We start from the raw sequence: 62,065 nt of genomic DNA on the forward strand, positions 1-62,065 counted from the left end.
GATAGGTTGTGTACAAAAAATCAGCCCCTATGGATCATCCTAACCAGGATGATCCATAGGGGCTGATTTTTTTACACAGCCATCTTTGGACCATCCAAATGAATGCTTTGGATCATCCAGGGGTGGAGCTAGAAATTTACACTTACAGGGGCAGGACGAATTTATACTTTGCCTGCATTGGTCATTGGGGGGCCGTGGCCATATCTCCGGTGAAAATCAGTTTTTTCTACGACGATTCAAACCGTCTATTTAATGGGCCAGTGTAAATAGGTGTGCTTCAAAAATCATCTCCATACTATAATCCCAACCTTCTGATCTATAAAGGTTTCCATAATATGCAATTTCTCTGTAGATAGAAGGGTTACAATCATCCTATGGAAATGTCTTTAGGCGTACAAACTATTTGCCTTGTGGCCAATCTAATGAACGGTTTAGATTATCCTATGGTGTGAGCCGTACCTTGCTTTTTGAAAAGTTCTGGTCTATCAAAAAGTACTGGACTATGGGCGCTCACACCTCATAAAATCTCAATTGTTTTTGGGTAAAGTGAAAAAAGAGTGCTGCTGCTAAACCGAGGGAGGAACCGAACAAATGACCAGCAGATCATAGGTTATGGTTAGAGATTTTCTCTGCTGTTTTTTCTTTGCACCATTTTCTGTCGTATCCTTCTCCCCAGTCTCTAACTCTGCCTGCAATCACCTTAACTCTTGATCTCCACTCAGCATCGGTGCCTTGGAGGGAGATCACCATTTCCTCTAGTTCCCCTATAAATTCCTACATGGATTTGGGTTTAGGCCTGTCGGAGAACGGGAAAGTGGCCGGCATCCTGCAAACGTGAGCAGCTGAAAAGAGTCGGAGAACGGGAGTATAGGATCGACATTGAAGAGAATTCTTGTCATTCGGATAAAGGCCGAGATGAAGAGTAAGAAGAACCAGAACCTAGGGTTTTTGGGTCAAGTGAAGAACTTGTTCCCACTCTTGGAAGATTTTTGGCGAGACGACGAGATTTTGAAGAGAGGAAGAGGAGAGAGTTTATTGATTATTTGGGAAGGGACTGAGATGTATGAAAACTTTTGGTCAGGACTTTATAAAGCTCGGAAAGTGATGCAAATCCTAACAATTCTGCTGGGGATTTATTCATGGAGGGGGAGGGAGGGAGAGAGAGAGGGAGAAAAAGACGAGAGAATAGAAAGTCCAGGTGAGAGGACGTATATTGAAAACAGATAATTGGTGGTTGGAGAGATATTTGGCACGAATTTTGGGAAAGGTTTATCTTTTTCTTTTATATATTTAGTTAAATATGAAAACCTAAAAAAATGGTAACCGGTGCTGAGTTTAGCCAGTTTTCAGAGTCACACGTGGCATTTTATCATTGTAGGTGTCCTGTATAGGTCCTACTATAGGTCTCCCTGGCAGCACTCTTTTTTTTTATCTTATCTATGCTCGAGCATAAAAAATAAATAAATAAAACATGCGGGCCCAATTTTTTTTAGATGAGGAGCGGGGGGGGGGGGGGGGGGGCACACCCCGCCCAAAAAGATTTGCGGCCCAGGATTTTTGCCGGAGAGGGCAATGATAAATTCGCACCACCTAGAGTACGCATACGCACCCCTTATAATGTGATTTGACGTAAAAAAGCGTGAAAGTTGAGCACGCTATATGTACCTCCGCCCCTGGGATCATCTAAAAAAAGCGGGTTCGCATGTTTTTTTTTCTTTTTATCTTATGGTTTTTTTTAATCTTATCTGTGCTCGACCATTAGAAAAAAAAAAAAAAAAAAAAAACATGCGGGGCCACTTTTTTTAGATGATCCGAGGGGCGGAGGCACATATAGCAAAAAAAAACTTGCAAAATCTTTTTGGGGCCAGGATTTTTGCCAGAAATGGTAATGATAAATTCGTATCTCTTATAACGTGATTTGACGTGATTTGACGGAAAGGAGTACGCATACGCACCCCTTATAACGTGATTTGACGTCAATAAGCGTTAAAGTTGAGCATTGTTCACGATAAATCAGGGTGTGCGTGTGCATACTCCAGGCGGTGCGAATTTATCATTACCGTTTCTCTATATATAATGCCTACGCTTAATGTATTGGAACAATTACCAAAGGGGGACAAAAATTAGGCAGAATTATCAACTGGACCCAGGCTTTTCAGAAATTACCATTGGGGGACAAAATCTGTCTTGTCATTAAAAACTGGACGAAAATGCCCTTTTCTTAAGCAATACGTTTTGCTTTTCCACTTTTCCCTCTTCTCTCTTCTTTCCCTCTATTTTTTTTCACTTTTCCATTTTCAACTTGTTTTTTTTGCCCTCCCAAAAAGATTTGCGGCCCAGGATTTTTGCCAAAGAGGGCAATGATAAATTCGCACCACCTAGAGTACACATACGCACCCCTTATAACGTGATTTGACGTAAAAAAGCGTTAAAGTTGAGCACGCTATATGTACCTCCGCCCCTGGGATCATCTAAAAAAAGTGGGTTCGCATGTTTTTTTTTTTTTTTTTTTATCTTATGGTTTTTTTTAATCTTATCTATGCTCGAGCATTAGAAGAAGAAAAAAAAAACATGCGGGCCCACTTTTTTTAGATGATCCGAAGGGCGGAGGCACATATAGCAAAAAAAACTTGCAAAATCTTTTTGGGGCCAGGATTTTTGCCAGAAATGGTAATGATAAATTCGTACCTCTTATAACGTGATTTGACGTGATTTGACGGAAAGGAGTACGCATACGCACCCCTTATAACGTGATTTGACGTCAATAAGCGTTAAAGTTGAGCATTGTTCACGATAAATCAGGGTGTGCGTATGCATACTCCAGGCGGTGCGAATTTATCATTACCGTTTCTCTATATATAATGCCTACGCTTAATGTATTGGAACAATTACCAAAGGGGGACAAAAATTAGGCAGAATTATCAACTGGACCCAGGCTTTTCAGAAATTACCAATGGGGGACAAAATCTGTCTTGTCATTAAAAACTGGACGAAAATGCCCTTTTCTTAAGCAATACGTTTTGCTTTTCCACTTTTCCCTCTTCTCTCTTCTTTCCCTCTATTTTTTTTTCACTTTTCCATTTTCAACTTGTTTTTTTTGCCCTACCAGTCATCTTCTTCATCATTTTAGCCACCATTGGAGGAGGGAAAGCTCGAAAACTTGAAACGTGAGTTCATTCCCATCTCTCTCTATATCTAGGTTTTATTTTTCATTTGTTTTAGGGTTTTGTATTTCTCCTTCTCCCTTTCAATGGAGGATGAGGAAGATGAATCGTACGGTAGAAAGAAAAAAACATAAAAATGAACGAGTGAAAAAAAACAGGAAGTAAAAACGTGTTCATAAGGGACTTGATAAGCCCATTCGGAATTTGGTAACCCCATTTTGATACTGGATAACCCCAACTCCAGAGACGTGAAAACCCCCTTCCAAAACTCCAGTATCCTTGGGCAATTTTAAGGGACTTGATAAGCCCATTCGTAAATTGGTAACCCCATTTTGATACTAGATAACCCCAATCCTAAATAATTGAAAACCCCTTTCCAAAACTCTAGTGCCCTCTGCCAATTTTTAGGGACTTGATATGCCCATTCGGAAATTGGTAACCCCATTTTGATACTTGATAACCCCAATCCTAGATATTTGAAAACCCCATTCCAAAACTCCAGTACCCTCGGCCAATTTTCAAGGACTTGATAAGCCCATTCAGAAATTGGTAACCCCATTTTTTATACTAGATAACCCCAATCCCAGAGACTTGAAAACCCCCTTCCAAAACTCTAGTATCCTTGGCCAATTTTCAAGGACTTGATCACCCCATTTGGAAATTAGTAACCCCATTTTTTATACTAGATAACCCCATTCCTAAAGACTTGAAAACCCTCTTCCAAAACTCCAGAACTCTCGGCAAATTTTCAAGGACTTGATAAGCCCATTCTGAAATTGGGAACCCCATTTTGATACCTAATAACCCCAATCGTAGAGACTTGAAAACCTCCTTCCAAAGTCAAAACGTGTTGTATATGCCAAAGGGTATTTTCGTCCAGCTTTTACTGACAAGACAGATTTTGTCCCCCTTTGGTAATTTCTGAAAACCCTGGGTCCAGTTGATAATTCTGCCCAATGTTTGTCCCCCATTCGTAGTTGGTCCTAATGTATTTTGCTCTTCATCACTCCTTACAGGCAACTCATATCTTTCTTATTTGGCTCTCCATCATTGCTCACAGGCAACCAAAAATCCTCCCTTCCCACAAGTCTACAAGCATGGGAGCCCTTAAACTTCCAGCTTCTCTTCCCTTTTCTACCATTTTCCTGCTTTCCTGTTTCATTATGATCCTTATCTGTAAACTTATTGCTCGCTTTGTTGTGTGGTGTTTTCGTCTATTGTCAAGAACCCATTTCATATGGGCATCAAGTAGTTCACCATTTCATTGGCGTAACACAGAATTTTTTGACAGAGAACTTAAGGTCTGTCAATACAGGTGCCTCGAAAAATCAAGGGAAGAAGTAAACTGTGCTGTCTGCCTAAGTAATATTGAAGAAGGAGAAGAGATCAGAGAGCTGAAATGTAAGCATCTCTTTCATAGAGTCTGCTTGGATAGATGGCTCAATTATCAACAACCCACTTGTCCCCTTTGTAGGGAGTCTCTAGTGACGTGCCCAGAGGCCAAAGAATTGGAAGAGTTTGATTCAGATCAGGTCATTCCAATTTCATCTTTCTTGGCTCCTAATATATGGTGGCTATGTATAATCTTTTGTAATTAAAGGACCATCCACATAACTACAATCAATATCACTTCTTTTTGTTTCCCTTGTACTTGCACCATCCTCTTTATTAGATTTATTGTAACTTTCTAGGAAACTGAGTTTGATAGATGTATTTCTTCCTATATTTCATACTTTCTTCCTTAGCTGTTACAACAAGTTAAAGAAATTGTAAAACAGAGAGATCGGTTGTATTTATCAAAATTCAAAACCAAGAGGCACATGAGCTCAACTTCTTTTCAGGGAAGACATTAGATTGAAATTTATTTTTCAATTCGTTGTGAGGCATCATGGTTGCAAAACAAAAGAGGCCTTTTTTCTCTGCTCTTATACCATGTAAGAGTTTACTGTCCTTCAACATGAACTTGTTTCTTTTTGTTGTTTTATTTTTTCCCATAAAAAATGAAAATGGCAATACAGTTGTGCAAGGTATTATTCCAGGGATTTGCTAGGCGACTTTGCGGGAAAGCCATTTCACAGCTTACTTTTGCAGGAGAGAGCAGACACCTCAGATGAATTAGATGAATAAGGCAAGATCTGCTTAAAAGTGAGCCTGCGTGGCTTCTTGATGCATGTGCATCCCTCGGATTGCGAAGATCAACGGCTAGGATCGTCAGATACTTAATCGGACTACCAAAATGGTAATTTGATGATCCAATCGGACGGCGCCCAAATCAACCCGTCCACGTTGATTGCTACACTTTAAAAGAGTCATATTTTAGTGACTCGATTTCATAAAAATTTTGCTACACCATTCGACGGACTCACGGCAACGGCAACTCAAGAAAGGCAACTGAAATTTTTATTCATAAGATGATGTTAATGATTACATGAGTGCCAATTCTGATGCAGATGCATCTTGCACGCTTACGAAGATCGACGGTAAAGATCGTCCGGACCTTAATCGGATCGTCTAGGACCCTCAGATCGAAAGATATAAGACGGCATCTAGACCAACGCTCCACGTTGGTTACTACTCTTCAATAGAGTCCTATTTTAGTTTGGATTTGTTTTAATTATTTTTAGCTATTTTCTTTAATTGGGACATCCAAGATGAGATTGTATTTAGGAGTTTCACTTTTAGGTGGATTGAGAGTATTTTTAGGAGTTAGATATATTTTAAGATTTGATTTAGAGAATATTTAGGAGTTTTAGTAGAGTAGTAGACGTTGTCTCATAGTTTTAGTTGATTTAGGATTAATCTTGGCAAGCCTGTAAATAGGCATTATTGTAATCTTTTTATTATCTTTATTTGGGGTTGAATTCGGTTGCCATTTGTTGCCAAAAAAAAATTATTTGGTATAAGAGCTTAGGAAAACTAGAATTCAAATCCTGGGTTATAAGATTAAGAGACTCACCATGTCTCCATCACGAGCGGATTTAATCGCCGAGATGTTTAAAATTATAAGTAAGATGGAAGAACAACAACGGGTTCACGGTGAACGACTTTAATCTCAAATCAATGCACTCACCAAGCAAATCAAGGCGGGAACGACAACTCAAGAAAGGCACTCATGTAATCGTTTACATCATCTTATCAATAAAAATTTCAGTTGCCTTTCTTGAGTTGCCGTTGCCGTGAGTCCCTGCGTTACTTCTCTCTCCTGAAAAAGTGAGTCGTGAAGTTGCCTAGCAAATCCCATTATTCCATGATGATTATCTATAAAATGCAAACATAACTTGTCACTTGTCCAACTCCTTGTGTATGTAGAGAGAGAGAGAGGGAGAGAGAGATTCAATGGGTTGAATTATGAGAGATTAACTTTTAGTGTCACCTTGGTCTTGGTATCAATTCCAGACTTTAAAAAATACAACTAACTAATTAAATGCTTCTGTGAGAAAGTCATCAAATTTGTTTAGGTTTATGTAAGGAAAATGGCATGGAAACGACAACATTCAACCAAAGGCGTCTTGGGAATCGGCAATAGCTAAGCATTGTGGCCATCACCGTTCAAGCTACGTATGGCTGGCATACAACCTAAGGGCTTCTTAGCCAAAAGAAAAACAACAAAAAAGGATGCAATGCTGCCAGGGTGCCTGGTGTATAGGAGGTTTTCTCCTCATACGGCTCGAGAAAGAATGATTCGAGTTTGATCGAATTTATGCTATGCATATCATATAGTGACAAATGTATCCATAAAATCACCAATTAGACTATAAGTTGAGTCATTTTTTTTGTTGCCAATCTAATCGATTAATCTTCCTCTCTATGGGTAGCCCAAAGGAGTTCCTTTTCCAGCAATGAGAGAGCCCAACAATGAGAATGTGCCATGTGTGCAAATAAATCTACATTTACTCTCGGTCTCACTAGCATTACTCTATCCTCTGAGGATATGTGTTCCCCATTGACATGATTCTGTCAATTGATTTAACCAGCGAACATAACTCTGTTATATATTATAAATTATATTATATTACTAATAATGTATTTGATATTATAAATTATATTATATTACAATAATATGTTTTGAAGGGGGAAAAGTCACAGTTTTTTAGACTTGTGCAAGTTCCCTCCATTAATTTGAAGGGAAAAATCAAAGTCCTGAAAATTGTGCAAAGTTCCCTCCATCTTTTTCATTTGGAATCTTTTTAAATGCTTTAGTGGGAATTATTTGAAATTTGGTGAATCCCATATGAAGATTTAGGATTCAAACTCCTTCACTCCTTCATCTATAAATAGGAGGTAGTTTCTCTCATCTCATTCAAGTTCTTTGGAGCTCTTTCTCTTTGAGAGAGCACCATAAAAGAACTTCAAGTAATAGTAATTATTAATATATATATATATATATATATATATATATATAGAAATATATATAGAAAAAGAAGAAGAAGGAAGAACAAGAAATAAAAGGACGGTTAAGTCCTAACGGCTATAACTGTCATTTAAACAAAAGAGTTTAAATTTTAATTGCCGAAACAGTTTTCTGTTAAACGGCTATATTTGAAAAGTTGCGCCTCTTTTTTAGAAGGGTGCGAGTCTCTTCATGAGAGGGTGTCTTAGCACCGATTCAGAGTCTATAAAAAGACTCGATCCTAGTTTGCTAACATTTTCTTCTTCAATTGTTTTCTTTTCCCTTTCATATACGTTTAAAGTTTTCTGAGTGGGTTCTGATTCGTGAGAATATAGGGAGTGCAGTCCTGTTAAAATTCTCGGTGTTGGGCATTGTATCCTGGAGATAGAATTTCAAGAGTCCATTTGCATCTATACGTGGGAAATTACTATCTTAAAGATAGCTTCCTGGAAGTGCATTGCCCAACTATTTATACTGTTAAGTTTTCTGTATTCTGTTCTCTTCTTCTTATTTTTTACAACAATTTTAAGATAGTAATTTATTCCGAGATGGATTCTGCAATTGTCAAAACCTAAGTTCATAATGTGGAAAGACTTGAGCAATTCAATGGTTTGAACTACAAACGCTGGAGTTTAAAGATCTTTTATCAACTCACGATTGCAAAGGTTGCCTATGTACAGAGCACGGCATATCCGCACAATCAGTCAGGAGAAAGTACCAGTGAACTTAATGATGGGCAGAAGAAATGGCTGGAAGATGATTATATCTGTCGATTCACCATTCTGCAGGCTATGAAGAATCCGCTCTTCAACATATTTCACAAGTATTCTACGGCTTTTGAATTGTGGTCAGTAATTCAACGAAGGTATGTTAATGAAGATGCCGGAAATAAATCTTTCCTTGTTAACAAATATGTTGAGTTCAAAATGGTTGATTCCAAACTTATTATTGATCATCTTAATGAACTCAATGATATTGCAACTGAATGTTCTGATGCCAGTGAACCAATTTCAGAAACTTTTCAAGTCTCAACTATTATTGGTAAATTGCCTTCTTCTTGGAATGATTACCAAAAACGTTTAAAACACAAGAGAAAATCTCTGAATTTGGATTAATTGGTTCAACACATTCAAATTGAGAATGAGGCTCGCAATAGAGAAATATCTGTTGATCAATGAAACAAAGATAAAGTTCTTAATGTTGAAGTTCCTGCATCTTCTTCCTTTAAACCCGAACCCAAGTTTCACAAAAATTGAGGCTCTTCAAATAAGAGAAAGAGAGGAGGAGACAACAAGAAAAATGAGAAAAATAAGAAGAAGATAGGTTCTTGTTTTGTATGTGGAAAGATGGGTCACTTGGCTAAAGTTTGTCGCCATCGCAAAGGGTAGAAATCTGTTGAGACAAACGTGGTGGCTGAAAATGATATGGTTGCAATGCTCACTGAGGTTCCAATGGTCAACATGGAAGAAAACTGGTGGGTTGATTTCTGGTGCAACATGCCATGTGACTCCATTCAAATATGCTTTTAAGAAGTATGATGAAATCAATGAAGATAAGACTGTTTTCATGGAAAATTCCTCCACAAGTGTTGTTGGCAAAGGGACTGTGCAACTCCCTCTTACTTCTGGAAAAGGGTTAACTCTTCAAGATGTTTATCACATTCCTGGTCTTAGGAAGAGTCTTGTATCTGTTAAGAAACTTGATGATCATGGGTTTAAAGTTGTATTTGATTCCCAAAAAGTGATCAATAGTAAGAAAGGATCATTTGTTGGGAAAGGTTATGTTAAGGACAATATGTACTTGCTTAATATCAATAAGATTGCTTCTATTTCTGCTTATATTATTGATGCAAATGACATGACATATATCTGGCATTATAGATTAGGACACATTGGTAGTAACGCTTTAAATCGTATGACTTCAAATGATTTGATTCCTAAATCTAGTTCTGTTTTAATTACTAAAACTTGTGAATGTTGTGCACAAGCAAAAATTCCTAAAGTACCTTTTAAATCTGTCACTAGAACTATATCTTTGTTAGAACTAATACATACAGATTTATGTGACAATAAAGACAAATTAACTAGAGGAGGCAAACGTTATTTTATAACTTTTATAGACGACTTTTCGAAATATACATATGTGTATTTACTAAAGACTAAAGATGAGGCATTTGATAAATTTATAATCTTTAAAGAGTAGATTGAAAATAAAACTGGAAAGAAAATTAAAATGATTTGATCAGATAGGGATGGTGAATTTCTCTCTTATGAATTTATATCCTTTTGTGAACAGAATGGTATTGTTAGAGAAGTTTATGCTCCTAATTCTCCCCCTCAGAATGGAGTAGCAGAAAGAAAGAATAGAACCTTACTAGAGATGGTGAGTGCTATGCTTTTACATTCTAATCTTCCATTTAGTTTTTTGGGTGAAGCTTTATATACATCTTGTTATATTTATAACAGAATTTTGCATAAAAATAATGATAAATCACCTTATGAGAGTTATTATATGGTAGAAAACCAAATATTGATTATTTCAAAATTTGGGGATGTATTGCATATGTGTTAGGTGCTACTATTAAAAGACCTAAATTAAGTAGTAAAGCTGTCATAGGTTATTAGACCTGGCAAACGGGCGGGTCGGGCCGGATTTGACCCGGCCCGTACGGGTCCGGGTCAAACGGGCCGGGTCAAAGTGACCCGGAAAATATTACGGGTCATTGACATTGGACCCGCACCCGGCCCGTACGGGCCGGGTCGACCCGCGGGTCACCCGGATTTTTTACGTATTTTTAAAGAGTTTTTTTTATTTATTTAGGGATTTGCTAGCCACCTTCTCCTGGGCTATTTTTCGGCTTGTAGCCTCTCCTTTGGTGCAAAGATTGGGTGAAGTACCGTCTGGGGCAAAGGTTGCTAGCAATAAGATAAGTAATCATTACGGATTTTGTAAGAGAAGTAATCATTACGGATTTTGCAAGATTCTCAGAATTAACTAAGTTTGAAATGAAATATTACCGTAAAAATGACACAAGTAGAAAAATTACCTAAAAAATACCAAAATGGTGTAGTAAAATATGACAATTACCAAGAAAAAAACCGCTTTTAACTTTTCTACGGGCACCCGCGGGTCCACCCGACCCGGCCCACTTTTGACGGGCCGGGTGGACCCGCGGGTCAATTTCAAACGGGTCATCAATCGGTGACCTGGACCCGTAATTTAAGGGGCGGGCCGGGTGGACCCGCGGGTCCGGGTCACTTTTTGCCAGGTCTATAGGTTATGGTTAGAGATTTTCTCTGCTGTTTTTTCTTTGCACCATTTTCTGTCGTATCCTTCTCCCCAGTCTCTAACTCTGCCTGCAATCACCTTAACTCTTGATCTCCACTCAGCATCGGTGCCTTGGAGGGAGATCACCATTTCCTCTAGTTCCCCTATAAATTCCTACATGGATTTGGGTTTAGGCCTGTCGGAGAACGGGAAAGTGGCCGGCATCCTGCAAATGTGAGCGGCTGAAAAGAGTCGGAGAACGGGAGTATAGGATCGACATTGAAGAGAATTCTTGTCATTCGGATAGTTTATTGAGAACGAGATGAAGAGTAAGAAGAACCAGAACCTAGGGTGTTTTTGGGTCAAGTGAAGAACGGGATTTCCGAAGAGAGGAAGAGGAGAGTTTATTGATTATTTGGGAAGGGACTGAGATGTATGAAAACTTGTTCTTTTGCTTCAATATTAGAGGGATTGGGAAGCCCTTTTTTGTTTTTGTTTTTGCTGCTCTTATTGCAGAGACAGAGGCCTGGAAAGAGAACGGGTGTTTATAGTTTATACGGGAAATGGTGGGAAAAGCAGGCAACGAGAAAATAGTATAAAATTAAGGGTGCAACTTGGTTCGGGTCAGGTTGAGCTTTTGCTAAAATCCCGTACCCTACCCGACTTTAAGGGAAAAGCTCAACCTGAATCCCTAAAAAGTGACCCAATTTTCAACCCCTATGGTGATCCTATCAGACCAATTGGTTTATCTTCCCACAACACCTCATTGGTTGCCTGGACATGAAACCAGTTTTGCATCTTGGAGAAGTAGTGGCTCTTCCATGTCCGGCTTTCTTATAGTTTACCTGGTTAATTGGTGGCTTTTGGTCAGGACTTTATAAAGCTCGGAAAGTGATGCAAATCCTAACAATTCTGCTGGGGATTTATTCATGGAGGGGGAGGGAGGGAGAGAGAGGGAGAAAAAGACGAGAGAATAGAAAGTCCAGGTGAGAGGACGTATATTGAAAACAGATAATTGGTGGTTGGAGAGATATTTGGCACGAATTTTGGGAAAGGTTTATCTTTTTCTTTTATATATTTAGTTAAATATGAAAACCTAAAAAAATGGTAACCGGTGCTAAGTTTAGCCGGTTTTCAGAGTCACACGTGGCATTTTAGTGCATCTTAAGTATTCTATTGAGACATGAATGTTCTAGTGCGGTCATAAGTTAAATATATCAGGATTGCTAGATATAAATTAATATAAGGTCAATTAGACTGATTAGTTTTGTTATTGGTAGAATACTAACAATTGTTTTTTATATAAATAAGGTGGTTGGTTGGTGCCTGCTGCCATCTAATTGATCATAAGGAGATCTATTTCATTAGAGAAAGCAGAAGATTCAGCCTAGATTGATCATCCACCCTAGTTGATCGAAGTAAGTTCTTGATCTCTTTTGTATTCTAGATCATTTGTATGTTTAGATTACTTTGAATAGATTTATAAAATAATTTTGTATTAATAAAAGAATGAATTAAAAAAATTGATTGAATGCTCTGATCCTAAATTTATAAAAACAACAATTCTCAGTATGTGGAAACCCTTACAATTGTGTGGGTAATATGAATACTTTGGAAAGAAAAAGTTCAGAGTATGGAGAGTTAGGAAGGTCAAAAGTGAAAAGGGTGTATGAAAAAGGGTCGAGAGGCTTGAAAATGTGGTAACGTGGTCCCGTAAGAAGATTCGAGCCAACCTAAAAATAAAAATAAAAAACTTTGCAAAATCTTTTTGGGGCCAGGATTTTTGCCTGAAAGGGCAATGATAAATCTTTTTGGGGCCAGGATTTTTGCCGGAAAGGGCAATGATAAATCCGCACCTCTTATAACGTGATTTGACGGAAAGGAGTATGCATACGCACCCCTTATAACGTGATTTGACGTCAATAAGCGTTAAAGTTGAGCACTGTTCACGACAAATCAGGGTGTGTGTATGCATACTCCAGGCAGTGCGAATTTATCATTACTGTTTCTCTATATATAATGCCTACGCTTAATGTATTTTGCTCTTCATCACTCCTTACAGGCAACTCATATCTTTCTTATTTGGCTCTCCATCATTGCTCACAGGCAACCAAAAATCCTCCCTTTCCACAAGTCTACAAGCATGGGAGCCCATAAACTTCCAGCTTCTCTTCCCTTTTCTACCATTTTCCTGCTTTCCTGTTTCATTATGATCCTTATCTGTAAACTTATTGCTCGATTTATTGTGTGGTGTTTTCGTCTATTGTCGAGAACCCATTTCATATGGGCATAAAATAGTTCGATCCCAGGGGCGGAGGCACATATAGCGTGAGGGGGGCCATGCCCCCCCCCCCCCCCCCCCCCCCCCCCCCCCCGAAAGATCTGCAAAATCTTTTTGGGGCCCAGGATTTTTGCCGGAAAGGGCAATGATAAATTCGGACCTCCTCGAATACGCATGCACACCTCTTATAATGTGATTTGATGTCAAAAAGCGTTAAAGTTGAGCACGCTATATGTACCTCCGCCTCTGGGATCATCTAAAAAAAGTGGGTTCGCATGTTTTTTTTTTATCTTATGGTTTTTTTTAATCTTATCTATGCTCGAGCATTAAAAAAAAAAAAAATTGCGGGCCCACTTTTTTTAGATGATCCGAGGCGCGGAGGGACATATAGCGTGCCCCCCCCCCCACACAAAAAAACAAAAAAAAAAAAGAAGACTTGCAAAATCTTTTTGGGGCCAGGATTTTTGCCGGAAAGGGCAATGATAAATCTTTTTGGGGCCAGGATTTTTGCCGGAAAGGGCAATGATAAATTCGCACCTCTTATAACGTAATTTGACGTGATTTGACGGAAACGAGTACGCATACGCACCCCTTATAACGTCAATAAGGTTAAAGTTGAGCACTGTTCACGACAAATCAGGGTGTGCGTATGCATACTCCAGGCGGTGCGAATTTATCATTACCGTTTCTCTATATATAATGCCTACGCTTAATGTATTTTGCTCTTCATCACTCCTTACAGGCAACTCATATCTTTCTTATTTGGCTCTCCATCATTGCTCACAGGCAACCAAAAATCCTCCCTTTCCACAACTCAACAAGCATGGGAGCCCTCAAACTTCCAGCTTCTCTTTCCTTTTCTACCATTTTCCTGCTTTCCTGTTTCATTATGATCCTTATCTGTAAACTTATTGCTCGATTTGTTGTGTGGTGTTTTTGTCTATTGTCAAGAACCCATTTCATATGGGCGCCCTTCATTCTATCATTCCTCTAAATATTAGAGATTCTGTACATATATTTTAGGGAAGTGATATATCCGCCTCTTTTGACTACTTGGGAGACCCAACAGCAATGTACATGGCAATCAGCCCCATTGTATCCTTCTGACGTGGAGTACATCACTTCACTTCCAAAAGGGGCGGGTATCTCACGTTGCTGGTATCTCACGTAACCAAAAGGGGCAGATATATCACTTCCCATATTTTAATAACCATGACCCTGTTAGTTACTCATGATGGACCACCAGATCAATGGTTCTGATTAAACGCGTGTCTCTGTGTGGGTCCCAATCTCACAGTGGGTGATCATTTGCGTAGTCTGACTCTTTCTGTTAAAATCACTTTGTTTATGTGGTTTTTCAAAAAATTCCACTAAAAACTCATGCATCATGGATATTTCTACTTTCTTTTTTTTCTTTTTTTGTAGAGGTATGCTAAACTCAAGGGCACCCTTGCAAAAATAGCTGAAAGTGTGCCCCCATTGGTTGCACGTTACCAAAGTGCATTTATAACGTGACGGAGAGAGATATGGGATTGATTTAAGATATTATGGGGTCGATTTATCACTGCTCATTTCTTATTATTATTTTTATTTGTTTCTTTTCAACTTCAAATAAAATAGATTGACTAGTTCTATAGTTCCTAACTTTAAGTTTGTCTTCATGACAAAAAAGATGAGTGAAATTAGGGTTTTGCTAACGGTCGCATCCAAAGGTTTCTTCTAATTTTCCCCTTTCACAGATATCATATCATAGAAGAGGAAGGCTTAAGTAGGGAGCGACCTCATTGTAGTAAGTTGAGGAACGCCCACTACACAATGGTGGGTATTGTGGTCAAAAACAGTTAATGTGAGGTGGTAGCCCAAGAAAAGCAAACCTGGTTGGAATATGATCGAATGTTGGAGTGAGTATTGATCTGATCGTTTTGTAATGAAGGTTCTGTACCAAGATGAACCTTGCACAAGGTAGCACCCGGTCAGAAGGCCAACCTGGGGGATAGTCCCCTGACGGGCCCTCCGATGCTTAAGTCAGTATAGGACATCATCTATAGGCCGTACAGAACAAAAATAGCTATAAACAGTAATTTCTCAGGTTTCGAACCCCTACCTTTGAGCCTTTAATGGCTATTTATAGTAAGTGGGTGCAGTTGATTTACCCTTTTGCCCCTCCGACAGGTGTTGCCCCGTGATTGGGTAGAATGTGGTTTTTCCCCCGCCTTCTAGGGTTAGACTTTTAATTATCCTTTGTTGAGAGGGGTAATTAGAGTATATCATTCGAGGACACGTGTCACGCTCTAATTGGATAATCGGTTGAGTCCCCATCAGTGGGTCCCACCTTTGAAGGATCTAGACGTGTGTTTATGTCCCATGAATTTAGACACAACTTCAAAGTATACTCCTTTTATTAAGGGAAGTGATATTTACGCCCCTTTTGATCACCAGGGACACCCAGCGCCAGTGTATCAATGGCTAAAGGGGGGGCTAATGTACTTGAGGTCAGAAGAATATAGTAGGTTTGATTGCCACGCACACTGGCGCTTGGTGCCCTTGGTGATCAAAAGGGGCATAAATATCACTTCCCTCTATTAATTATCAGAGTTGCCATAATGCAACTTGCATGAGTGCTTAAGACGTAAGAGCCAAGCTCTCTCTCTCTCTCTCTCTCTCTCTCTCTCTCTCTCTCTCTCTCTCTCTCTCTCTCTCTCTCTCTCTCTCTCTCTCTCTCTCTCTCTGCACTGCCCTACATGGGGTCGATTTAAGATATATGGGGGTCAATGGATACACTACCCTAATAAATGGGAAATGATATAAGCACTACTCTTTAAAAAATAACCCTTGAATAAATGGGAAATGATATAATTCCACAAATGCAGCTTGTCTTTTCCTTTTTAATTGGTTTGCAAGAGCTTTTTGGGAACTGTAATAACCCTTGACAGCTCTTTAAAAAATAAATGGCAAGACAGGGTAGTGCAGTTATCAAAACATGGTTGTGCTGATGTCATTTCCTTAAGAAATAATAGGTAGGGGTGTAAACGGATCGAAGTCGAATCGGATATGGCTATATCCTAATTCGATTACGGTATACACTATCCGAATTCGGATTCGAATTTGACGGATATTTAATATATATTACCGAATTCGTATCCATCGGATATTGTTCGAATTCGGATATTATCTGTATCCGTTTATCCGGTATATTCGAACATTTGCTTGCAGCACTTTATCTTTCTTCTCCTTCTTACTCTTCAAATAAATTTTCCAAACCATAAAACCAGACATCTACCTTCTCTTCACAAAATTAACTCTCAAACCCTAAAATATATGAGATCCTCTTCTTCCTTTTAAAACAAAGGCAGAGAGAGGGAGACGCGGTGGGGATGGATGATGGTGTTGGTAGTGGTCTTTGGGTTTTTTCTTCTTCTTTTTTATGTATATGATGGAATGGGTTTGGGCTATTTTGAACAGGGGAAGTGGGAGTGCTGATTGTGGAAGATGAAGAGAAATGGGGATGGAGATGGGGATTGGGTTAGTGATGGAGGTGATTGGCGGTGATGGAGGTGGCTGTGAGAAGGTGGAGAGGGGCTGCGTTGGAGGCACCACGGAATGCCGAAGATGGTGTCTCAACCTCCTCATTTCTCCTCTCTTGCTTCTCCTTGCAAACCTTAGAAGTCCCCTCTTTTAATTGTATTTTGGGTTTTTATATAACCCTAAGCTGGAAAATTGATCTGAGCCATCCATTTACCATCAATGACTATAGCCTTTTTGCTCTAGAATTCTCTAGAAACTATGACATCTTCTTTCGATCACCATCATCCATTTGTCTCTTTCATCTTGCAGCCCACATTTGTTGCTTCATAAAGAAGACATGTCAAACTCCAAGAATGCCCTCAAAATGAGAGATTACTTCATTTCCTACCCAAAACACTTTTTTGTTTTTGTTTTTCTCTAAAAAGAAAATTCACTTTTCTTTTAGAAACAAAAGATAGTGGGTCATTACTAAAAATAAATATTAATGATATTATTAATAATAAATAAAAAAGATTTACTTCTCGGATTTGGATGTTAAACGGATCGGATATACCATTTACCAGATTCGCATCCGCTAAGAGCCGGATATCTCGTAAACGGATTCAGATAATATCCGCTTGAAACGGATCCGGATAATATTCGCTTTAAATGAATTCGGATGCGGACGGTAATCGAATTTTCGAATATCCATTTACACCCCTAATAACAGGGTGAATATTTAAGATATGAGATTTGCTAGAGACCATGGCAGAAGGCATCTCGCAGACCGGCTGTTGCTTGAGAGAGCAGCCACAGAAGCACCGATTTTTTCTCATTCATTTATTTCATATGAGGTGGCTGCTCTCTCATGCAACAGCCGGTCCGCTAGCGTTACTCTATAGAGGATATGTGCGCCTCATGTCAGCCGGTCCGCTAGCGTTACTCTATAGAGGATATGTGCGCCCCATTGACATGATCGTGTCAATTGATTTGACCAGCAAACATTTATAATTCTAGTCTTTTGCCATTAACCCAACCTTGGCTTGGATAGGCCTCGTTTCGGGTTCTTTTAAGAGAAACCAAAGGAGTTGATTTTTCAAGTTCCTAATAGCAGGGATTCTGCACATATATAACCACGGCCATGTTAGTTGCTCATGATGGACCAGCAGATCAATTCCGATGTATAAAATAAAAATTCCCATGGCTTTTGCTGCTGTGACCTTCCCGACCATAATTTTTTAATTCTTCTAGGCATTTCACCTCGGAATAAGAAATTGTACTGATATTAGATATAAAATAAATAATAAATAGGTAGTAATAAATTGAGAAAAATTGAGAAATAAATAAAGAGTGGCTTCCATTGTTTCTATGGTTCTGATTAAGCAAGTGTCTCTTTGTGGGTCCCAATGTCACCGTTAGTGTTGATCCTAATGGGGATCATTTGCATAGTTGGACTCTTTCTAAATCACTTTGTTGATGTGGTTTTTCAAAAAATTCCATTAAAAACTCACGCATCATTGATATTCTATAAGCCGCTCTAGTAAGCCGCCTTACCCAGGTACGCCGGCTTACCTAATAACGTTGGCGTTCTTTTCGAAGAACGGCGAAGGTAAAGGTAATTAATGTTTTGACAGACAAAAATTAAAATTTATGAGGAAGGAAAAAACCTTAACTCACACGCGCGGCCGGCCGTCCAGCACCGGGCGGCGCGCATGTGTGACATAGCCAAAAGCCCACCGTGTCCACTTGGTGGCTCATGCACGTAGGCCCCCTCTCTTCCCTTCTCATTCACAAAGCTAAAGAAGTGAAATGCTATATAAACCCATGAAACTTTTCTCCACTTTCCAATACGAAACTATTCGCTTTTGTGAAGGAAGTGAGCAAACTCATTTTCTAAAACCAAAGTGGCTTTTTTTTTTAAACAAAACAACTTAATTTGTAGAATACTAACAAGGGCCACTGTTGTATTAAAATACCAACAAAAATCACTCCCTCTCTCCCTAAAATATCTCTGTAGTGGTCCATCACAATGGGTCCATCATATCAACGGCGTGTTTGTGCCAAAATCCATGACCAAATTTTATTAGCATTCTTAATCTGTATTTGAGCCTATTCAGTTATGTTAAACATTAGCATTCCCGGCTCATGCGCTGCATGGTGTAAAATAGTGGGTCCCATTCCATCAAAGCATGAAGTGAGCATGTGCGGCTGCTCTCTTATGCAACATCCAGCGCGAAATGCCTTTCTGCAAAAGTCCCTAGCAATTCCCTAAAAAGTAAAACATTCATCATGTGCCATCATGTGCATAGGCACATAGCGGATGGTCCCATCAAAGCATTCATTTGGAAGGCCCTCACATGGATAGGGTGTGTACAAAAAATCAGCTCCTATGATCACTCTTTTTTTTTTTGGATGATCCAAAGCATTCATTTTGGAAGGCCCTCACATAGATAGGTTGTGTACAAAAAATCAGCCCCTATGGATCATCCTAACCAGGATGATCCATAGGGGCTGATTTTTTTTACACACCCATCTTTGGACCATCCAAATGAATGCTTTGGATCATCCAGGGGCGGAGCTAGAAATTTACACTTACAGTGGCAGGACGAATTTATACTTTGCCTGCATTGGTCATTGGGGGGCCGTGGCCATATCTCCGGTGAAAATCAGTTTTTTCTACGACGATCCAAACCGTCCATTTAATGGGCCACAGTGTAAATAGGTGTGCTTCAAAAATCATCTCCATACTATAATCCCAACCTTCTGATCCATAAAGGTTTCCATAATATGCAATTTCTCTGTAGATAGAAGGGTTACAATCATCCTATGGAAATGTCTTTAGGTTATCCGCGATACGCCCATGTAACTCTATTTGTGACCATAAATAAGTACATTTTATAGAGCATAGGTTATGGTTAGAGATTTTTTCTTGCTATGGCAAAACAAGTGACCAGCAGATAATAGGTTATGGTTAGAGCCGCAACTCTTGATCTCCACTCAGCATCGGTGCCTTGGAGGGAGATCACCATTTCCTCTAGTTCCCCTATAAATTCCTCCATGGATTTGGGTTTAGGCCTGTCGGAGAACGGGAAAGTGGCCGGCATCCTGCAAATGTGAGCGGCTGAAAAGAGTCGGAGAACGGGAGTATAGGATCGACATTGAAGAGAATTCTTGTCATTCGGATAGTTTATTGAGAACGAGATGAAGAGTAAGAAGAACCAGAACCTAGGGTGTTTTTGGGTCAAGTGAAGAACGGGATTTCCGAAGAGAGGAAGAGGAGAGTTTATTGATTATTTGGGAAGGGACTGAGATGTATGAAAACTTGTTCTTTTGCTTCAATATTAGAGGGATTGGGAAGCCCTTTTTTGTTTTTGTTTTTGCTGCTCTTATTGCAGAGACAGAGGCCTGGAAAGAGAACGGGTGTTTATAGTTTATACGGGAAATGGTGGGAAAAGCAGGCAACGAGAAAATAGTATAAAATTAAGGGTGCAACTTGGTTCGGGTCAGGTTGAGCTTTTGCTAAAATCCCGTACCCTACCCGACTTTAAGGGAAAAGCTCAACCTGAATCCCTAAAAAGTGACCCAATTTTCAACCCCTATGGTGATCCTATCAGACCAATTGGTTTATCTTCCCACAACACCTCATTGGTTGCCTGGACATGAAACCAGTTTTGCATCTTGGAGAAGTAGTGGCTCTTCCATGTCCGGCTTTCTTATAGTTTACCTGGTTAATTGGTGGCTTTTGGTCAGGACTTTATAAAGCTCGGAAAGTGATGCAAATCCTAACAATTCTGCTGGGGATTTATTCATGGAGGGGGAGGGAGGGAGAGAGAGGGAGAAAAAGACGAGAGAATAGAAAGTCCAGGTGAGAGGACGTATATTGAAAACAGATAATTGGTGGTTGGAGAGATATTTGGCACGAATTTTGGGAAAGGTTTATCTTTTTCTTTTATATATTTAGTTAAATATGAAAACCTAAAAAAATGGTAACCGGTGCTAAGTTTAGCCGGTTTTCAGAGTCACACGTGGCATTTTAGTGCATCTTAAGTATTCTATTGAGACATGAATGTTCTAGTGCGGTCATAAGTTAAATATATCAGGATTGCTAGATATAAATTAATATAAGGTCAATTAGACTGATTAGTTTTGTTATTGGTAGAATACTAACAATTGTTTTTTATATAAATAAGGTGGTTGGTTGGTGCCTGCTGCCATCTAATTGATCATAAGGAGATCTATTTCATTAGAGAAAGCAGAAGATTCAGCCTAGATTGATCATCCACCCTAGTTGATCGAAGTAAGTTCTTGATCTCTTTTGTATTCTAGATCATTTGTATGTTTAGATTACTTTGAATAGATTTATAAAATAATTTTGTATTAATAAAAGAATGAATTAAAAAAATTGATTGAATGCTCTGATCCTAAATTTATAAAAACAACAATTCTCAGTATGTGGAAACCCTTACAATTGTGTGGGTAATATGAATACTTTGGAAAGAAAAAGTTCAGAGTATGGAGAGTTAGGAAGGTCAAAAGTGAAAAGGGTGTATGAAAAAGGGTCGAGAGGCTTGAAAATGTGGTAACGTGGTCCCGTAAGAAGATTCGAGCCAACCTAAAAATAAAAATAAAAAACTTTGCAAAATCTTTTTGGGGCCAGGATTTTTGCCTGAAAGGGCAATGATAAATCTTTTTGGGGCCAGGATTTTTGCCGGAAAGGGCAATGATAAATCCGCACCTCTTATAACGTGATTTGACGGAAAGGAGTATGCATACGCACCCCTTATAACGTGATTTGACGTCAATAAGCGTTAAAGTTGAGCACTGTTCACGACAAATCAGGGTGTGTGTATGCATACTCCAGGCAGTGCGAATTTATCATTACTGTTTCTCTATATATAATGCCTACGCTTAATGTATTTTGCTCTTCATCACTCCTTACAGGCAACTCATATCTTTCTTATTTGGCTCTCCATCATTGCTCACAGGCAACCAAAAATCCTCCCTTTCCACAAGTCTACAAGCATGGGAGCCCATAAACTTCCAGCTTCTCTTCCCTTTTCTACCATTTTCCTGCTTTCCTGTTTCATTATGATCCTTATCTGTAAACTTATTGCTCGATTTGTTGTGTGGTGTTTTTGTCTATTGTCAAGAACCCATTTCATATGGGCATCAAGTAGTTCACCATTTCATTGGCGTAACACAGAATTTTTTGACAGAGAACTTAAGGTCTGTCAATACAGGTCCCTCGACAAATCAAGGGAAGAAGTAAACTGTGCTGTCTGCCTAAGTAATATTGAAGAAGGAGAAGAGATCAGAGAGCTGAAATGTAAGCATCTCTTTCATAGAGTCTGCTTGGATAGATGGCTCAATTATCAACATCCCACTTGTCCCCTTTGTAGGGAGTCTCTAGTGACGTGCCCAGAGGCGGAAGAATTGGAAGAGTTTGATTCAGATCAGGTCATTCCAATTTCATCTTTCTTGGCTCCTAATATATGGTGGCTATTTATAATCTTTTGTAATTAAAGGATCATCCCCATAACTACAATCAATATCACTTCATTTTGTTTCCCTTGTACTTGCACCATCCTCTTTATTAGATTTATTGTAATTTTCTAGCAAACTGAGTTTGATAGATGTATTTCTTCCTATATTTCATACTTTCTTCCTTAGCTGTTACAACAAGTTAAAGAAATTGTAAACCAGAGAGATAGGTTGTATTTATCAAAATTCAAAACCAAGAGGCTTAAACATGAACTCAACTTCTTTTCAGGGAAGACATTAAATTGAAATTTATTTTTCAATTCGTTGTGAGGCATCATGGTTGCAAAACAAAAGAGGCCTTTTTTCCCTGCTCTTATACCATGTAAGAGTTTACTGTCCTTCAACATGAACTTGTTTCTTTTTGTTGTTTTATTTTTTCCCATAAAAAATGAAAATGGCAATACAGTTGTGCAAGGTATTAGTCCAGGGATTCGCTAGGCGACTTTGCGGGAAAGTCATTTCACAGCTTACTTTTGCAGGAGAGAGCAGACACCTCAGATGAATTAGATGAATAAGGCAAGATCTGCTAAAAAGTGAGCCTGCGTGGCTTCTTGATGGATGTGCATCCCTCGGATTGCGAAGATCAACGGCTAGGATCGTCGGATACTAAATCGGACTACCAAAACAGTAATTTGATGATCCAATCGGACGGCGCCCAAATCAACCGTCCACGTTGATTGCTACACTTTAAAAGAGTCATATTTTAGTGAGTCGATTTCATAAAAATTTTGCTACACCATTCGACGGACTCACGGCAACGGCAACTCAAGAAAGGCAACTGAAATTTTTATTCATAAGATGATGTAAACGATTACATGAGTGCCAATTCTGATGCAGATGCATCTTGCACGCTTACGAAGATCGATGGTAAAGATCATCCGGACCTTAATCGGATCGTCTAGGACCCTCAGATCAAAAGATATAAGACGGCATCTAGATCAATGCTCCACGTTGGTTACTACTCTTCAATAGAGTCCTATTTTAGTTTGGATTTGTTTTAATTATTTTTAGCTATTTTCTTTAATTGGGACGTCCAAGATGAGATTGTATTTAGGAGTTTTACTTTTAGGTGGATTGAGAGTATTTTTAGGAGTTAGATATATTTTAAGCTTTGATTTAGAGAATATTTAGGAGTTTTAGTAGAGTAGTAGACGTTGTCTCATAGTTTTAGTTGATTTAGGATTAATCTTGGCAAGCCTGTAAATAGGCATTATTGTAATCTTTTTATTATCTTTATTTGGAGTTGAATTCGGTTGCCATTTGTTGCCAAAAAAAAATTTATTTGGTATAAGAGCTTAGGAAAACTAGAATTCAAATCCTGGCTTATAAGATTAAGAGACTCACCATATCTCCATCACGAGCGGATTTAATCGTCGAGATGTTTAAAATTATAAGTGAGATGAAAGAACAACAACGGGTTCACGGTGAACGACTTTAATCTCAAATCAATGCACTCACCGAGCAAATCAAGGCGGGAACGACAACTCAAGAAAGGCACTCATGTAATCGTTTACATCATCTTATGAATAAAAATTTCAGTTGCCTTTCTTGAGTTGCCGTTGCCGTGAGTCCCTGCGTTACTTCTCTCTCCCGAAAAAGTGAGTCGCGAAGTTGCCTAGCAAATCCCATTATTCCATGATGATTATCTATAAAATGCAAACATAACTTGTCACTTGTCCAACTCCTTGTGTATGTAGAGAGAGAGAGATTCAATGGGTTGAATTATGAGAGATTAACTTTTAGTGTCACCTTGGTCTTGGTATCAATTCCAGACTTTAAAAAATACAACTAACTAATTAAATACTTGTGTGAGAAAGTCATCAAATTTGTTTAGGTTTATGTAAGGAAAATGGCATGGAAACCACAACATTCAACCAAAGGCGTCTTGGGAATCGGCAATAGCTAAGCATTGTGGCCATCACCGTTCAAGCTACGTATGGCTGGCGTACAACCTAAGGGCTTCTTAGCCAAAAGAAAAACAACAAAAAAGGATGCAATGCTGCCAGGGTGCCTGGTGTATGGGAGGTTTTCTCCTCATACGGCTCGAGAAAGAATGATTCGAGTTTGATCGAATTTATGCTATGCATATCATATAGTGACAAATGTATCCATAAAATCACCAATTAGACTATAAGTTGAGTCATTTTTTTTGTTGCCTATCTAATCGATTAATCTTCCACTCTATGGGTAGCCCGAAGGAGTTCCTTTTCCAGCAATGAGAGAGCCCAACAATGAGAATGTGCCATGTGTGCAAATAAATCTACATTTACTCTAGGTCTCACTAGCATTACTCTATCCTCTGAGGATATGTGTTCCCCATTGACATGATTGTGTCAATTGATTTAACCAGCGAACATAACTCTGTTATATATTATAAATTATATTATATTACTAATAATGTATTTGATATTATAAATTATATTATATTACTATAATATGTTTTGAAGGGGAAAAAGTCACAGTTTTTTAGACTTGTGCAAGTTCCCTCCATTAATTTGAAGGGAAAAATCTAAGTCTTGAAAATTGTGCAAAGTTCCCTCCATCTTTTTCATTTGGAATCTTTTCAAATGCTTTGGTGGGAATTATTTGAAATTTGGTGAATCCCACATGGAGATTTAGGATTCAAACTCCTTCACTCCTTCATCTATAAATAGGAGATAGTTTCTCTCATCTCATTCAAGTTCTTTGGAGCTCTTTCTCTTTGAGAGAGCACCATGAAAGAACTTTAAGTAATAGTAATTATTAATATATATATATATATATATATATATATATATATATATATATATATAGAAAAAGAAGAAGAATGAAGAAGAAGAAGAAATAAAAGGACGGTTAAAGCCTAACGGCTATAACTGTCATTTAAACAAAAGAGTTTAAATTTTAATTGCCGAAATAGTTTTCTGTTAAACGGCTATATTTGAAAAGTTGGGCCTCTTCTTTAGAAGGGTGCGAGTCTCTTCATGAGAGGGTGTCTTAGCACCGATTCAGAGTCTATAAAAAGACTCGATCCTAGTTTGCTAACATTTTCTTCTTCAATTGTTTTCTTTTCCCTTTCATATACGTTTAAAGTTTTCTGAGTGGGTTCTGATTCGTGAGAATACAGGGAGTACAGTCCTGTTAAAATTCTCGGTGTTGGGCATTGTATCCTGGAGATAGAATTTCAAGAGTCCATTTGCATCTATACGTGGGAAATTAGTATCTTAAAGATAGCTTCCTGGAAGTGCATTGCCCAACTATTTATACTGTTAAGTTTTCTGTATTCTGTTCTTCTTATTTTTTACAACAATTTTAAGATAGTAATTTATTCCGAGATGGATTCTGCAATTGTCAAAACTTAAGTTCAGAATGTGGAAAGGCTTGAGCAATTCAATGGTTTGAATTACAAACGCTGGAGTTTAAAGATCTTCTATCAACTCACGATTGCAAAAGTTGCCTATGTACAGAGCACGGCATATCCGCACAATCAGTCAAGAGAAAGTACCAGTGAACTTAATGATGGGCAGAAGAAATGGCCGGAAGATGATTATATCTGTCGATTCACCATTCTGCAGGCTATGAAGAATCCCTCTTCAACATATTTCACAAGTATTCTACTGCTTTTGAATTGTGATCAGTAATTCAACGAAGGTATGTTAATGAAGATGCCGGAAATAAATCTTTCCTTGTTTACAAATATGTTGAGTTCAAAATGGTTGATTCCAAACTTATTATTGATCATGTTAATGAACTCAATGATATTGCAACTGAATGTTCTGATGCCAATAAACCAATTTCAGAAACTTTTCAAGTCTCAACTATTATTGGTAAATTGCCTTCTTCTTGGAATGATTACCAAAAACGTTTAAAACACAAGAGAAAATCTCTGAATTTGGATCAATTGGTTCAACACATCAAATTGAGAATAAGGCTCGCAATAGAGAAATATATGTTGATCAATGAAACAAAGATAAAGTTCTTAATGTTGAAGTTCCTGCATCTTCTTCCTTTAAACCCCAACCCAAGTTTCACAAAAATGGAGGCTCTTCAAATAAGAGAAGAGAGGATGAGACAACAAGAAAAAAGAGATAAATAAGAAGAAGATAGGTTCCTGTTTTGTATGTGGAAAGATGGGTCACTTGGCTAAAGTTTGTCGCCATCGCAAATGGTAGAAATTTGTTGAGACAAACGTGGTGGCTAAAAATGATATGGTTGCAATGCTCACTGAGGTTCCAATGGTCAACATGGAAGAAAACTGGTGGGTTGATTCTGGTGCAACATGCTATGTGACTCCATTCAAATCTGCTTTTAAGAAGTATGATGAAATCAATGAAGACAAGACTGTTTTCATGGAAAATTCCTCCACAAGTGTTGTTGGCAAAGGGACTGTGCAACTCCCTCTTACTTCTGGAAAAATGTTAACTCTTTAAGATGTTTATCACATTCCTGGTCATAGGAAGAGTCTTGTATCTGTTAAGAAACTTGATGATCATGGGTTTAAAGTTGTATTTGATTTCCAAGACAAAAACTGAGCCAATGTGTCTGTTCTCTCATGCAACAGCCATTCCATGAAATCCCATCTGCGATGGTCCCTAGCAAATCCCTTTGTGTGGGTGGGTGGGTGTGCGCTTAAATGCGTAAAATGAGATTTTGAGGTTGATGATACGGTGATGTGATAATAATTATTATGAAATTAATAAATTAAAATAAATAACAGTGCATAAACATTGATGCGATGAGTGAGCTTAGGGGTGCAACTTGGGCGGGCTCAATCAGAACCCAACAGGTTCAACCCGGGAAAAAGTCGGGTTGGGTTTTCTCAACCCGGGTTGAGTTCGGGTTGGGTTTGGGTTGAGGGCTTGGGCAACCCGACCCGAGTGAACCCGACATTTTTAATAATTTTTTTTAAGTTCAAAATCTCGGGTTGGGTTGGGTTCGGGTTGGCAAAAAATGTTCTTCGGGTCGGGTCGGGTTCTGGTTGAGCAAATGGTTGCTCAGGTCGGGTTCGGGTTGGACCCAACCCGACCCAACCCAACCCGAGTTGCACCCCTGTGAGCTGTTAGGTAAATGATATGGCACTAAATAAAGTAATGTGTAAAATATTCAACAATTAGTTAAGAAAAATGATATGTTCGCCCCTTTTTTACTTGGGACAGCCCCTCTAGTGTAAAAAAGTAGTCATAAATACACTAGAGGGGACTGTCCAAGTAAAAAAAAGGATGCGAATATATCACTTTCCTCTGTTAATCTAGTTATATTAGGTAACAAGGATGTGGGAAACAAGGCAACTCCCAACAAGAAGATGGTTTCTCTCCCAGTTACTACTAACTATTTATTACATAGTTGCTTAAATTGCAGTTTTAGTTCAGTCCATAGCTAAAATTTTCACAAATTCATGGGGGTGTACAACAAAAATATGATTTTAGATGTACAAAATTAAACCAACCCCTCACAATCTATAACATAGTCTAAATGATGATATCCTCCCTTCAAGAATTACTACCAGTAGTCTCTACAAGAACAAAAACCACCTTCAAACCGATGAAATCGAACTCGATCCCTCATAATAATCACCCTCCTGAATGCTCTAGAAACCATTTTCATCAAGTTATGGCAATCTTGACATGTCCGAAGATTCTTCGAGAGTCGAATTTCTGATCCAGGGCTCGTCTTTAGGATCCCAAAAGCGAGAGCCAACTTCTCACTGTGGGATTTCAGATTCCCCTCCTTTTCCTCCTCAGACACATCCATTAACACCAACTCTATCACGGGCTCGAACCCTTCTGCCTTAACTCTCATTATCAATGCATCCAACATTCTATATATTGCATCTGAATCAGGGTGCGATCGATCCCCTGCCTTGAATTCGTTAACATTTGCACCTATCTCAACCCAACTCAATCCCCTATCCTTTCGAATTCCTTTTCTTCTCATCAATTCTCTTACCCTCTCCGCACAATTCCATCTCTTGGCAGAGGAGTAGATGTTCGAAAGCAGGACATAGTCCCCACTATTACAGCGTTCCATCTGTTCAATCACGGCCTCAGCCAGATCAGGCTTTCCATATGTTCTACAAGCACTTAGCAATGCCCTCCATATAAGGACGTCGGGTTTTATAGGCATTTCTCTAATCATCTCGTAAGATTCTTCAAGGAACCCGGCTCGGGCCAAGAGATCTACCATTGCCCCGTAATGCTCAAGTCGTGGTTCAATCATGTAATCCTTTCTCATAACATCGAAAAACCGCCGACCATCTTCAACCAATCCACAATGGCTACAAGCAGTTAAGATTCCAACGAAAGTAATCGAATCAGGTTCGAGATTTTCATCAATCATTCTTGAAAATACTACAATTGCATCTGAACTAAGCCCATGAATTGCTAGCCCTGTGATCATTGAGTTCCAAATGGATACATCGTCCCTTCGAACAGCATTGAAAATTTCCAAAGCGGTTTTAATTCTTCCACATTTCGAGTACATGTCAATTAGCGCCGAACTTAGTATGAAATTAAGCTCAATTCCTTTCTCCACCATCAAGCCATGGACCCACTCGCCGCGATTAAGAGCTCCTACTCGAGCGCACGCGGAAAGAACAGATGCAAATGTGAAACAATTTGGTTCGAAACCCGAATTAAGCATACGAAGAAAGAAGGTTATCGCCTCCTTTGGCCGCGTGTTTTTTACCAAACCTCCAATCATTGAGTTCCAAGAAATCACATCTCTCTTTGGCATTTTGACAAACACCCGGTTCGAATTCTCACAATCACCAATTTTTAAATAACCCGAGATTAGTAAATTAGCAGATACAAGATCAAAATTCCAACTGGGAATTTCATCAAATAGTTGGTGAGCTTCCATGAAACAATCATAGGCTAAATAGATAGAAATCAAGGTTGATGTGAGAGAGGGATGCAATTCATGGCCAGATTTTATGATTCTACCATGAATTCCGATCACGATTTCTAGGTTCGAAGATATCCTACAGGCTTCAAGAACATACGCAAGCATTCGACGATCGGGTTGGATTAATCCGGAGAGGAGAATTGTTTTGTAATCGAGAAGGGCCTTTTGAGGAGAACCCTTTTCGATGGAAGCTCGGATAATGAAACAGAAAAGAGATGGGTGAGTTTGGAAGATGGATGGATTTTCTTTGAGGCATTTCGTCGAACAGCTGACTAGTGATCCAGAACTGGAGAAACGTGGAAAGGGAATTGATAAATATTTCACACACTTAATGAAATATAAGGCTACCTTGCAAATTAGCATGGCAATGAAGCCAGGACAAGAAATTTTGCTACTATACAATGGACTTGAAAAGAGACACACATGCCCTTAGGCCTTGTTCTATGACATGGCCCAAACATTCACTTTGGGCCCATTAATGTTCTATGAAATATGTTTTCATGGTTGCCAAACATGCCCATAGGCCCTCTTTGGACTGGAAGAAAAACGATACCATGTGAAGTTACCAGTTTAGTCCAAAAGCTAAAGCTGTTGGAGAAGGTGTTATTAAATCTTTTATACTTTAACTGAGATGATAAATTCGAACCTTAGGATGATTCGCACCCCCTCCCTTGCACGACTCTCGCACGCAAGCACAGTAGCAGGGAGAGGTTTGTTATTCGACTTGATGAGCTAAGGGCAGGGGCAGGGGCAGCAGTAGGCGGAGGGTTGCTTAGTGTAAGGAGTAGTGCCTTGAGAGTGAGAGTCTCTTAGGGCGCTTTAATAGGAAGCCCGAGAGGAACGGCCCTAGTTTCATTATGAAAGAGAGAGAGCGCTCGACATTAGTGGTCTATACCAGAGCTTTTACATCAGGAAGATGCTTTGGCAGCTATTAGGATGTCACTGTCAAAGAAATCTAAATCAATTCACGCTTCAAGGGGTGCGAATCATCCTACAAGGGGTGCGAATTTATCATCAGCCCTCAAATATTCATAATTGATGATTGTGTTGCATTGAGAGGAATCCCAAGAAAATCACTGGTTATTCATCTGTTTGTAAAAGTGATGATGAGGATTGGTTTTCTTATTAAAACCAAAACAGATCACCCTCAGTAGTGATAGCACTGCAAATGCCAACCATTATAAAAAAAGGATAACACTTTGCAAAATAAAAAAAGGACAGCACTACTGTATTTTGATGAGGGCACTCTCACTTTATTAAAAGTACGGCATGGCCCGCACCATGAAATGATCCAAACCGTCCATTAGATGGGCCACAGCCTAAATTGGTTGCAAAAATTATTTCCATAGGTTGATCCTACCCCTCTAACATTCAGATCGGAGTGTTAGGACCAACCTCTGGAAATGAATTTTGGGCACAACCTATTTATGCTGTGACCCATCTAATGGGTGACCCATCTAATGGACGGCTTGGATCATCCTATGGTGTGACCCATCTAATGGACGGTTTGGATCATCCTATGGTGCGGGCCATACTGTACTTTTAATAAAGTGAGGAGTGCCCTCATCAAAATACACCAACAGAATCACTTTTATGCTCCTTCATAAAAAGACACTTATTGGGCCTCACTTGTGCCTCTTAATCAGATCCATTTATCCACACCGCAACCAAATGCCATTGCGACATTATGATGGAATGATCTACGCCCTTGATCCATCAACCCTTGTTTAAGTTTCAACCAAGAAAAGTTAAACCATTTGATTTTAAGTAAGATAAATACGTAATTGCCTATTACAATCAATTGTAAGAGTGACTTTCTGCGTAATTGTTCTCAAAAGAAAATCACGATTAACCCCAATTAAGCGTTTAACAAACATAAGCACTATACCATTATTACTCGCTTACAAACAACATAACAAGATGAAAACTAAATGAACAGTAACTCGAACGATGAAAAAGATTACCAGAGAAGAATCCAGTCCATCTCAAGAAGATCCAGACCCAATAGCCTTCCAGAGCTTGACCCACTCTACCATGGCATTGGCCGCACGCTCGAACACAGGATCCAATGGCCCCAACCTTTGCTTCACCATCCCCGCCATCTCAAGCACGCACTGCTCAGCTGTGACTGCAGTTCGCGGCAACCTCACTGACTGGAAAAAAGGGACAACCTCCTCCATAAGCTTAACCCCTTCCCACTCCCTCTTTAAGCTCTCCATGGCATCATTTTCTTCCCCAATCCCCCTCCACACGTAGGGTAGCCCGCTCTTGACCCCAAGGCCCAAATGATCACACACCACCTTCGCACACATTCCACTCCATATGTCCTCTAGAGTCTCACATCTTTTCTTCCCCTCCCCTGACAAACGAAACCCTGGGAACATTACAGGCCCCACCACCTCCCGTTTGAAACCCACATTGATGCCGCTCAAAGGCATCATCACCCCTACCGGCACAGTAAGGACAGCATCTACATACCGAGAATTTCGATTTTGGGGCTTCACTATCTGAGTTGGCGCATCATAGTCTGCTACATTGAGCCAGAGTCCACATGATAGGGCACATTCGACCCCATTTCGTAGGCTGAAGGGGTACCCGCGAACAAAGTCAGCACCAGGGCGGTATGGGTCATAGAGTGTGTTGAAGAAGAATGGAGTGGCAGGAACCCTGAGGTTGGTAATATGCTGAGCCACAACATCCACTAAGTGGCCCTTGTCGTCCTTTGCTGGGACACAGTCATCATCGACCGAGACAATGTACTTCTTGCGGGAGACAAGGCAGCCAAAGTAACGGCACAAGTAACCAGAGAAGGAGAGGGATGCCGAAGCAGCAGGGCCTACAACTCGCTCTATGTCGAGCTTCGTGTATACATCGTGGTTGAATCCAGGGGGGATCTGGAGGTCTTTTTCAAGGTCAGGGTCTTTGATGATTATCAGGTGGAACCGTGAAAAGATAATTCGCCATTCCTCCATAAAAGTGGTGAGATCTGGTCGGATAGCCGCAATAACAATGTCCACATCATCATCATTAATTGTATGAGACATTTCCTTGTTTGAACCTAAGCCCAAACTGTAGGCAAAAAATTGAAACGGATTCAGAAACTCGGATCGTTCTGTTGCCAGCCACAGTTCTAAAACTTCTCAGAGCACCCTGTAAGAAGTGGTTTAAATGTGAACATGTAGATACTACAAAACCAGTTTTTGAGGAAAAAAACAAATGGATGTAATGATCACTCACTAGTGGGGAGGACAGGTGGGAGAACTAGCTGGATATTAAGGGAACGGATGTGGGAGATGACTTCTTCGCTACCAGTTGCTATGAACACCTTCAGAACCTTCTCTGTTAGCCTTCCTGCTCTTAACGTTTTCTGTCCATTGATAGAAAATATTGCCATTAGAAGGGTCACATCGATATTTTCAGACAATGGAAATAGACGTCCTTACAGAAAAATTAAAATACATGTAATCAAATAAATGAAAAAAATAGTCGCCAATCACCAAATGTACACGATTTGTCTCATATCTTACCCCCACCACCAAAATAAATAAAAAAAGCACAAGACCCTTCAGTATTCCCATAATCATGGATGGATAGATGGTCTAGATGATGCAAATGCAAGCATAGGCACGAGCATTCTGACCATTGAGACATATCACACTTTGCATATGAGTGTCAAAGGAAACACGAGAGGAAATCTAAGCTCCGTATTCTCGCTGTGTTACTAGTAGAAAATCCTTGTCATAATTCGAAATTTATAAAATTTGCCCTTCGCAAACTTTTTAGATCAAAGCTTTGAATGGCTATAGAGGAAATCTGTCATGGCTTTCGCTGGAAATATCTCACTCGTTGGCGAGGGTGTTATCTGCTCTAGTGTACATGATTGGATACAATACAATTGCATCAACTTCACAAGGATGTGATACAGCATGTGACCTCTACTGAATGGAATCGAGCTCTTCCCACATGGGGGAACTGATGTGATCCATGAGCCATAGACTTGATTTCAGTTAGTTTTTTTTTCATTAGAAACTAGTTTAGTTCTTTTATTTGGGATTTATTTCTAATTTAAGTTATAATTTTTTATCCTAGATGTGGGGGATATCCACATAAACATATGGCCCACATTTCTTAGCTTTTTCCCAATGTCTACCATCACATAAGCCCAAGCCCATACATCACTAATGCAAATTATAAACTCAATATATTTAGTACGTGCAAATGAATTTTGATGGTTCGAGTCTTGGAAACCCGGGACCGGCCGGGGTTGGAGGTGTGTTTCGCAATGATTGTGGTGGAGTTGTGTGGGCTTATTCTGGCCCTCTTGGAATATGTGATGCTTCGGAGGCCGAAATAAAGGCGGCTTATCAAGGTATCAAAAGAATTGATAGAGAGAACATGGACAAAACTATTGTGGAGGGTGATTCTCTCAATGTGATTCGGTGGTTAAGTAGGGCGGTGTTGCCTCCATGGAGATTCTATTCTATTTTTGATGAAATAGAGGATTTAATCTCGGGTTCGAGTATTGTGTTTAATCATGTGCGGAGGTCCGCTAATGGAGAGGCGGATGGTTTGGCTAGGGGTGGAGTTAGTCGTTCGGAATTGGAATGGTTTGATTTTCTCCCTCCGTGAGTATTATTTTGTAATTTTTCTTTCTTTTTCTTGTTTCCTGTATTCTCGGGTGTGGTCCATCTCGGTCCCCCCCCTGTTCTTTTTATGATATTTTTCACCATTTCAAAAAAAAAAAGTACGTGCAAATTTACTATTTTTAGCAAGCGTGGACTTTATGTTTTTAATAAGCATGGACTTACTACTTTTATTAAGCACGGACTTAAAGTACGAACCTCCCTTCAGCCCCGTATACCTGAGGAGGAAACCCTAGGGGAGTTATGGAAAACAAAAACAGCTCCCATCTCTCCTCCCCTTGCGATTTCTCCCTCTCCTCTCTTTCTCTTTTCTATCCCACCTTCTCTCACCCCTCTTTTCCCTCACAACTTGTGCAGCTGCCCCTCCCCCTTTATTTCCCTCCATCATTCTAGTCTTCATCCACTCTCTTTCCCCCCTCATCTCTTCTCATCTCCCCCACCCCACCCCACCCCACGCTCACAGTTGGGTTCATACGTCGTCCCTCTATCCCCTTTCGCTTTCCTCTCTTGTACTTGTCCTTCTCCCTCTCTCTCTCTCTTGGTTGTGAACCTGTGTTTAAAAACACAGATGCAGCGCGGAACTTGGTCGAAGAAATCTCTAGTCGACTCGCCACAACGCGGCTGAGTACTCGGTCGACCCGGTCATAATTAGGGATAATCAAAGGAATTTTTATTAACTCTGTAGGGCAAAAGGTGGAACGTGGCGGCAAAACACGGAACGTGTCCAAGGTAAAAGGGGGAGTCCACGATGACGCAAGGAAGTTTTAAAACTATGTTGTGAACAGCCCACTATTTCCTCTCTCTAGCATGCTCTCCTTTTCTCGAACACATCATGCAGCAGAAGAATAATGCTAGACATCCAGCATGTCATTTCCATGTACAGGATACTTTTACTTTCATTTTCGGCAGCCTACCAAGATTTCCCAACCCTTTGGACCATTTCAACAACCCTTATCGCCACAACCCCTACTTTACTTTTATCATTCACCTAACATATCCCCAGCCTTTGGGACATCTTGTTGGCCATACTAGTTGGATTTCATAGATCTAATTATTGTTACACATTTACAGTTGAGAACTGTTTTTTATTAAGAAAACGGACTCTCCCTTAATTAATGAATTTTTAAACACCTACTGAGGAAAGCGGGTTTTCACACCCTTTGAGCATAATATAAGTAGAGATTCACCTCGGTCATAGCTCTAAAGTTCCTCCATATTTAATAGTCTAAAAGAGTAACTATACAAAGGAGAGTATCATTTGCCTCAACTCGAGAGCCTAAGTTCTAACAAAAGTTCTAACACAAAGCCTACACTTTGTCGCTAAAGAGTTTTAACTCCAGTTCCAACCAAGAGGCAAGGGTAGAGATACAGCTTCAGTCATATCTCTGGTACGGCTTCAGTCATCAGTGAACTATGAAGGGGCATCTAATGGCAAACCAAGAGGCAAGGTAGAGGAAAAGCTCAGTCGTATCTCTGGTACGGCTTCCATCGTCAGTGAACTATGGAGGGGCATATAATAGCGAACCAATAGGCCAGGGCATCTAATAGCGAACCAATAGGCCGGAGCAGAGGTATGAGAGAAAAAAATCGGATCCAAGGGAAGAATGCACGATATAGCATTTCTCGATGAAGATTCTTTCCTGGAATGTGAGATGATTGGGCTCCCTAGAGAAGGACCAGGTGAAACAACCAGTACTAAAATACAAACCAGAGATTCTTCACATCTAGGAAACCAAAATGGAGTGCAACAATCGGGCAATGATTCAGGAGATTGGGCGTAGATCAAGCTGGGATTTTCTGATTATTGATACAATTGGCTTAGCAAGTGGCGTTTTAGTGACATGGGAGTCGGCAATATTTGAAATGGTTGAAAGTTATATTGGGAGATCCACATTATCCATAGTGCTTAAGAATTTATCAGATTGAACCCTTTGAACCTTTACAAGAGTTTACAGCCCAATCCAGAGAGAGCGGACTGTAGACTTCTATGGGACATGGGAAGAGATTGAACTGTTCAGAAGTGGGCGTATCCATGGTGCATCGGAGTGGATTCTAATGAAATCAGACTAGTTGAGTAAAGGGTGGGCTCCAGAAGAATTAACCAGGGAATGCACACCTTCTCTGATAGGTAGAAACAAACTTATTGACCTCCCGTTGAGTGGGGTGATGTCCACCTGGGCAAGGAACTCAAGCAGAAGTAGAATTGATTGATTTCTCATCGGCCACCAGTGGCTGGACCAACAGTCCAATATGACCCAGCCAGCTTTGACTCGCATTGTATCTAATCAGTGTCCACTTCTTATGGACCCTAGACAGGAATCGTGGGGCCACATCCCGTTCCAGTTCAAATTGGCTTGGTTAGAGGAACCCAAGATGAAGGAGAAATTGGGATGATGGTGGAATGAGGTCTCCTATAACGGTCTAGCGGATATGGTGACTGGGAGAAAACTCCGCTATGTAAAACAAAAGTTGAAGGAATGGAATATGACAAGGCAGAGGGCAGGGGGAATGAAAGGCTCAGGTATTAGCTAGAATCAAGGAAATATACAAGCCAGGTGAGGGTGGTATTGCTAGTTTGGAGGGGGTGGAGTAGATGGGGATCTTAAAAAGGAGCACAAGCGCATGGTGCCTCCGGAAGAAATAGCTTGGCGTCCAAGATGTAGAGTAAAATGGCTGGAGGGAGATAAAAATATGGCTTACTTCCTTGGGATTGCAAGCGCGAGAAGAAGGGGAAATCATCTCAACACCCTACATATTAATGGAGTTATTTCTAAGGATAAAGAGGCAATTGAGAGGGAGATCGTGAAGTTTTACAAGGACCTATACTCCTCAGAAGGTGTGATGCGTCCTAAGCCGGATGGTGTGATATTTAGTGTACTAGAGGAAAGGCAAAGTGGGGCTCTAAGAAATAAGGTCGGGCCTGTTTGCGCGGGAAGAAATCGAGCCCCAGGTCCAGATGGTTTCTGCCTAACATTCTTCCAAAGGAGCTGGGATTATGTTAAAGATGATGTCTCTAAGTTCTTTAAGGAATTCTACAAAGGATTAGAGCTTGCACAAGGAACAATTGCTATGTTTATTGCCTTGATTCCCAAAGTGGAAGGGATAGTCAATATAGTAGACTTTCTTCCCATAAGCTTAGTGCGGTGCTTATATAAGTTGCTGGCGAGGGTTTTGGCAAAACGACTGAAACAGGTCTTACCTTTGTTAATCTCTACCAATCAATCAGCATTTATAGGGGAAAGACATATCCTTCATTGAGCTCTGATAGCTAATGAAGTGGTTGACTTCTACTCTAAGAATGGGGAGTCAGGAATAGTCTATAAATTAGACATGGAAAAGCTTACGATCATGTGGAATGGTAATGTTTGGATTATCTCTAAGAATGGATTTGGTCAAAGATGGAGAGGATGGATTTCAAGCTGCATTTCCACAGCCCGGTTCTCATTCTTGGTCAACAGCTCACCAAAGGGTTTCTTCCAATCATCTAGAGGACAAAGGCAGGGAGACCCCTCTCTCCATTCTATTCGTCATTATGGGCTTGATAAAGGGATTGAGGATTAGAAATGTTGGTTGGGAGGTTTCTCACCTCCAATTTGCGGATGACACCCTTGTATTCAGTGCTTCGGAAGTATGGAAGGTGATGAAACTGAATCCTATTCTCAGATGTTATGAGTTAGTTGCGGCACAGAGATCGAACTTCCGAAAATCAAGAATCATGGGCATTCATACATCTCAGAAGGAAGTAGACGGAGTGGTAGGGCTATTGAGGTGTAGAGTCGATAAGTTTCCAACCACAATCTCGGCTTACACTTGGGAGTGGGAAGGCCTAGGAAGAGAGATTGGGATCCTATCATAGAAAGGGTAGAGAAGAGGTTGGATACATGGAAATGAAACTTAGTCTCCTTGGGAGGCAAGAATGAATCACCCTTATTAAGGCGCTGCTCACGAACATTCTCATTTACCACCTGTCCATTTTCAAATGCCCAATTAGTGTAATCAAGCGGATTGAGCAGATCCAAAGAAGATTTCTCTGGGGGGTCACATGAAAAGAGAAAATTGTATCTAGTCAGTTGGGAGGAGGTTTGCAAACCAATCAAAGCCAGGGTAATAGATATCAGAAGGCTAAAAGTCAACAACGCTCTCCTAGAGAAATGGAAATGGCGGTTTGGAGAGGAGAACCATCAGTTATTGGCTAGAGTCGTTGAAGGTAAATATGATGCATTACCAGGTCAGTGGGAGTCAAAAGACAGCTTTAGGCACGACGGAGTGATGATGTTGAGGGATATACTAAGACAAAAGCATAAGTTCGATGAAGGGATAAGATACAGAGTATATTCGGCCAAAAAAGATAAAGTTATGGCACCATAAGAGGCGTGGAGAGGCTCCCCTGAAAGTGGCATTTCCTAATTTATTTGTGGTGGTAGTAGGTAAGGATGCACTTGTGAAGGATTGCATGTAGAGAGAGAGAGAGAGAGAGAGAGAGAGAGAGATGATACATCTTGGAGGATAAATTTAATAAGGAACTTCTTTGAAAGAGAATCAGATGAGGTGGCTCACTTGCTAGAGTTGCTTTCGTCTGGAAAAGTTAAGAGGTCGGGGGGATGACACAAGGGTTTGGATCTGGAGCTCCTCTGGACATCCAGCATCATCAAATCGTATCTAACCCTACACCCTCGCCCCTTGCTAGAGTCTGGAGCATCCCGGCTCCACCGAGGGTATGTGCCTTTGGATGGACGACCTTCCTCAACAAAATCCTCATAGTGGACCATCTTCGTAACCACCAAATGTTAATTATAGATCATTGGCCCCTATGCATGGAAGCAGGAGAGACAGTGAATCATATGTTCCTTCAGTGAAGGCTGGCCAGGTACATGTGGTGTAGAATCCTAGACAGATTTGGTATGTCGTGGGTCTTCCCACTCTGAGTGAAGTTCTGGAATGTTGGTCTCCAATAACCTAGTGGAAGAAAAGGAAAATTCCTCTGGAAAGTAATAATGCTAGCTCCAATATGGTACTTTGGAAAGACAGAACCACCAGGGTATTTAGGGGCTTAGTAAAGAGCCCCCGGTTCATTTTCTCCAAGGTAGTTTCCTTAACCATTGCATGGGCGCGGACTCTTCCTAGTTTCAGGTTCGTTTCAGCAATGACCTTTGGCATGGGTGGAGAGAATCTGTTGAGGTTTGTTCCTCAGTCATTGTCCATGATTAGGTTCCTCCTGCACCAGGCTAGCTAAAGCTTAATTTCGATTGCTCTAGAGTGGGGAACCCAGGGCCTTTCAGTATTGGGGGCGTCCTAAGAGATGATCGCGGGCGTCCTAAGAGATGATCGCAGGTCGACAAAATGGTCATTCTCGAGCCCCACTGGAACTGCAGATTCAAATGAGGCGGAGTTAAGAGCGGTTCACCAAGGCTTAAGGATTTTGGGCCCTTCTCTTCTCGACCAAGTAACAATGGAAGGCAATTCTATTAATGTGATAAAAATGGTTGAAGGGAAGCCTCTCTCCTCCTTGGTGATTAACATATTGGATGGATGAGATCATGCACTGTTTAGCAAGATGAGTCATCTCTCTTCACCATGTAAGAAGATTGGTGAACCATGAGGCTGATAGGCTTGCCAGGGATGGAGTCATCCAGCAGAGTCTAGAGACTTTGATTTTCTCCCCCCTTGAGGTCCCTTTTGTATAGTGTATATTATCAGGTTTTTTCTGCTATATTGTTGACCATCTCAATCGCGAGGCCCTCCCCCTCTTCTTCTTCTTCGTAATATAATTCTTTATCATTAAAAAAGGGGTTTTAACTCTCCCCAAGCACACCCTAAGTCTATGAAATAAACCTGTAAACCTGTAGACACCACTATAACAGGCCCACATTTTACAATGAACAAACCCCCTCCAAAAAACATGACAAGGAGAAAGGTTTACAAAAAATTACATCATAAAGAGTTGAAATTCTCCCTCGTGCCTTAAGCCACTGCAGTGACAATAGTGGAAAATTCTAAACTTTTTAAAGACTCATAGCCTAGGGCTCCTTGCCTAACTCAACGGGATTCAAAATAGAGACAACTGCATTCCTTTGACGGGATAAGCCCATAGTCAATGGAAACTCTTCCCTCAAGAAGGTAAAATAGCATCCAAATACACGACACTCTCGAGCTTTTACACATTCCTACTCAAGTAGGGTTGTCAAATGAACAAGTGAGACAACTCTTCCCCAAAACAGCTACTACATGACTTCAGGTCTTTCAAACCCCTCTCAATTCAGTACGTTTTACAGATTTATCGAATATATAATTGCATCCTCAGGCCGCAGGCTACATTGTCCTTAACAAACCACTCACTCGACTTGTTAGACAGCCAGCCGATGCCTTTTATCAAGGTAGAAACAGGCCAACTATTCCTTAAATATATGCCTACACCTTGTTCAGAGTTCAGACATTAGGGTGAACTGGTAAAGAACATATGCATGCAACGCCTTCACTATAGGGGTGTCAATTTTAGCTCGGGCTCGGAAGCTCGCTCGAGCTCGGCTCGAATCCTTAACGAGCCGAGCCGAGCCCGAGTTAGGCCATAACTCGGGCTCGGCTCGGCTTCTTAAGGCTCGTTAAGAAAACCTGTATAAAAGAATAGTCCTAAATATAATATAAATATAATACAGTAGGAAACAGCTAGAGGCATAATCATCATGAGGTTGGTGTTGTCAACATCATGAAGTTTTGTCTTTCTCGGAATGCATGAGGTTTTGTCTTTCTCGGAATCCAGTGTGTATCAAACGGTTAATTCTCGTGAGAAATTAATTTTTTCCGTAATTGTCATAACTTTGTACCTTTTGTTGTTATTTTTTTGGTAATTGTCATAACTTTCTACCTTTTGTTGGTAATTTTTCATTTAAAACTTTATACCTTCAGCTATTTTACTTTTTTCGTAATGATTACTTTTTTTTTCTTATTTTTACTTTTTTGCTAGCCACCTTTGCCATGTGCGAATCTTTGCACCAAGGATGGTCACATGCCGAGAAGTGGCATAAGAGAAGTTTGCTAGCAAATTCCTATACAAAAAAAAAAAAGGAAATGTTATCAACTACTGTTTTCTTACGAGGTCACTCTCACTAGGATAATCCAAACCGTCCATTTGATAGGTCCGTATAGTGCAGAATTTTTCCAAAAATGTTGTACTGAATTTAATATAACCCAAGCTCGATAAGGCTCGCGAGCCTAGCCGAGCATGACCGAGCCGAGCCGAGCCGAGCCGAGCCTTTGAGCTTAACGAGCCGAGCCGAGCCTGGCCAAGCTCGACTCGGCTCGGCTCGTTTACACCCCTACTTCACTACCTAAGTTGGCATCCCACTTAGCAAATATAGAAGGTAGTATCCAAAAGTCACATTACGATTCGTCTAAGTTAAATCCTATGGATTTTAATTTCTACCAGGTTCAGGTTTCGAATGAAATGTTTCCAAAATTTGATGATACCATCTGATTCTGGACGTTATTTATATCTTGAAGTCATCATTACTGATAAATTTATCAAATTTATAGATATTATCCAAAATTTTGGAAGCCACAGTTTCACTTAAAACCAGTGTTTAAAAACACGAATGTGATGCGGAACACAGCCAAGAAAAATCCTTGTTGACTGGGCGCGGACGCGGCCAAGAATGAGGTTGACGCGGTTGACACGGTCATAATTCAGGAGAGTCGAAGGAGTTTTTATTGACTCCATAGGGCAAAACGGAATGCGGATGCGGTGCAATGTGGAACGCGGCCGAGAAAAATCCTTGTCAACTCGGGCGAGTTCCTTGTCGTGTCAACGAGTTTTTAAACACTGTTTAAAACATCGCTCGAAAATTTATTAAGATAAATGTGGCCGGAGTTCAAATGGAATAAGATATCAATACAGCTTGGTGATATCCAAAGTAAAGTGCAGATTAGGACAAAACGTAGCCAAAAAAATTAAGGTGGTTTACATCAATAAAATGAATCATGGAAACAACTCAAGACTTAAAAGAGATAAATAATAACAAGGAAGAGTATCACAATTGCATAGCATATAATTAAATGAAAGAAGTATATAAATATTTTGCTATTATGTAATTGATGTAAATTTTCTAAATCCTTACAACTTAACCAACTAAACTTCAACTAATTAAAGAACAAGCATAAAAGCACAATATCAGTTTTTCTGGCTTGTGGGATCTTGACAAAAAATAAGCACACACATCTTCTAAATCTTATTACGTGACTAGATGGGTCCCGCTTAGGCTATAATAAATTAGTTTAAATGTTTTGTAGCTTGTGGAGTTTTCTTTATAGTTGTTTGGTATGGATAGGAGCCTCAGAGATAAGGGTTGCGGTATTTAGATAGCCTTGGGTAGGAGTTTTATAGGAACTGGTCAAGTGGCTGCTATGTGGGTTTTCTATTTGATATAGATAACATACAATTAGCCTTTCTCAAATTAATGAAGAATTTCAAACCCAAAACTATGTCTCTACAAATAGAGCAAGACTGACCCTTCCCTCGATGCGGGACGAGAGGTTGATCTTCCCTCCAAGAAGATCAATCACGTTGAAAACTGATTTGGGTGCGTAACACAATTGGTATCAGAGCAGCACGATCCAGCCTCAAGTATAAGTAAATCCAAAGGAACAATGAATCATTGGAAGGAGACAATGAGGGAGATCAAAAGGCACATATCTTCTAAGAATGCCAAGTTCAACAAGATGTTCAACAAGCTGGCACTGTCGCTTGGAATGAAGTTAGAAGAACCTCCATATCTGCAGATGCTAAGTGAAGAGTCGAGCGAGACAATCGTTGATAAGACTTGCACAATAAAAAAGAAAAGAAGAAACATAAAAAGGGGAGAAAAGAATATGAAAGAAAGAAAGCAAATGGTAGAAAAGAAAAAAAAAACGATCGATGACTTTCAGTGTTGTCGATCTTGACAAGGTCGTTGCCAAAAAATCTGACATTCTTCTCAAATTGTCCAATGCCATCGAGAAGATCCTCACCCACAACCATCCGTGCGTCAAAATCTCAATCATTTCAAAAAATCACAACGAATGAGCTTTGATAAATGGCATGATAAAATCGGTATAAAAATGGAGTTGCCTCAACCCTTTAATGACGGCATGCAAAATGATGATTAATTACAAGACAAGAGAAGAAGAAAGGGGGGAGAAAGAAAAAGGAAAAGAGAAGAGGGAAGATTTTTGGTAAGTCTTGCGCAAGATCCCCTTAAGCTAGAGTTAAGAGGATTTAGGATCACTACATGGGCATATGAAATGGGCCATCGTGGCATTGATAAAGATTTTAACCATGAAAAAAGCTCTTATATCTCCTTAACAATTGGCCAACCCTTAATCTCCAACCTTGAGGACGAAGGTTGATTTCAATGCAAGTAGAATGTTACCTGCCTAGATGGATTCCACTTGGATTAGAATAAATTAGTTTATATCTTTGGTAGTTTGTGGAGTTCTCTCTAGCTATTGGTATGGATAGGAGTCCTAGAGATATGGGTTATGGTATTTAGATTGGTTTGCGTAGGAGTTGTTGGAATATGTAACTTGCCTACGGGCATTTAGGACTTTGTACATCATTTGCTTTAATATAAAGATATGAGTAAGGGGGAGAGAACCCGAACTCATTTTCATTTTTTCTCTCTAAACTCTCTCGTAACATGGTATCAGAGCCTTAGGGTTTTCTGATCCCTAGGGTTCTCCACTAACCTTCATATTCTCCATCTCCCTCACCTAACCCTAACTCTAAACCCTTCTTCCATTATTCTCCATCTCCTTCTCCCTTTCTTCTCTTTTGAAACCCAAAACCCTAACTTTAACCCAACACCCAAAACCTTTGCCTTTTTTTTATTCTTTTTCTTCTTCATCTTCTTCTTCTCTGGTTGCCCTCTCTGCCCCCCCCCTCCGGGCAGCCCCCTACCCGCGGCCAACCCCCCCTCCCTCTACACACTCGCGCCCACCGCACCTCCGCACCCACCCTCCTCTCGCCACCACGACCCCCCCTTCCATTTCTAGTCCTCCGCGACCCCCCCTCACCCTATATATATAGGAAAGTGAAGCTACACACTCGTGTAGCTAACTTAGCTACACCGCCACCGCCAGCGTAAAATACAGTGGGCCCACATTGTTTAGGTGATCCAAACCATTCATTTGATAGGCCCTCCCATTGATAGGGTGTGCCCAAAAAATCAGCTTCATAGCATCATCCGAACCCTTCAAACCGTGGAGGTTTTTACACGTCCATTTTTGCCTCCACAAATCTTAGGGTTGGTATGATCCTATGGAGCTAATTCTTTGGGCACACCCTATCTATGTGAGGGCCCATCAAATGAATGGTTTGCATCACCCAAACAATGTGGGGCCCACTATATTTTAAGCCGGCGGTGTAGCTAAGTTAGCTACACGAGTGTGCAGCTACACTTCTCTCTCTCTCTCTCTCTCTCTCTCTCTCTCTCTCTCTATATATATATATATATATATATATATAGATATATATATATATATATAGAGAGAGAGAGAGAGAGGAAAGTGTTGGTGAGCTTAAGCTCACCAAACTTATGGTGAGCTTAAGCGCCCCAATCACATGGGTCCCACATTTTCTGTGGTGATCCAAACCATTCATTTGCAAGGCCCCATCATAGATAGGGTGTGTACCAAAAATCAGCTCCATAGGATCATCCTAACCCCTCCATTTGTGGAGGACAAAAATGGGCAGATTTGTGGACAAATAATGTCTGTCCATTTTGACCTCCACAAATGGATGGGTTACGATGATCCTATGGAGCTGATTTTTGGTACACACCTCATCTATGTAAGGGCCTTTCAAATGAATGCTTTGGATCATCCTAACAAAGTAGGCCCCAATGTGATTGGGCGCTTAAGCTCACCATAAGTTTGGTGAGCTTAAGCTCACCAACACTTTCCTCATATATATATATATATATATATATATATATATATATATATATATATATATATATATATATATATATATATATATACCCGAAATAAATTTGCTCCCTCTTTATTTCATTTATCTGTGAACCCTAAACCACTTTCACCCTCTTTCTATGTGCTAGATCTTCATCTTCTATTTTCTTGCTTTCTTGTTTGTCTTCGCTGCTCCTCTTTGTGCCTCATGGCTTCAGTCGTTTCACGTTTCGCCGATGACCATCATCCTTGGAGCCGCGTCTAGCTTTCTTGGGTTGCCCTAGTTTGCCCTCCCATTCAGTTATCTATTCTTCTTCGCCTGTGTTTGGGTTGTCTGTTTCTTTCTGGTTTGTTGTTATGGAGGAAGTGATTGAGAATCCCTCCACAGGAGTGACTCCTGTTGTTCGTCAGACACCCCCTTTGGCATCTTCTTCGTCGTCACCTCTCTCTGTGGATGGATCATTCCCCCAGATTACTACTGTTAAGTTGGACAGGGCAAACTACATTACTTGGAAAGCGACCGTCGAGAAGTATCTTATTGCCCATGAAAAAGCCCTCGTTATTCGTCGTGATCCTCCTCCTACGACTGATCCCACCTTTGATCAATGGGAACAGGAGGATGCTCTTGTTTGTACTCTTCTGTGGCAGAGTATGGCCCCTCACGTCTCTGGGCCATTGATGCTTCTTCCTACTGCGAAACGGATCTGGGATCAGGTTACTCTTCTTTACTCTGGCGTGGCAAACATTAGTCGTATCTGCTCTACCTATTCTGAGTGGGTGCGCTTCCGCCGTGGTGATCTACCTCTTGCTACCCATTATAGCCAGTTTGTTTGTCTATGCCAGCAGCTTGATGTTTACATGCCGCTTACCACAGATCTCAAGGAGGCTGCCCGTCAGAGGGATCAGATCCGTGTTGTGCAGTACCTTGAGAGTTTGGGTCCAGAGTACACGCACCTTCGTCAGCAGATTATCGGATCTGGTGATATTCCTTCCCTTGCTGAGGTATACTTCTGAGTTCAGCAGTGCTCACCCGGTGATCCAGTGATATCTGTTCTTATTGATGGCTCAACTCTCGTGACCTATTATAGCAGTACTCATCCGCCTCGTGGTGGGGCCTCCTCTGGGCGTGGCCGTGGCCGTGCTGGCCGTGGTGGTGGTCGTTCTGGTGGTGGCTATGGCCGTTCCTTTTGCACTCACTGTCAGCGAGAGGGACATTATATCGACCATTGCTATACACTGCATCCCAAGCTTAGTCTGCCACGGTCAGCGCACAAGGGAGCTACTACTGGTTCTGTTTTGGATTCCGCTCCCTCAACGTCTGTTCCAACCCTAGCGGATCCTACATATACCTTATCCCGTGCTGATTATGAGGAGTTCCAGCGACATCGCCCCAGTTCTTGTCCTCCCTCTGCAGGTTTCGCCCAGCCAGGTAGTTCACCTACTACCCTTCTTTCTAGCTCAGGGTCATGGATCATTGACTCTGGCGCATCAAACCATATGACCGGTAACTCCTCTCAGCTTCAGTCATTTCGTTCTTTTTCGTCTTCTTCACAATCTATCACCCTTGCTGATGGGTCCACTACTCCCATCACTGGTGTTGGTCATACCTCACCTCATCCTACACTCACCTTATCTTCTGTTTTATATGTTCCAAAATCACCTTTTAGCTTACTTTCCGTTAGTCAGATTGCTCAATCTCTTAATTGCTCTATCTCATTTTTATCATCTTATTGCTTGTTTCAGGATCTCTCGACTGGGAGGACGATTGGAACAAGTCGTGAGGTAGATGGACTCTATCGTCTTGACTGTCGGCCGCCTCCTATCTTACACAGTTCTGTGGATACATTTCAGTGGCATTGTCGTCCGGGGCATCCTTCCATTCAGCGGCTGCATCAGACTCATCTTGTTCCAAGCCCTTTTTCTACTTTTTAGTGCGAGTCATGTGAACTCGGAAAACACCATCGAGTGTCATTTCCTTCCCAGGTCGTCAGTAGGGTGTCTAGTTCGTTTGAGTTAGTCCATTCTTATGTATGGGGACCCTCTAGGGTCACATCTAATTCTGGATTTCATTATTTTATTGTGTTTATTGATGACTTCTCTCGCATGACCTGGTTATATTTATTGAAAAATCGTTCTGAGGTATTTTATGTTTTTCGCACATTTCATTCTGAGATTAGAAATCAATACAATTCAAATATTAAACGTCTTCGTACGGATAATGCTAAAGAATATTTATCTGAAACAAATGGCTTTCAATCATATCTCTCCCATCGTGGGATTCTTCATCAGTCTTCCTGTGCGTACACCTCTCAACAAAATGGCATCGCTGAGAGGAAGCTTCGTTATTTACTTGAAGTAGGTCGTACTCTTCTCTTTCAGATGAGTGTTCCTAAGGTCTATTGGAGTGATGCCCTCTTCACAGCGTGTTTCTTAGCTAATCGCCTCCCTTCATCTGTATTGAAGGGTGCGTCGTCCTTCGAGGTTTTAACGCCTAATGGTGAACCATTTCCTCTCACACCTTGTGTCTTTGGCTGTGTTTGCTTTGTCCATCACCTTGGACCTGGGCACGACAAACTTGACCCCCGGTCTGAGCATTGTGTCTTTCTGGGATACTCCCGTACGCAGAAAGGCTATCGTTGCTATAGCCCTCGTTTGCGTCGCTGGTTTATCTCAACCGATGTCACGTTCTTCGAGTCTGAGGCTTTCTTTCATAAGGGTGCGGAACCTTCCTCATCCTCTCTTGATTCCAAGGTATCTCTTTCCTTACTAGATCTACCTCCTTTTGTTCCGTCGACACCTGTTTCTGTACAGCCACTCCTTACCGTGACACCTGTTTCTGTACAGCCACTCCCTACCGTGACACCTGTTTCTGTGCAGCCACACGCTACCACTTCACCTTCTTCTGCACCGTTGGAGAAGTCAGTCACACCAAAAACTACAAAGCAGTATCAGAGACGTCAGACAAACGATAAGTCTGTCTTACCTCCACTCACACAATCATCCTCTGAGCCGGTGATCCCTCTCCTAGAAACTCAGGTATCGTCTCTTCCTCCATTAACTGTTGTTTCTGGTTCTCCAATTGTTTCTGATTCTCCTATTGCGTATCGTACGCGTTCCCGCTCTACCGCACACCCTATTTCGAATTTCGTTTCTTATGATAAGCTAACTCCTTCCTTCCACAGCTTTGTTTCCTCTTTGTCTTCTATGTCTTTACCGCAGTCTGTGGCTGAGGCACTTGAACATCCTGGCTGGCGTGATGAGATGAACCTTGAAATGGGAGCTCTACATAGTAATGACACATGGGATCTCGTTCCTCTACCTTCTGGTGCTCGTCCTGTTGGCTGTCGCTGGGTTTTCTCTATCAAGTATCTCCCTGATGGTACTGTCGAGCACTTAAAGGCACGGTTAGTCGAGAAGGGGTATACACAGACTTTTGGTATTGACTATACTGAGACCTTTAGCCCCGTGGCAAAGATTCCATCTGTCCGTGTCATTCTCTCTCTCGCTGTTAATCATAGCTGGCCTCTTCATCAGTTGGATGTTAAGAATGCCTTCCTCCATGGCGATTTGACTGAGGAGGTATATATGGAGCAACCACCTGGGTTTGTTGCTCAAGGGGAGACATCCTCCTACGTCTGTCTCCTACGCAAGTCACTTTATGGCCTCAAACAATCTCCACGTGCGTGGTTTGGGAGATTCAGTGAGGCAGTTATGCGCTTTGGCATGAAACAATGTGCAGTGAATCACTCAGTTTTCAGTCATCACTCTTCAGCTGGGTGTATTCTGTTGATAGTGTATGTTGATGATATAATCATCACAGGGAGCAATTCACAAGGCATACAACGTTTAAAAACATTCTTACAAAAGGAGTTTTCTACTAAGGATTTGGGGCAGCTCGGGTATTTCTTGGGGATAGAGGTTGCTCGTTCTTCTAGAGGTCTTTTCCTATCACAGATGAAGAATGTCTTGGACTTGCTAAAAGAGACAGGTAATCTTGGAGTTAAACCAGCTTTTGCTCCTATGGATCCTAATGTGAAACTTGTCCCAGAAGAAGGAGAATTGTTAGAGGATCCTCGTAGATATCGAAGGTTGGTTGGTAAGCTTATCTATCTCACAGTTACCCGACCAGACATTTCATATGCCGTTGGAGTCGTCAGTCAGTATATGAGCTCTCCACATACTTCTCATTGGGCTGCACTAGTCCAGATTCTCAAATATTTGAAAGGGGCTCCAGGTAAGGGATCGATGTTCAAGAAGCATGATCATTTGAAAGTTGAAGGATTCTCTTATGCAGATAGGGCTGGATCTCCAACAGATAGACGATCTACCACTGGGTATTGCACATATGTAGGGGGTAATCTCGTTTCGTGGAAAAGTAAGAAGCAGGATGTTATAGCTAAGTCCAGTGCAGAGGCTGAATACAGGGCAATGGCACAGACGAGCACCGAACTTATTTGGCTACGCTCACTTCTTTCTGAGATTGGGTTCATTTCATCTTCACCTTCGCAGCTCTACTGTGATAACAAAGCTGCCATATACATTAATAACAATCCAGTTTTCCATGAGCGCACCAAACACATTGAAGTGGATTGCCATTTTATCCGCCAAAGAATCCAGAAAGGAGAAATCTTTACTGCATTTACTCGGTTAGGGGACCAATTAGCTGATATGTTTACAAAGTCCTTGAATTAATCCAAATTGAGTGATATATGTAACAAGCTGGGAATGTATGATATCTACATTCCAGCTTGAGGGGGTGTTGGAATATGTAACTTGCCTAAGGGCATTTAGGACTTTGTACATCCTTTGCTTTAGGGGAGAGAACCCGAACTCATTTTCATTTTTTCTCTCTAAACTCTCTCGTAACAGGAGTTTTAAATGAAGTGGCCAAGTGGCTGCTAATTGGGTTTCATATTTGGTATAAATAATATGTAATTAGCTATGATTTTGTCGAAACTTGGAATTTATTGCCGACACTCCTGCCGTGTACGATACGACACCCATGTCGACACTCATTTGTCGACACTCCTGCCGTGTACAACACGACACCCATGTTTACACGTGTCGACACTCATTTGGGCACTTTTAAAGGTATTGCTAGTAGTGTTAGACTTAAAGTGGGCATGTGGACACATTTTTGTACCGTGTCAAGGGTGACATTCAGTTTTATCATTGAATATTGTGTTTCCCTCTTTTATTATTAAGTCTTCTTTTATTATAAACTCTTCTTTAACTAATATTTGTTTCTATATCCCCTCCCATAAACCTAAAACCCTAAACAAACTCTTAGGGTGCGTTCGGATTGTCGGAATCGGAAAGAGGAATCGGTGTTTGATTCCGTCCTGGTCGATTCCGGTGTTTGGCTAGTCTTTATCAATGTAAAGGGAATCTTACAATGGAATTTTGAGGGGAATCTCGGGCGTATTACATTACCGCTCGAGGGAGGTGGTATTCTGATTCCCAAGGCGCGTTTTGGCAGAGATATTTGCGGAAAAATTCTCTCTCTCTCTCTCTCTCTCTCTCTCTCTCTCTCTCTCTCTCTCTCTCTCTCTCTCTCTCTCTCTCTCTCTCTCTCTCTCTCTCTCTGCAAAACTCTCTTTACAAATATTCGATGTACATGAATCCTCGCCTAGCCGGTAATCTCTCTCTCTCTGAAATAATATTGTGATTCAATGTCCATGAGAATGGCCATGGATTCATGATGCCGGAAGTGGAGGAAAATTAGTCTTTATAGTTAAGAAAGGATAAACCATACTCTCTCTCTCTCTCTCCACCTTAGGAAGAAATTGTACAAGAAACCTAGATGTTCGCCCAATGTACCAACGCATTGGGATTTTCTTTTAGAAACCCATATCCCCTTAACACCTCGATCGATTTCTGATTTTACTTCATTGTCTCTGCAAGATCCAAACTTAACTCCTGAAACCCCTTGGTACCTCTTGTTCAAGGTTTTGCATTGAATGATTCATCTAATCTAAACCTTCAAGTCAAAAACCCCTAACCTAACTCCCGAAACCCCCTTTTTCTCTCAAAACTCCTAGAGATGCCATTATCAATTTCTGATTCTAATGGATAACCAAATATAAGAATCGGAATTGACATTCCCTTTACTGGAGGAATTGGTATGGGAATGGAATTTGATTTTGATACCAATTCCAGAAAACCCTAACCTAACTCCCGAAACCCCCTTTTCTCTCAAAACTCCCAGAGATGCCATTATCAATTTCTGATTCTAATGGATAACCAAATATAAGAATCAGAATTGACATTCCCTTTACTGGAGGAGTTTGTATCGGAATGGAATTTGATTTTGATACCAATTCCCGATTCTAATACTATATTCATTGTATCATATTGGTCTCCCTTTCTTGTTGTATATTGGGGACGTAAGAGAACTAAATTAAATTGATGATTCACTATTATTTGATTATCTCATATTTGTAATAAATTATAGTTGATTAATTCTAAGATTTATTAGTTTGTTAAATGAATATCATATTTATATTGTTACAAATTATGATAGCAATAAGTAATTTTATATGCATGTACGTGTCACAATTTCTAGATTTTTAGAGTTTGCCATGTTCAACAACTCGTATCTGTGTCGAAACTCAACACATAAATCCATTATCTATTTTTGTTTAATGGTAAAAAATTCATTAATAAAGAAAAGAGGAACAAGATACGAAGCCTAGCCGACCGAGGAGGTCGACCGGGAAAAAAACAAAGAAATACAAGAAAAACTTCACACCAAACGTGACCATCAAGGGGGCAGAAAATTAACGAGCTGAATCTCTTGTCTACCCACTCCATCTCTACCGCGTCTATCCGCCTCAGCATTAGCAGACCTTTTGACATGCTAGAAGACAACCTCGAATACTCCCGACACTCCCAACCGATCCGTAATCTCATCGATCAACCCAGCAAATCTCTAGGGGGTGGCTTATTTCCCTTCAGCCACCCTATGACGTTAAGCAAATCTCCCTCAATGATCACCTTTGCCAAATCAAGAGATTTGGCGAATCTAATACCCTGTAACGCTGCTCTGATCTCCGCCTCATTAGAATCCACCACTCCTATCGAACCGGAAAAGGCCCGTATCGTGACCCCCAACTCATCTCTGAGGAGACCTCCAATCCCTGAAGTCCAGGTTGCTCAAACTAGATCCGTCAAAATTAATTTTAAGGCACCCAGGTGGTGGCGGTGGGCTCCATTGAGGACCACCAGATTCTTCACGTTCACTACTAGAACACACCACCCTCCAACCATACCAAAGATCATAAGCCGAGATGAATCTAGATTCGGGGAGAGCTCTGGCCCACAAGATAACTAAAGCAAAAACCATGGTGGAGACTAACTGAGGACTTTTTTTCACCAAGGTTGGAGCAAAAACCATAAATCCATTATCTATAAATCATGATAATATATATTTTGTATTTCTAATTTTGGGGGTTCGCCGTGTCCGACACTCCCCATGTCCGTGTCCACAAATCATAGGTCTCAAATTAATAAAGAATTTCAAACTCAAAAGTGGGTCTCTACACATAGAGGACTGACTCTTCCCTCGAAGGGGGTCGAGGGGCTCATCTTCCCACTATGAAGATCAATCATGTTGCGAACTCAACTGATTTGGGTTCGTAACAAATCCTTGTAGGTTCCATTTCACCCTACCTAATGGGCTTTCCATGTAGTATCTGCCTAACAATCCGGTTCGAGGTTCCATATACAGAAAGAAGCTAGGAAAACGAGAAAGTAAAATCAAACAGAAGAAAATGAAAACATAAAAGCTTGGGGGAATAAGAAATCAAGAAAAGCCACCTTTCTTTTGGAGTTATTATGGAGTAAAAGGGGGAGCCTTACCTCAAATAGCTGAAGAAGAATTAGATCGGGAATGGCCGAGAGATCGGTGATGTGAGAGATGTTTAGAACAGTCGAGTCAATTGCAAGGGAAAGAAGGGAAGGTCGTTCTTTCATTCGTATTTGTATGTGTCCAGCAGGAAATTAAAGCATCTCTCTCTCTCTCTCTCTCTCCGCGCTTGCCCTGTTCGTTCGCGAAAACAGAGAAATAGTTTTCTCCGCGACCAACCACGGGCGAAGAATGTGTATGTAGTGTTCCAATCAACCTTCAGTCATGTTATTAATCCCATTTTTTACTCTCTTCGTTTGGATGTACCTTTTATCTTAATAAAAGGAAAGGAAAATAGATTCCCACTTTACTTTCCATTTTTATTTGAGGAGAATAAAGCCATGCGGCAAAAAAACATTGAAGAAATTTATGGCTGCCAATAAGTGTCACATGAACAGTGAATGGTGAATAAATAAGAAAAAAGGAACAATTTTTTTTATTTTTTCACTAACCCGTCTTTTCTTTTATTATTTAAAGAGCTGTCAAAAGTTATTTACAGTTCCCAAAAAAGCTGCCACAAGCCAAATTAAAAAGGAAAAGACAAGATAGGTTTGTGCAATTTTTAAAACATTCGTGCTAATATCATTTCCCAAAGGAAATTGTCATCTTACTTTTATTTTCTTAGAGAAGCCCGAATTTTTGTGCATTTGTATCATAGAAGTAGCCGAGAAGATTTTGATTTTGATTTTTTACATTTGCAGCCCATTTTGCGTTGTGATTTGGATACATATCAAATCCTTGGATACAGATCAAATACAATATATGAGGGCCCGTTTGGATACCTCATGCATTTGTATTTTGATTTGGATTTGAGTTTTGGATACAAAACACATCAATCATCTTCATGATCATGTTTTAAGAGAGGGAGAGGGAGAGGGAGGAATGCCTCGCTGCTGCCGGAGCAACGTAGAGAAGCAGCGATGGTGACGGAAGTTGCCACAAACGTTGATTTCCAAATAATGTCTCGCAGAAAAGATTTGAAAATCGGAATCTTTTGCACTGTTGTAACTGATTTGAAAATTCTAAGGATCTGATCTAGTTCAAAATATCAACTAAATCCAAATCTAAATCTTGCTGGTATCCAAACGTGACCTAAAGGAATATAGATTTCCATTTCTTTGCTTTTTCTTCAAAAATTAAATAGCGTAAAACAGCTTACATTTGGAAAATGTAGATTGCAACAACAAGGACTGCCATGTGAATAATAAATGGTAACCAAACTAAGTTAATAAATAGAAAATTCATCCTTGTTACTTTCATTTTCCCACATTTTGGTGCATCCAAATGGATCCCAAGGGAAAATTGTGACAAGAGAAAAAATACAAATAGAGACCACTTGATTTTTCTTTCTTGATCATCTCTATGTTTTTTCTTCACATAAGACCTTAAGGCTGTGGGACAAAGCCTCCACCATTCCAACTATTCGTTTGATTTGACTTGCAGTATGTAAAAGGAAGAGTTCCACAGTGGGTTCAGCCTCTTGCTCAATTGGTCAAGGCTTTGTCCCATACATCATATGGCCCTGAATATGAATTGTTTGGATCTTGAGAATAAATTAAAATTAACTATTAAAAAATATTTTTTCAGTTAATATTGTATTTTTCAAAATTAACTTCCTCCTAGGATAGAACTGTTTAAAACTGTTAGGTCTAAAATTGGTAATAGGTTATGGTAGGGCCGGAAGGGCTGATCTGGCAAGCCGCGGCTGAAAGGCTAATGGAGTCCTGCGCTGCACAAGGGCACAGACAAGAATACAAAGGGTCAGAAGACCAACCCGGAGTGGTGCTCCGGACGGGCGCTTCGACACTCAAGTCAGTATGAGCAGGAGTGCAGAGCAATGTCAGAGCAAAAAACTTAGGGTTTTGATTTCAGATCCCTCACCTTAGCACAAGTGAAGGCTATTTATAGTGGTTCTGAGCCACCTGTCCAGGACAGGTGGTAGCCCCTGTATGGACCAGATCTCATACCTAAGAGGGGCAGGTGGAAGTCCCCGATTGGTCCAGGTGTCATACCTAGCAGGGACAGGTGTTGGCTTTGCAGTGGTCCCTGTGAGGACCACGTGTCAACAGCCGATTGGTTGCAGATTTTGGACCCCATCAGTTGCCCCCTGGTTCTCCGAGTCGTGACAGCGGCTAGGGGAAGCAAAAAGAGGGTTAAAACAGCATCCGACCGGCCTTAAGGCCTCTGGGCAGCTGAGGCCGGCCTCAGACGGGGCCAGAAAAAACCGCGGCCGGACAGGGGCCTCCGGGCGGCCTGGTCCGGCCTTGAAGCTTGGTCTGAAGGAGCACGGCCGGACAGGAGCCTCTGGGCTATCCAGTCCGGCCAAAATTTGGACCAGAAGTCTAGCCGGCCAAACCTCCTGGGCGTCATGGCCGGGCAGATCTCCTGGGCGTCAAGGCTAGGACGGACAGATCCTTTGTCGGCTAGCGTTCCGCCATATCCTGTCCGGCTAAGGCACTGGACGGCCAGGCCGGGCAGGTCATTTGGCGGCTAGCGATTGAGCCATATCCTGTCCGGCTAAGACGCTGGACGGCCAGGCCGGGCAGGTCTTTTGTCGCCTAGCAATTGCGTCATATCCTGTCCGGCTTAGGCGCTGGACGGCCAGGCCGGGCAAGTCTTTTGTCGCCTAGCGATTGCCCCATATCCTGTCCGGCTAAGGCGCTGGACGGCCAGGCCGGGCAGGTCTTTTGGCGGCTAGCAATTGTGCCATATCCTGTCCGGCTTAGGCGCTGGACGGCCGGGCCGGGCAGGTCTTTTGTCGCCTAGCGATTGCGCCATATCCTGTCCGGCTAAGGCGCTGGACGGCCAGGCCGGGCAGGTCTTTTGGCGGCTAGCGATTGCGCCATATCCTGTCCGGCTTAGGCGCTGGACGGCCGGGCCGGGCAGGTCTTTTGTCGCCTAGCGATTGCGCCATATCATGTCCGGCTTAGGCGCTGGACGGCCGGGCCGGGCAGGTCTTTTGCCGCCTAATCACTTTGGAACTTGTGCCTCGCATTTAATGCGGACGGCGCATTTAATGCGGTAGGTGACGTGGCGCACTCCGGCTGGTGGGAAAAGGGCGGGATTTTTCCCGCTCTTCCCAACCTATATATACCGGAAGTTTTACTCCTCATTTTTCACTTTTCACATTCTTCTCTCCTCCTCTACTGCTCGGCTAGTCAAATTTCTGCCCGCTTCGGATCAATGAGCCCGGAGATCTTCGTTCAACACTTCAGTTCGGTAATTTCTTTTAGCTTTTCTTGTCTTCCCTTTTAATGTCTAGCACTAGTTCGGAGTCAGACTCTGGCTCAAAGGAGTCCAGTTCGACCAGTAGTACGGGGTCCGGGGCGTCGGAGAGGACGAGACCGGCCTCTCCTACGGAGGCCGGTGTTGAGGACAAAGAGATAATAATTGTAGACGAGGAGAGCGGGGAGGAAGTGATTGTGGACTTAGACACAATCCCGGTCCGTGGGGACGGACCGCACCGGGTAGAAACCAGTGGCGACGAAGAAGACGTTGAGGCGGTAATTCCTCGCTTGCCGCGCGCGCCCGTCGAGGTGATAGCGGAGGCACGGATGGAGGCCAATCCGCAGTACAACATCAGGGCCCTGCGCGAGGTGAACCGTCTGGGGCCGGACAAACTTCAGGCCATCAGGGACAAATACTATATCCCTGATCGGTATACTTTGAGGGCGGCCGTCGAAGGGGACCGGGCTAGCAACGATAGTGCAGATCTCTGCCTATACGAAGAAGCCTTCCGGGCCGGGCTCAGGCTTCCCTTGCATCTGTTTTTTGTTGATGTGCTAAGGTACTACGGGCTGGCGGTTACACAGGTCGTGCCGAACTCTTGGAGGACGCTGGTCGGCTTCCTTTATTTTTTGGGAGTTCGTCTCCGTAGGAACCCCACCATACCCGTCTTCAGGATGTGTGCGCACCTGAAGAGGCACAAGGAGGGCGGCTGGATCTATATCAGCCAACAGCCCGAAGTGAAAAATGATCACTGGCATACCTACTTCCATTCACACATGGAAGAACAGGTTTTTCTACGCTAGGGACACCGAGCCGGGCTCCCACTGGCCGTTCTCGTTGGAATGGAGAACGCCGGACACCCAGAATCTTAGTCAGAAGCCAGCCCTTAAGGGTTACGACTACATGACCTTCGCTTTGATCAAAGAAGAGCTGAAGCGCGGTCAAATAACCTGCTCGGAGTTCTCCGAGGAGGCCGTCCTGGTAGCGCTCGGGATCAGTCGTGCGACGCCGGCACGTACATAGACTCTTTAGGCCAGCTTTTATTTTTTGAACTGTTCCTTTTTTCTTTTTTTTATAGTTCTAATTGTGTTCTGTTCTAGCGTCCAGAAATGGTGAAGCAGATGTCCATGCTGGACAAGATCAGGCAGACCTCCCAAGCGTCCCCAACGCAGGAGCAGCCCCAAACCAAGGGCAAGAAAAGAAAGGTTCCGGAGTCAACTCCGGCAATGGCCGCACTGGCCGAGCCACTTAAAAGCAGCAGGCGACGCATAAGCTTTCCGTTAAGTCGAGCTGGGCAAATTTTGCCGGACAGAGCTCCGGATCTGCAGGGGTGACAGAGCCCCAACACAGCGGGCCGGTCCTGGGCATCCCTGCCGCCACGGCGGCGAGAGGCGACAACGTCTTCCGCCCAAACTGGGCGGTGCAGAAAACGGACACCGGCCTGGGGCATAGCCGGGTGGCCACAGAATTGATGTACCAGGGCGTCCTCCCACGCGACCGGCGGGACGTCGAGAAAGAGGCACCGGAGACCTGCGAAGAGGCAATCACCTCCGCCCTCTATCAACTCCAGGTCTACTCAAGGGACATGGCCAAGAAGCGTTATCTCTTCTCCGAGACGCTCACACAGATAGAGTCCGAGAAGAGCCAGCTCCAAAAGGACAAGGACGGGCTTAACGAAGCCGTCCAGATCAAAGAGGCCGAATGCAACAGCTTGAAGGACGAGCTGCAGAGGGTCAAAAACCAGGCCGTGCAGGATCTCCTAAATGCGCAGGAGAGAGCCGGTCAGAGGGAGAAGGCGGCTATCAAGGCGGCCGTGAAAGCGGCAGTGAGAGAGGCCGTGAAGGAAACTGAGAAGGGGAAGGACACACAGTTCTTCAACCTGGGCCTCCAGGCCTATAAGGCGGGGTTCCTCTTCTGCTCCGAACAGGTGAAGAAGACTTACCCCGACATTTCCCTGGACGGACTGGTCGTCCCGTATGCACCTCCGGAGGAGGAGGAGGACGAGGAGGAAGGCGAACCGGACTCCTCCCAACCCATCGAGGTGGAACAGGAAGTCGTTCTGGCTTCCGAGGTCACCGCCCCAACCACTGAGGCCGGCCAGGTTGCAGCCCCTACTTCAGAGGCAGTCACCGAGGAGGTGGTCGACGAGGAGGCCTGAGTGGCAGCCCTCTTGCTCCTATCTTTAATTTTGGTTGTATACTTTTGTAACGGCCCATGAGGCTCATTCTTTGTAAGCCAGCTCGGCGAAAAGAGCACTTTTGTAATATGAATACAAATTCAATTTTGTCCAACTGTCTGTACGGCTGCCTTGCTTTTTTGTACTTATGACTTCTGTACTGCTTCCTTGTCTTTCTGCCGAGCCGGAGTGGTTATCCGGATGTCATTGGCCGAACTGGTCTGTAAGCCAATTAGGACGAGCCGGAGTGAACCACTCCTGCCCTCTAAGTCTACAAACACTTAGAGTCTTTGAGGTGGTTTTCCACTAGGGCGGGTCCATGGTTGGAACTGATCTCCACACCAAATTGGACGCGCCGGAGTGCACCACTGCCGCTCTCTAAGTCTACAAACACTTAGGCTGAGAGCCAAGTCTGCAAACACTTAGAGTCTTTTGACGTCTAGCGATTGCGCCATATCCTGTCCGGCTTAGGCTATGGACGGCCAGGCCGGGCAGGTCTTTTGGCGTTTAGCGATTGCGCCATATCCTGTCCGGCTTAGGCGGTGGACGGCCAGGCCGGGCAGGTCTCCTAGGTGGTTTTCCACTAGGGCGGGTCCATGGTTGGAACTGATCTCCACACCAAATTGGACGCGCCGGAGTGCACCACTGCCGCTCTCTAAGTCTGCAAACACTTAGGCTGAGAGCCAAGTCTGCAAACACTTAGAGTCTTTTGGCGTCTAGCGATTGCGCCATATCCTGTCCGGCTTAGGCTGTGGACGGCCAGGCCGGGCAGGTCTTTTGGCGTTTAGCGATTGCGCCATATCCTGTCCGGCTTAGGCGGTGGACGGCCAGGCCGGGCAGGTCTCCTAGGTGGTTTTCCACTAGGGCGGGTCCATGGTTGGAACTGATCTCCACACCAAATTGGACGCGCCGGAGTGCACCACTGCCGCTCTCTAAGTCTGCAAACACTTAGGCTGAGAGCTAAGTCTGCAAACACTTAGAGTCTTTGAGGTGGTTTTCCACTAGGGCGGGTCCATGGTTGGAACTGATCTCCACACCAAATTGGACGCGCCGGAGTGCACCACTGCCGCTCTCTAAGTCTACAAACACTTAGGCTGAGAGCCAAGTCTGCAAACACTTAGAGTCTTTTGGCGTCTAGCGATTGCGTCATATCCTGTCCGGCTTAGGCTGTGGACGGCCAGGCTGGGCAGGTCTTTTGGCGTTTAGCGATTGCGCCATATCCTGTCCGGCTTAGGCGGTGGACGGCCAGGCCTGGCAGGTCTCCTAGGTGGTTTTCCACTAGGGCGGGTCCATGGTTGGAACTGATCTCCACACCAAATTGGACGCGCCGGAGTGCACCAGTGCCGCTCTCGAAGTCTGCAAACACTTAGGCTGAGAGCTAAGTCTGCAAACACTTAGAGTCTTTTGGCGTCTAGCGATTGCGCCATATCCTGTCCGGCTTAGGCGGTAAACGGCCAGGCCGGGCAGGTCTCCTAGGTGGTTTTCCACTAGGGCGGGTCCATGGTTGGAACTGATCTCCACACCAAATTGGACGCGCCGGAGTGCACCACTGCCGCTCTCTAAGTCTGCAAACACTTAGGCTGAGAGCTAAGTCTGCAAACACTTAGAGTCTTTTGGCGTCTAGCGATTGCGCCATATCCTGTCCGGCTTAGGCGTGGACAGCCAGGCCGGGCAGGTCTTTTGGCGTTTAGCGATTGCGCCATATCCTGTTCGGCTTAGGCGGTGGACGGCCAGGCCAGGCAGGTCTCCTAGGTGGTTTTCCACTAGGGCGGGTCCATGGTTGGAACTGATCTCCACACCAAATTGGACGCGCCGGAGTGCACCACTGCCGCTCTCTAAGTCTGCAAACACTTAGGCTGAGAGCTAAGTCTGCAAACACTTAGAGTCTTTGAGGTGGTTTTCCACTAGGGCGGGTCCACGGTTGGAACTGATCTCCACACCAAATTGGACGCGCCGGAGTGCACCACTGCCGCTCTCTAAGTCTACAAACACTTAGGCTGAGAGCCAAGTCTGCAAACACTTAGAGTCTTTTGGCATCTAGCGATTGCGCCATATCCTGTCCGGCTTAGGCTGTGGACTGCCAGGCCGGGCAGGTCTTTTGGCGTTTAGCGATTGCGCCATATCCTGTCCGGCTTAGGCGGTGGACGGCCAGGCCGGGCAGGTCTCCTAGGTGGTTTTCCACTAGGGCGAGTCCATGGTTGGAACTGATCTCCACACCAAATTGGACGCGCCGGAGTGCACCACTGCCGCTCTCTAAGTCTGCAAACACTTAGGCTGAGAGCTAAGTCTGCAAACACTTAGAGTCTTTTGGCGTCTAGCGATTGCGCCATATCCTGTCCGGCTTAGGCGGTGGACGGCCAGGCCGGGCAGGTCTCCTAGGTGGTTTTCCACTAGGGCGGGTCCATGGTTGGAACTGATCTCCACACCAAATTGGACGCGCCGGAGTGCACCACTGCCGCTCTCTAAGTCTGCAAACACTTAGGCTGAGAGCTAAGTCTGCAAACACTTAGAGTCTTTTATTGGAGGAGCTAACCTATATTAGTGACTCAAAAGTGAGGGACACAGTTTAGTGACAACTCCACTTTATTTCTCTTTGAAATTTAATTACAGAGATTCTTTACAAGCCTTCAAAGGCAAGAGAAAAGACTATTGATAATATATTCGGAGATTTCTGGAATTCCAGGCGTGCGGCAGCAGCTGCTCGTCAAGTGTCTCTAGCCGGTAGCTTCCTGGACGGATGACCTCTTTGACTCGGTACGGCCCTTCCCAAGTCGGGGAGAGTTTGCCCACCCTTCTTGGCTGGGAGACGGTCGCCTGTGCGGAACTCCCTTGGTCGGATCTTCGTATCATGGTATCTAGACACCTTCTGCTTATACGGTGCGGCTCTGATCTGTGACTCCTCACGGACTTCCTCAAGCAAGTCGAGGTTGACACAGAGCCCGTCCCTATTGAGCTGTTCATTGAAGTTCACAATTCTTGGGGAGGGAATGCCGATGTCAACCGGAATCACAGCCTCTGTTCCGAAGGAGAGATTGAAAGGCGACTCACCCGTTGTAGTGCGTGGGGTAGTCCGATACGCCCAGAGCACATGGTACAGCTCGTCAGCCCAGCGTCCGGCCTTATCATCCAGTCTTTTCTTTATCCCCTGCAGTAGAGTCCTGTTCGTCACTTCGATTTGTCCATTCGTCTGAGGATGTGCCACGGAAGTGAACCTTTGCTCAATCTTCAGATCTGAACAAAACTTTCTGAAGTTCCTTGAGTCGAACTGCTTGCCATTGTCTGTTATGAGGACCCGGGGTATCCCGAATCTGCACACCACTGATTTCCAGAAAAAGTTCTGGACGTTCTACTCGGTGATCTTGGCCAGAGGTTCAGCTTCTACCCACTTAGTAAAGTAGTCGATGGCGACAACGACGAACTCACGGCCTCCGGAGGCCGGCGGGAAAGGACCTAAAATGTCCATTCCCCAGACAGCAAAAGGGAGAGGGCTGATGATCAGGGCCATTGGCACCGCAGGCTGGTGAACGGCCGGGGAGAATTTCTGACACTTCTCACACTTCTTCACAAGGCTCAGAGCATCTTGTCTCAGTGTAGGCCAGTAAGGGCCCCTTAGAAGGACTTTGATGGTGAGGGCCTTGCCCCCGAGATGCTCTCCACAAATCCCTTCATGGGTCTCTCGCAGGGCATATAGGGCATCAGTTGGCCGGAGACACTTCAAGTACGGGAGGGTGTAAGATCTCTTGTACAGAGCTTCGCCGTCAAGGGAAAACCTTGTTGCCCGCTGTACGACTTTACGGGCCTCTTTTTTCTCTCCAGGGAGCTCTCCGTTGCGCAGATATCTGATGATCTCATCCATCCAGCACGGCTCATCGTCGATCTGCATTACTACGACGGGTTGGCCATCAATACTGGAGGTCTTTAGGAACTCCATACGAATTTCTCTGAGAGCGGTGTAGCCCAATGCCGCTAGCTTTGAGAGCACATCAGCCTTTGCATTTTCAGTCCGGGGGACTCGATGACCTCAAAACTTCCGAACTTACTGGCCAGGCTACGCACCCTTTGCAGATACTTGATCATTCGCTCTTCACGGGCCTCATATACTCCTTGGATCTAGCAGACAACTAACTGTGAATCGCAGTACGCCT

General features: G+C 42.3%; 3 protein-coding genes and 1 long non-coding RNA gene across 5 annotated transcripts; 1 reads left to right on the forward strand and 3 right to left on the reverse strand.

Annotated features, from left to right (window-relative positions):
* The first annotated feature begins 21,510 nt into the window (after positions 1–21,510).
* On the forward strand, positions 21,511–23,397 carry LOC143862580 (uncharacterized). Its single transcript, XR_013240366.1, has 3 exons — positions 21,511–22,063; positions 22,377–22,469; positions 22,627–23,397. It is a non-coding gene; the product is annotated as an uncharacterized LOC143862580 (long non-coding RNA).
* Positions 23,398–27,469: 4,072 nt separating this feature from the next.
* LOC143860927 (pentatricopeptide repeat-containing protein At5g50990-like) lies at positions 27,470–29,949 on the reverse strand. Its single transcript, XM_077371786.1, has one exon. It carries the CDS (start codon positions 29,390–29,392, stop codon positions 27,626–27,628), a length of 1,767 nt encoding a protein of 588 aa, XP_077227901.1. The 5' UTR covers positions 29,393–29,949; the 3' UTR covers positions 27,470–27,625.
* An 812-nt stretch (positions 29,950–30,761) lies between these two features.
* On the reverse strand, positions 30,762–32,073 carry RGP5 (Alpha-1,4-glucan-protein synthase family protein). Its single transcript, XM_077373150.1, has one exon. It carries the CDS (start codon positions 32,071–32,073, stop codon positions 31,015–31,017), a length of 1,059 nt encoding a protein of 352 aa, XP_077229265.1. The 3' UTR covers positions 30,762–31,014.
* LOC143862154 (UDP-arabinopyranose mutase) lies at positions 31,960–52,714 on the reverse strand. 2 transcript variants are annotated; one of them, XM_077373152.1, is made up of 3 exons: positions 52,471–52,714; positions 32,267–32,396; positions 31,960–32,098 (listed from the first exon to the last, which is right to left on the reverse strand). In XM_077373152.1, exons 1-3 carry the CDS (start codon positions 52,582–52,584, stop codon positions 32,088–32,090), a joined length of 255 nt encoding a protein of 84 aa, XP_077229267.1. In that variant the 5' UTR covers positions 52,585–52,714; the 3' UTR covers positions 31,960–32,087. The 2 variants fall into 2 exon arrangements, with proteins under 2 accessions (XP_077229267.1, XP_077229266.1); XM_077373151.1 differs by having other exon boundaries at positions 32,039–32,179; positions 52,471–52,703.
* Positions 52,715–62,065: the final 9,351 nt, after the last annotated feature.

This window comes from Tasmannia lanceolata, unplaced genomic scaffold, assembly GCF_043159265.1.
Source record: "Tasmannia lanceolata isolate RefF3 unplaced genomic scaffold, GAP_Taslan_0.1 ptg000037l, whole genome shotgun sequence".
Taxonomy (NCBI): Eukaryota; Viridiplantae; Streptophyta; class Magnoliopsida; order Canellales; family Winteraceae; genus Tasmannia; species Tasmannia lanceolata.

Bases quoted from the DNA above. Each gene is read 5' to 3' on its own strand.
- LOC143860927 (XM_077371786.1), bottom strand. From the start codon at position 29,392: ATGCTAATTTGCAAGGTAGCCTTATATTTCATTAAGTGTGTGAAATAT.
- RGP5 (XM_077373150.1), bottom strand. From the start codon at position 32,073: ATGTCTCATACAATTAATGATGATGATGTGGACATTGTTATTGCGGCT.
- LOC143862154 (XM_077373151.1), bottom strand. From the start codon at position 52,584: ATGAAAGAACGACCTTCCCTTCTTTCCCTTGCAATTGACTCGACTGTT. The intron at 32,397-52,470 runs GTAAGGCTCCCC...ATCAATGGACAG, and splicing joins TTCTTCTTCAGCTATTTGAG to AAAACGTTAAGAGCAGGAAG. The intron at 32,180-32,266 runs GTGAGTGATCAT...CACTTCTTACAG, and splicing joins CCCACCTGTCCTCCCCACTA to GGTGCTCTGAGAAGTTTTAG.